The 72,089-nt window shown below is 31.8% G+C and overlaps 3 protein-coding genes across 5 annotated transcripts; all 3 read right to left on the bottom strand.

Annotated features, from left to right (window-relative positions):
• Positions 1–12,515: 12,515 nt before the first annotated feature.
• Positions 12,516–15,960, bottom strand: LOC132726490 (serine-rich adhesin for platelets-like). The gene is made up of 3 exons (XM_060711812.1): positions 15,723–15,960; positions 15,194–15,265; positions 12,516–14,924 (listed from the first exon to the last, which is right to left on the bottom strand). The coding sequence occupies exons 1-3, from the start codon at positions 15,830–15,832 to the stop codon at positions 12,626–12,628; spliced, it is 2,481 nt and encodes an 826-aa protein (XP_060567795.1). The 5' UTR covers positions 15,833–15,960; the 3' UTR covers positions 12,516–12,625.
• Positions 15,961–20,117: 4,157 nt separating this feature from the next.
• LOC132726489 (threonine-rich protein-like) lies at positions 20,118–24,592 on the bottom strand. Its single transcript, XM_060711811.1, has 6 exons — positions 24,431–24,592; positions 24,072–24,131; positions 22,794–22,877; positions 22,289–22,577; positions 21,767–21,861; positions 20,118–21,129 (listed from the first exon to the last, which is right to left on the bottom strand). The coding sequence occupies exons 1-6, from the start codon at positions 24,460–24,462 to the stop codon at positions 21,072–21,074; spliced, it is 618 nt and encodes a 205-aa protein (XP_060567794.1). The 5' UTR covers positions 24,463–24,592; the 3' UTR covers positions 20,118–21,071.
• Positions 24,593–31,714: 7,122 nt separating this feature from the next.
• On the bottom strand, positions 31,715–47,423 carry LOC132726486 (mucin-2-like). 3 transcript variants are annotated; one of them, XM_060711808.1, is made up of 8 exons: positions 47,278–47,423; positions 46,558–46,629; positions 42,678–42,785; positions 39,391–39,463; positions 38,269–38,384; positions 32,702–32,825; positions 32,182–32,261; positions 31,715–31,830 (listed from the first exon to the last, which is right to left on the bottom strand). In XM_060711808.1, the coding sequence occupies exons 2-8, from the start codon at positions 46,626–46,628 to the stop codon at positions 31,794–31,796; spliced, it is 609 nt and encodes a 202-aa protein (XP_060567791.1). In that variant the 5' UTR covers position 46,629; positions 47,278–47,423; the 3' UTR covers positions 31,715–31,793. The 3 variants fall into 3 exon arrangements, with proteins under 3 accessions (XP_060567791.1, XP_060567790.1, XP_060567792.1); XM_060711807.1 differs by lacking the exon at positions 47,278–47,423 and adding an exon at positions 47,145–47,271 and having other exon boundaries at positions 31,716–31,830; XM_060711809.1 differs by lacking the exons at positions 31,715–31,830; positions 32,182–32,261; positions 32,702–32,825; positions 47,278–47,423 and adding exons at positions 35,822–35,939; positions 47,145–47,271.
• Between the last annotated feature and the right edge of the window lie 24,666 nt (positions 47,424–72,089).

Raw genomic sequence — 72,089 nt, 5'->3', positions numbered from 1 at the left:
ATGTGACAGAAACGCATCGTCAAATACCCACGGTTGATAAACATGTAACATAACAAGTGCATACTTTTGAAAAATTAATGTAGATTTCATTTGATAGTAGCATTGATTTTCAAACAGACGTGTAATATTTTACACAGGAGGAGAAGTTAATGATACTTTTACTTGAAATTTTTCTATGTTTCTAGCCGAAAATTATTACACTTAGTCAATTTTGCTTCAAATGTTTCACTTAGAACCCCGTATGTCGCTTTTATGGTGTAGAAATGACCTGAATGTTTTGTCAACAACCAAGTATCTCTCGAATGGGGTTTTAGAATTCAGAATTTGTATTGGTTTTCTTATTTATTATGAAAAATTGAAATAAATTATTTAAGATTTTAGCTTTAAAATTGTATGCACAGAAATAAAATTTGGTACATATGTATAACATACAGATTCCTAAATTCACTGAAAATTTTGTCTTTATACGGGTTATCATTAAAAAGTTATTACAGTTCAAACTTTCAAATGCGATTTTCTAAGAATGACAAAAAATGACATACGGGTTTGTAGTATTAAGCCAACGATTTCGCCTATAAGTTACATAGATAATATGTAATAGAGTATATTATAACAAAAAATCTTCCGCATAGGAAATGATGAAATAGAAGTTCAATGTGTTATATTGATAAAAAATAAAGCATATTTTAAAATATCGTATTATTTTTCCAACATAGTCACTTTAAAGGAACAAATGATAATAAATGCAACATATATGTTTAACTTATTTTATTTATGGTTGGCATAAAATTTCCGTCATGACTGGTCATTAAGTAACATAAAGTTAATAGAGTTTGAACCTTTATATAAAATAGAATATTATAAAATAGGTTTTGCTTCGTCATCGATTGCAAAAACCTGTAATTTTATGTTAGATTTTCACCATATCGACGGCTGAATAAGAGCATTAAATATTCCAGACAATCTGTTATAGAATAATATTAACAATTACATGTATATCAATTATAATATTATATGACTAATACTCATATCCTAACAGTCGGAAGTGACATTTTATATATTACTTATATATGCTTCGGTAGCTTAATATGTTTATTCAGATATAATCAATTAAAATTATGTTTCGAAAAAGAGACAATGTGCTGACAATGCCAGATATGATAAACACTTGATATCCGAAGCTTATAAAATATATTTTATAAATATTATCAATAAAAAATTAGTTAAATTTTGAAAAGACTGATACAGCCATTTGTATATATAAATACATTTATCAAGCATATCACGATCAAAACTGCCATAGAATGTCTCGGACATTCCAAACCAGAACAATTACTCAACAGGTTTGATCGTATATTCGTCTTAGGAATACTGGCCGCCTACGTAAAACCCCTTTTTTTAAGAGGAACCGTAGCATCCGTTGGCATGCACGGAGGAAACCTCCTCAGACTATTCCTCGGAATATAGAACAACGGACCTGCTCAGATATGCCAGTAAACATATAAAATACAAAATACATACAGCTCAATAAAGAGAAACGTTCTTTATAAGAAAAATTATTATTTTAATTAAATAGTAGTGTGATATATAATGTAAGTAAACTTGCTTGAAACCATGTATAACAATGTAATGATATGATAATAACCATTATATCAATACTTTTTTAAAGACATATTTATATGTGTTTTATTTACACATAGGTTAAGTTAATTAACAGTGTTTTGTTTTGTACCGACATCGGTTACAGGTTATCTAATGACTATTCTACAAATATCCGAAAGTCAGTTGCATCCCACAGGTGTTCGAAATGTTTATGCTTATGTACAGGCCAGTTAAATGTAAATGTTTGAACCGACGTCGGATTCAAATGATAGGGGTCAGGCAGTCGACGTTGGGAAATTTCCGGATGTCGCAAAACAAATATTGACTGTTGAAATGATAATTCCAGCCATGACGAAGAAGGGCTAAGTATCGCGGCGGTCATTATTACCTGAAAACAGAAAAAAGAGACAACAGCAAAGCAAATGGGAAGGGCGGGTGGGTATTTTTCCGTGTTAGTTCACGGCAGCTTCTGGAGCTCGGAGACTGGATCGAAAAGGAATTTGCAGAAGTGTGCTCGGTTTATATACCCAGTCTACTAAGCATGCGCGAACGAGATTGAATGACTTGTTAGGAGGAGGAGCCAAATATACAGGTCATTGCAAAAATACTGTGACGTATAGTGTAAAAATAAAGAGTTTAAACTCAAGCGCTTAAACTGAATAATGTATATGTAAAAATGGAAATAGATTTTAAAGTCTTCGTATAATAATGGTTTTTCATATGCCTAATAATTTAACCACGATATGAACCTATGTGAGGATATCATGTAAGATGCATTTACATAAAAATACATGGAACATAAATCGGAATATATCCCCTATATGACACGAAAAATACCAACAAGAAGATTTTTTTAAACGTTTTGTTCTAAGTGCCATTTTGTTGTTTTTGAGAAAAAAAAACAAAACTACTAAACGTGGTGTCGGGAGAACAACTCAATATCGTTAAAGATATGTGGATTCTAATATTTCCTTGCTTAAAAACCTAAGAAAACATTTGGAGAGAGAACAGTCTTTGTAACTTTTTTCAAAAATTGTTAAAATCAAAGTGTTCAATGTGACTTAGAACATTTTGTCTTTTAAGTTGAATTGATTTATGTCACATAAAACACTATGCTTTATCTTTAAAAGTATGCCAAAAATGTTCTAGGCTAATTATTCCTTGATTAGTAGTCTTTGAGACCACACTATTTCGTAGACCATATACATCTATGACAGCAGCAAACGACCATATTTTATCCACCGCTTCAGCGACGAAATCTCCATCGCGACCGATTCTGCAAAAGCTATGGCCAGTGTGATAATAATTGCATTAATATTTATTTTTTAAATTCCTTAGTAAGAATTGATTACACAGTCCCGTAGCTACTGTCGAACATAGTTTATAATGTCCTCAGTCAATCGCCTGTCACTTTTCAACGTCTCTCTCGGCGATTGACGTCACCAACGTCCTTGAAAATTTCTTCTTTCTGCCTCTCCCTTATTTTTCTTTTTTTTTCAATTTCTCAATTACCCTTTCTTAATCAGTTATTTTAATCAAAAACTGTGCTGTGGCTACCTTAACCTTAACGCGAGTTTTTCTTTTACAAGTGACATATGAATTGTGATTGCACAGATAAATGTGATATAACTAAAGTCATTTTTCTGACACCGTCAAATATGGCTCATGACGTTTCGGCGTATTTTGAAATCTAATTGTGTCATATTGTAAATATTGTAAATACTATGCAGACCTATTCCGAGTGCGGTAACTATCTTACCTACATGCTCTTTTGTTTTTCTATCCATACATCAGTTTTTAACTCAGTATTTATTAATATATTACTCACAAGAAACATATTATTTATGTACTATATCATGTTTAAGAAAGCATTTTAAAGTCATGCAAAGATCCGCTACGCTCTTGTAATTCATTCGTTCACAAATCAGGTGTTATTTGAATGTTCCCTTGTTTTTCTTGGGGTTTCATTATGTAAAAAGGTCAGGTAATGTACTTGTTAATTTGACAGAACTTGTCCAGAAGGCAAAGGTAAGATCATCTTTTTGATATATGAATACATAACATATTAATAATATATATTAATATTGAGGAAGATAAAAAATGTTTTCTAATCATAAAATTTTCTAATCATAAAAAACGGAACACTTTATCTGTATATGTAATAAATTTCATGATAAATAAATGATCCGGCTATTTCTAATATAACTAAAATATACGATTTTTTCAAAGGAAAGTAAAAGACAGGGTTCTATGAATAAATATTAGTAATACATGTAGATATGCCGTCATGTAATTTGGGTTTTTTTTTGTTGTTGTTGTTTTTCATGATGGCTGATTTTAATTATTCTAAGAATTTCATTCATATTTGGAAGAATTTTCTTTCGGTGTATTCTTAATTAGCATCATCCGTTATTCATATGTTTGATTAAGACCGCATGTAAGTCTAGAATAGAAGCGCAAGTCGTATTCTTGCGAAGAACAGGCGAGTATTGGTATACAAAATCCAAATTGTAATGTAAAAAAGCTGGGGTTTACGGTGAGTATTGTGTAATGCACGAGTTTCTCGACTTCACATATTTTCAATTGTATAGAGAACAATAGAACAAAATCAGGTCGGTATATATTTGCAGACCAGTCTGTTAAGCGATCGGTAAGTGATTTACTAGGTAAATAGTTTTCCGATTCATTGTGATATATAGCAATAAGTGATAGTTTGAAAATTCTTCAATTGACAGCCCCAGTCCGGTTTATTTTTTATCACCTTTCGTATGTCCTGAAGACTTTAAAATATTTTTTCCATTTTTAGACATACATATATATTTATAAGGAGGATTAAGCATATGCACTATTTACATTGACATTCACAGGGACACTGATCATTTCCACTACACTATAGTCAATCAGGATGATAACGCTTTATCAGACATTCGTGCTTACTTTATAGGCGGGGCTTAATAAGCTAAGTGTTCTATCCTATGATTCAAATTATCGAATAAATATTTTTCAGTACTGTATCCAATCAATATTTTAAATTATACAATATATATTTTCAAATATAGAACATATATGTAAGAAAATTATCGCACACAAATATTTTTGGATGAACAAATATTTTTAGTAGGATAGAATAAATATAATGGTAAAGCATATAAAATTAGAGTTATACAATATAAATATTGGATATAGACCAAAAATTAAATTTATTGAATATTGCAACGTTTAACATGCCATACACTTCAAGTTTATATATTCCTGTTCTTTAAATTTCCTGTTATCGACATGAGGTCGTTACACCACCGTCCATCACCGTTGTATAACCATACTTGTCGGCAATATCCGGGACATTACCGGCTCCAACCGGAGCGTTGTTGCCTATGACCTCAATGTACACTGGCTCTACCGTAGCTCTGCCTGTTTCATCGTGGCAACATCGTATCATCACCGAGGCTTTGCCGTTTGGACATTGATTGACACGCATTACTACGATTTGTCACGGTATGGATGCGGTATAGATACGGTGGTTTCCCGGCAATTCCCTGTTCCAAGCCGATAGAACACGGTTTTGGGCTTCCTCTCGGTGAATGCCGGTGAGCCCCGGTTGTATTAAACATTTAAATACAACCGTGGCGATCTCTCAGTTTGTTCCGGTTCACTATGGATTGTCCCTTTACTTCACGGAATCGCAACGGCCCAAGATTACATTATATAGCAGCTCAAAACCTCGATATTTAGGTTCATAAAAGAAAACAATTAAAACAAAGATACTTGTTGTTAAATGGCAATTACAGTAAAAAATAACTATGAGAGCGTTAAAAAGTAAAATAATACTACTTTTAATCATGATTTTAACATGAATTTACATCTTGCGACATTTAACGGCAATGTTGCGACATTTAACGGTAGGGGAAATTCGTATGACATTTAACGTTAACATTGCGACATTTAGCGGCAAATGATTTTGGGACATTTAGCGGTGGTTGCGACATTTAGCGGCAATGGTGCGACATTTAGCGGTAAGTGCGACATTTAGCGGCGTTGCGACATATAACGGCGCCACAGTGATCATTGATTAATTGTAGTCAACTTAGTTTACAAAATGATATTCTTATTTAAAGTATTTAGTGACCGATATTTACCGAGATTGTACTTTTAAATATTTGAAATGACATCATGCTCATTTTATTCTAATTCTATTTTATTTTATTTATTGATTTATTGATTGATTGATTTATTTATTTTTGCTGTCGAGTTGATTAAAATTAGATATATTATATATATATTAAAAGATTGACTGTGATAATGGTGATATTGATCATCAACGATATATAGATAATGAAAATTGTTTTGCATACGTAAAATGTAAAGAAAATACAGCAATACTGCCTAAATTATGAAAAGACTGTCCTACTCTTTCAAAAAAAAAAATTGAATGTTATCAGTAAATTCCGGACGATATTTAGAGACATTTTCGTTGGTCACAAGGATTATTGATTATTTGTGCATATGAAAATAACAAGAAAATGATAATAACTATGGTAAAATGTAAAGTTTGTCGAGTTATACCAGTGCATTCACCATTTACACTTGGATGGGCAAAATGCCATATCCCCTTGCATGTGCCCTTATCAAATGTATTAGAATGAGTGAACCATTTTATAATACCCAGGTTCATGTTGATAAATGCTAAGTTAATCACTTTTAAATTACATTTAACTGATACTCTGATTCCATCTCAAAATTTCATTTTATGAAGACCCATCCATTGTTTTTTCCGTTCACATAACCCATTTTTTATAAAATAACATGACAGTTAATTGCATCATGATTACAGCAGTATGTATACACAGGTGGCAGTATCAGTGTTTGGACACCCCACCCTGATCTGCCCCTGGACCCCAACTACAACCCTGAAAAAAAAAATTCAACAATCTAAGGCTTACTATAAGGTACCATATACAAAACCACCGATGAAATTATAAAAAAAAAATTTCCACTATCAAAATTATAGTTATAGAAAGGTGAAAAGCCTACTATATGTTCATTTGCCAAACAATGTGGAACACGGGAAATCGTCGTTTCGGCGACTGAGGCGCATTCCGGCGGGATTTCGCTGCAACATTCATTAACATCAATAAAAAGAACTAGAATTCCACAGCTTATCTAATTCAAGTCCAACGAATATCACTATCATTCCGATTTTTTCTATTTCACGGTATTTTTTGAATTGTCGTAGCCATTTTGCAGTCTGATACCTGGGTTGAAATACGCGATCTGATTGGACGAGACAAATTGGATGTCCAATCAGATCGCGTATAACACACAGGTATCAGAATCCAAAATGGCAGCGACAAGTCAAAAATTACCGTGAAAAAGAAAAAAATCGATAGAATATTGATATTCGTTAGACTTGAATTAAGTAAGCTGTGGAATTCAAGTTCTTTTTATTGATGTAAATGAATGATGCAGCAAAATGCCTTCGGAATGCGCCTCAGTCGCCGAAACGACGATTTCCCGTGTTCCACATTGTTTGGCAAATGAACATTTAGTAGGCTTTTCACCTTTCTATAACTATAGTTTGGATAGTGGAAAAAAAATTATATATAATTTCATCGGTGGTTTTGTATTTGGTACCTTATAGTATGCCTTAGAGTGTTGAATTATTTTTTTCAGGGTTGTAGTAGGGGTCCAGGGGCAGATAGGGGTGGGGTGTCCAAACACTGATACTGCCACCTGTGTATGTATACATCGGTGACTGTTACTAAATTTAACTTACCATTTTCATTTCAGATGTTATAAATATACTGCACATTTCAATATTTTCATTCTGTCGCATTTGCCGCCCTTTAAGGTTTTTTTTTATTTTATTTTGTTTAGTTTATTGTTTGAACTGGACAGAACCTGTGCTGTAGTGATATGTCATCTAAAGACCAAAAACACCACTATTTTACCATTGACGGATTCTCAGTATAATCTTTAAAACTTTTCATTTCATCTTTGATACTGCAAGTAATATAACAATGTCTAAGTTGTCTTACACATAGTTTATAGTTAAAACTGCCATCTGCTCATGGGTCAATTGATTTCACACAAATAAAAATCATCTTGTCAAGAACTTAACGTAGAATTTGAATCAAGACTGACGTCTCGAGAATTTTTGTATGGTATATAGTTTTATACCTTTCATAGAGCTCCATCTGGTTTGCAGACCACGTCCGCGTAATGTTTATTTATTCTCCCCATATTTCTATTTTTCTAATACGAGTTTGTGTTACAGTGGATAAAAAAACTATTGCTCTGATATTATTCTTTATAATAGGTTTCTCTACCTTCAGGATAAAACTATGCTGGCATTTGAATGATCATAAGATAAATGAAAGTTAAATTCTTCATTCAGGTAAACAAATGAAAGACCAATCTTGACATCGTTGTTTATATTTAGTAATAAATGTATACATGTTAATGTCTCGTTTTTATCAAAGCAAATTATTTTATATAATGACAATAATAATTACATTGCTACTAGTTTGCAGAGCATTAAAATACAATCATTTGTATATTATATGTATTTTTCGTACATTTATGGACATTATAAATAACATAAGCAAGTATTATTACATTTAATATCCTTTATAACAAAAGATTTACAATATCGACAGAAATAATATTTATAAACAATAGAATTAACAATATGGCACAAAACATATGATATATGAATAATAACATTTCTTCAATAATAAAGTCTTCAATGTATTAGGGAATATATTCTCAAGTTCTTTTAACTAATCAATCATAATGCATATATCACAACAGCGACGGTTGCTTAAAATAAAATATGCATATATCCCAAAATTAACAGACGGACAAACAAACAAATAAACGAACGAACAGACTTCAACCAGTTTGTACACATCGCTTTATATCGGTATCCTTAATTTAACCATGTTTATCGTAAAAGTTGGCAAATTAAGGAAACTTCGTCATGAGCGGTAGCAATTCTGTTCTTTCGTCACGTGTTAATTAATAGCGGTGGCTGTGTCAAACGAAGGAAAATGTGTCGACAAGAAGGTTGTTTCATTATGGGCGATCACCATCTTTTGTTGTTCCAAAAACAAAGAGAAACGTAAATATTGCAACGTTTGCTATTGCAACCTGCATGTATTGTTGTTCATGTGTCATTATCTGTGGTTGTTCAAAACGAAGTAATATTCCCTGTGAATGAATCTAGGTCATTTATTGTACCTGCTACTGTTTCTGTTGATGTGCAAAACGAGGGAATATTCGTCTGGAATGGCGTTGTTCCTTTTTTTTATTGCTGTGTACGAGTCACATATCAAATATGTTGGAAGGTTTGTTGGTTCATCTTAAAGTATTGTATGCATCTTACTTTCTGGTTTTCTATCAAAAAAAAGGAAAATTTGTCGAAAACGGGAAAGGTTGTTTTTTTCTTTTGTTTTTGAACATATCTTTGTTGTTTCAAATAAAAAATTTAAAAATCGGTAAATTACCGCAAGTTGTTTTTCCTTTGTTTTTTTTCATTTTTCTTTCTTGGGGTTTTTAAGAAGGATTTTGTCGTAATGGAGGATTTTTTATCATTTTTTTTGGTCTTTTACTTTTTGTGGTTGTCCAAAAAAAAAAAAAAAATGGTTTTTACGGTAAAACCTTTTTTATTTCACTTGTTTTGTTTATACATTTTCTTCTGAGTGTGCAAAGAGGAATCGTGTGAAAACCCCGGTTGTTTTTAAATTTTTGGTGAATTTTTTAACTATCGGCTTTTGTAACAGAGAAATATTTTTCTTTTAATGAAAGGTACAAGGTTTTTCCATTTCTTTTGCAGTCCTAAATTACCATTTTTTTGACGTTCAAACGAAGGAATTTCGTTCACTACAACGGGCTGTTTTACAACATGTTTGTTGATACTGTTTTTTCTGTGGGTTTTGGGCCAATCGAAAAATTAAAACCCGTCGTAAATAAAGGCAAGTCTGTTATTTTACCTTTGGCTGTTGAATAGGTTTCACTATTTATGGTTGTGCCAATCGAAGGAATATTCGTAGTTGATAGCGGCAAGTCTGTTATTTCATCTTTGGTTGTTGAATACGTTTTACTTGCTGTTGTTATGTCAAATGAAGGTATATTTGTCGTGAATTGAGGCAGGTCTGTTATTTTACTTTGTGCTGTTGTATATGTGTAACTTTCTGTGGTTGTTTTAAATGAATGAAAATCCGTTGTGAATAACGGCAAGTATGTTGCTTCGTTTACGTTTGCTGTCGACAAATCATTATTTGTTGTTGTTTCAATAGGAAGAATAGTTGTCCCAAAGGAAGACAAGTCTAATTTTTCATCTTGTGTTGCATTTGTCTTACTTTCTGTGGTTGTGCTAAACGAAGGAATAATCGTCGTAAATGACGGCAGGTATGTTGTTTCCTTTTTTATTTCTTTGGGTGAAAAGCTTTTTGTAGTTGTATAAAACAAAGGAATATTTGTCGTGAATAACGGCAAGAAGGTTGTTCCATTTTCTTTTGATGTTGACGAGTCACTATCTGTGGTTGTTCCAAACGAAGGAATATCGGTCGTAAATAGCGGCAAGCCTGTTGTTATACCTTGTGTTGTTGTATACATTTTACTTTCTGTTGTTATTCCAAACGAAGAAACATTCGTCGTGAATGAAGGCATGTCTGTTATTTCACTATGTGTTGATGTATATGTGTAGCTTTCTGTTGTTGTGCCAGTCGAAGGAATATTCGTCTTGAATAGCGGCAAGTCTGTTATTTCTTCATTGGTTGTTGAATACGTTTCACTGTCTGTGGTTGTGCCAAATGAAGGAATATTTGACGTGAATTGAGGCAGGTCTGTTATTTTAATTTGTGCTGTTGTATATGTGTTACTTTCTGTGGTTGTTTTAAATGAATGAAAATCCGTCGTAAATAACGGCAAGTATGTTGTTTCATTTACCTTTGGTGTCGACGAATCATTATCTGTTGTTGTTTCAATAGGAAGAATAGTTGTCCCAAAGGAAGACAAGTCTAATTTTTCATCTTGTGTTGTTGTATTTGTCTTACTTTCTGTGGTTGTGCTAAAGGAAGGAATAATCGTCGTAAATGACGGCAGGTATGTTGTTTCCTTTTGTATTTCTTTGGATGAAAAGCTGTTTGTAGTTGTATAAAACAAAGGAATATTTGTCGTGAATGATGTCTGGTAGGTTGGTCCATTTTCTTTTGGTGTCGACGAGTCACCATCTGTGGTTGTTTCAAACGAAGGAATATCGGTCGTAAATGAAGGTAGGTCTGTTATTTTACTTTGTTTAGTTTTATATGTGAAACTTTCTGTGGTTGTTTCAAATAAATGAAAATTCGTCGTAAATAACGGCAAGTATGTTGTTCCATTTACTTTTACTGTCGACGAATCACTATCTGTTGTTGTTTCAAAAGAAATAATATTTGTCGCAAAGGAGGACAAAACTAAATTTTCATCTTGTGTTGTTGTATTTGTGTTACTTTCTTTGGTTGTGCTTAACGGTGGAGCAATCGTCGTAATTGACGGCAGGTAAATTGTTTCCTTTTTTATTTCTTTGGATGAAAAGCTATTTGTGGTTGTGTGAAACGAAGGAATATGTGTCGTGAATAACGGCAAGAAGGTTGTCCCATTTTCTTTTGGTGTTGACGATTCACTATCTGTGGTTGTTCCAAACGAAGAAATATTCGTCGTGAATGATGGCAAGTGTGTAATTTCACCTTCTGTTGTATACGCTTTACTTTCTGCGTTTGTGCCGAACAAAGAAGATGAAGATAGTGGCAAGTCTGTTATTTCACCTTGTGTTGATGCATACATTTTACCTACTTTGGTTGTGCCAAAGGAAGGAATATTCGTCGTGAATGACGGGATGTTTAATATTTCGCTTTGTGTTGTGGTATACGTTTTACTTTTTGTGGTTGTGCCAAAAGAAGGAATATTCGTTTTGAATGATGGCAGGTCTGTTATTTCATTTTGTTTTGTTGTATATGTGTTTCTGGCTGCGGTTGTGCTGAACGAAGGAATTATCGTTGTGAACGAGGGCAAATTTGTTATATCCCTTAGTGTTGTTGCATCTGTGTTACTTTCTTTTGTTGTTTGAAACACGGGAATATTCGTTTTGAATGAAGGTAAAAAGGTTGTTCCTTTTTCTTTTGCAGTCGATGAGTCAAAATGTGTGGACGTTCCAAACGAGGGAATGTTCGTTGAGACTGACAGCAGGTCTGTTTTGTCCATTTGTGTTCCTGTGACTGTGTTTCTTTCTGTAGTTGTGCCAAACGAAGAAATATTCGTGGTAAATAGCGGCAAGTCTGTTATTGCGCTCTTAGTTGTTGTATACGTTTCACAGTCTGTTGTTGTGTCAATCGAAGAAATATTCGTTATGAATGAAGGCATGTCTGTTATGTCAGCCTGTGTTGTTGTAAACGTGTTACTTTGACTTTCTGTAGTTATGTCAAACGAAGGGATTTTGGTCGTGAATGTCGGAAAGAAGGTTGTTTCATTTATGTTTGGTGTTGACGAGTCTATATCGGTGGTTGTTTCAAACGATTGAATACTCGTCGCGAATGTCGGCAAATGTGTTATGTGACTCTGTGTTGTTATATACGTTTTTCTTTTTGTTGTCGTGCCAAGCGAAGATATAAGAATATTTGACGTGAATGACGGCCTGAAGGTTGTCCCATGTTGTATTCCTGTCGTAGGCATATTAATCGTGGATGTTGAAAAGTTTGCTACATCATCTTGAGATGTTGAATACGTTTCACGTGTTATGCCAAATGAATACATATTTGTAGTAAATGTCGGAAGGCCTGTTATTTCACCTTGTGTTGTTGATTTTGCGTAACGTTCTGTTGTTGTTCCATAAGAAGGAATATTCGTCGGGAATGACAGCAAGCTAGTTGTTCCATTCGGCATGTTTGTAGACTGGACACTATCTATGGTTGTACCGAATGAATGAATATTCGTCGTTAATGACGGCAAGTGAGTTGTTTGATATTGTTTTGTTGTGGACGGGTCACTATCTGTGGTGGTTCGAAACGAAGGAATGTTCGTCGTGAGTGACGGCAAGTCTGTTACTTTCACCTCTTTTTGTTGTATAAGTGTCACTGTCTGTGGTTGTGACAAGAGGACGAATATTTGTCGTGAATAAGGACAAGAAGGTTGTTCCATTCTGTTTTGTTGTGGACAGACCAATATCAGTTACCATTACTTGCGCAGTTATATTCGCCATGAATGTTGACAATGTTTTTTCACCTTGAATCGTTGTAAACGTGTCACTGCCTGTGATTGTTACAAACGTAGGATTATTAGTCGTGAATGTTAGCAAGTTTGTTTTTGCATCTAGATTTGATGTATACGTGTTACTTTCTGTAGTTATGTCAAACATATGAATATTTGTAGTTAATGAAGGTATTGTTGTAATCTTTTGTACTACTGTGGACAAGTCATTTTCTGTTGTTGTTCCCAATGAAGGAGAATCTGTCGTGAATTTTTGTAAGTCTGTTTTTGCTGAAGTGAGGTAATTAATTGTGCTTGTTCCAAACGAATTCATATTTGTCTTGAATGACGGTAACCCTGTAGTTTCCGCTCGTTTCGTTATATATTCTGTTGATAAACCCAATAAAGGAATGTTTGTAGTAAATGAAGGTAAATCAGTCATTTTATTTTGCACTTTTGTCGACGAAGCACTTTCTCCTGTGGTATCAGATCTAAGCGATGTCACTGATGAAATGTCTGTTACTATAACTTGAGATGATTGTGAATTCGTTGGTAGTAAACTAATTGTGGGGTTTGAGAACGGCAATGGCGTTATAGAAGTATACAGTTCCGAAATAGTTGTCTTACTATCTTCTGTTGTTTTCGCTAATCTTGCAGTGGTTACTTCTGTTTTAGTTAACAGCTCATGGTCAGTTGAAATGAAAGAATACGCATGTGTTATATATGAAGTTATATCAGTTATTTCATTTTCTTTAGTTGGTGATGCAAAAGTGATACCTAGTGATTTAACCGTAGTTGACGAAGTTGGGAATTCTGTACTTGTACGTTTTGTGTGTATGTTTGTTGATACAAACATATCTGTTTTACCCTGTATAGAATCAGATGTACCAGTAATTAATTTGTCAGATATTGTCAGTATATCAGTTGTCGATACGAATGGCTCACGAGTAATTTCGGTGGTGCTTAATACGGTATGAATTGTGCGAAGTCTTGTAGATAGAGATTGCCTGGACATTTTTGCAGATTTTTCAGGGAATAAAAAAGAATTTGTTGTCAGATCTAGAGGTGTTGTTTCAGTTATTTTGTCTGAAGGTGTCACCCTAGATGTTAAATCATTTGAATCAAAGGTTGTACTATAATGCTGTACTGTAGACATTGTCCAATCAGGTATTTTATTTTCTTTATCATCTGTATTATAGTTATTTGTAGTATTTTGAAGTGTTATAGTTGAACTTAACGTTTCCTGTGTACTTTCTGGATAATTTTCACTTGATACATTGTTTTCTGCGTGAGTGGTCAAATCTGAAGTCACAAATGTGCCATCGGGTATAATAGTACTAATGGTAGATGTTTCTGGTAACAATGAAGATATAACTGGAGATAAACTTGAAAATTTTGTCGTCTGCAAAATATCTTTTTCTGTGAAAACAGTTGGAGAAGTAACCTCAAACGTTTTATAAATAGAAGAAAAGCTTGGTGTTGTCATTCGTATTCTTGAAATAGTGTTTGAAGCATGGTGGAAAACTGTCGAGTAAATACTTATAGTTACCGATGATAAATCTAACATTGTAGATTGTAAGCTAAAACTATATGGAATTTCAGAGGAAGACGTTATTCTGTCTGTTGATTTTTTGCTTGAAACTGGCAAAGGAGATGAAGAATTTTCGTGTGTCGAAGAAGAAGAGGCATGTCTTGTGCTTGACGTCGAAGAGTTATCCGAGGAAACCCCGGAAGCTGTATACGTAGAAGTCAGAATTGTGTGTGAAACCGAAGCACTAGATGAGGAAACACTGGAAGATGAGGAAAGAGCGTCCGGATCTGTGCTTGAAACTGCAGTAGTTGAAGAAATTCCAGGCGATGAAGAAATAGAGGTCATTTCTGTACTTGAATGAGCTGAACTAGATGAGGAAACTCCGGGCGATGAAGTTATCGAGGTTTGTTCCATGTTTGAAACCGAAGTTGTTTCTAAAGAAGTTCTGTTTGTACTCGATGCTGAATATTGAGTAGAGATGCCAGTGGTTGACAAAGACCTGCTAGTTGTTGCTTGTTTCATTGAAGATGAGCTTGTAGACTGTTTACACTCACCATCCACGAATACGCTAAAAGAATAGCAAAGAATCAGATTACAATTTGGGTTTGTTGTTGTTGTTGTTGTTGTTGTTTTAAAGATCAATATAATTATATACGTTTTTAATATTTGGCTTCCAACCCGACAGGCTTTGTTGTTTTTGGGTATGGTAAATACTTATTGTTTTGGGGACATTTATAACACACATTTTATTTTTATGTTGATAAAAAGTATCATCTTCGTTTATTTTCGTCTATGAAGATACAAGTTTTAAAAGAGAGAACCATGTGCATAACTTACTCTGCCAGTATTACTAGATGTCCGTGTGTACGAGTCTCACAACAGCCTTGGCACAGTTGGTCCGTGATCATTCTGTTAAATATAAGAATTTTTTTTAATATAGTAAATAAATACGAAATTTAAAGCTGTTTAACCATTTAACCATTAATTGGTGTAATAGATTTCACACTTCATGCATTGGTTTTGTTTTATGGAGTTCATATACTATATACAATGAATTTCTTGACATGAACTATGATCAACAAATTATTGAAATTTTTTGAAATGGTATACGAACGAAATTGATCCCATAAAATTTTATCAAATATTCGCATTGAAAAGATGCAAAATGTTTTAAGTAAAATAATGTAAATAAATGCACATATGTTGTTATTTTATGCTTTAGATTTCAGTCTGTAAGTCTAATAGTTAATGTTTAAATGATTATGGCCTTTCTTTTTATTTACTATTAGAGTGTTAATATTATGTGAATGCATGCAGGGGAAGAAATGACGTGAAAAAATAAAATAAATAAACAATAATCACTTACGATTGTGCTCTACCTGTTTTCAGTCCCATGATAATCAAAAATATGTACACTGTTACATGGTCAAGAAACCTGAAATAACAGCGTATTATTTCACACATTTTAAGTATCATTTTAAAATATTCACATTCTTGAAATTGACAGCAAAACAAATATATGAGGTTTATCAAATCGGAAATGTACACTATTATTTTGAATAGTTATTGTATGTTGTTGAAAAAACTTATACATTTTCACACAACATCGATATATAGCTAACCAATAGTTGGCTCCTTTAAAGATTCAGTTCTGTGAAGCCGAGTTATTATCAATATTGTTGTAACGTTATTTAATATTTCTTTAGTATTTCAGTTAAGTCATTGTGAAGATACAAGGATGAGAAGTCGAATGGTTAATGTACCCAATCACGTATGCGGGCTTGTTTCTTTAGTGTTGTTGTTTTTTTGTTTTTTTAATTATTTTTGTTGTTTTTGTTTGTTTGTTTTTTTTGTTGTTTTTTGTTTTTGTTTTTGTTTGTTCTTTTTTTCTACATATGGCAACAGTACTTGTTATTTCCAGGTATCGATTTGAAAATGTATTATAATGAACTATAAGCTTGTACCACAATCTAACTAACTAGAATGGTGTAACCATATCAAAGGGTATAAAGCTATATTTTATGAAATATTCTATAACACCAACAGTACAGTTATATTGGTTCCATAATCTTATTGTGGATACTCGAAAGAGATGTAACATTGAATGTGTTACTTAACACACATGAGTATTGTACGTAAAAGGCATAAAATGTTCCGAACAATGCTAATCTTGCTATTTTAAGTAAGATTATATCTGTTTAGCAATGATTTTGTTCATGCCCAATTCGCTGTAAAGCAATACACCATTTTTATTTCATACAAGTATTTTAAAAGTATTCTTTTACACAATTCAAACAATATTTTTGCGGCATAAATAGCTTTATTTGCTTTAACATTTTAGGTGATGTTTGAGTCGTGATAAATGTATTTTGACATAAAAAATAGTAGATGAATCTTATTTCAAAACAAAATCATTATGTTTAGTATCAGTACTTACAAATCAAATGCCAACGTTTTGATTTTTCAATTCAAGTAGGATTACATTTGCAAATTTGACATGAAAAGATATACTCAAAATTTTCAGTGGCGCAAAAATATTTACTTACGATCCGCCTCCTTTGATTCTAAATCTATGCTTCCAAAATTTCATATTTCAATTAATAATTTCCTTTCATTCAAAACTTAGATTAATCCTACTTGATCGAGCTTGAGCTCTTTTGCCCATGAATTTTGTTGTTGTTTGATAATTTCTCAAAATTATAATACTTTATCAGATGAAGTGTCATGATTTGCTAATTAAGACTATTATTATGGAGACAATATTTGGCAAGTATTTTTAATTACACGTGCAACTTTATATGGATGACATCTCGCCAGATCTTAATTACGATAATGACCCTGTAGGGTGTTATACTGTAAACAAGTGTCTGGACATGATAACCAAAATTATCATTGATATTCGAGCATAAAAAGTAAAAACGTGTATCTACCCAAAACATTCTTTAACCCGCATTTAATTTCTACCTATTTTTGAATCGTTGTTTTTATCTAAGAGACCACTGGATTTGAATTAGAGACTGAAAATTCTTGCACAATTAAGACATTAATGTTGTCTTCGACAAGATGTGTATAAATTTCAGATATCTTTATCTGTGTTTCTTCAGTAAATCTAAATTGTAGAATAACAAAAAAGAACGTTTTTAAAAACGCTATTTTACTCAAATCGGACTACGGCTGGCAATAAAATAGAATTTTCAATTTAGTTGTCACTATATTTCTTTCTTATTCTTATTTTAAATGCCCCAGTTTATCTATGTAAATAATTTGAATTTCATGATTTTAGGCTTTGGACCTCAGTGGATATCCTTCAAAGTCCATCAAAATATGGGCAGCGCCATGGCAAAACCAACATAGTGCGTTTGCGACCAGCATGGATCCAGACCAGTCTACGCATTCGCGCAGTCTTATCAGGATCCATGCTGTTCGCTTACCAACCCTTTAACAAGAATAGAAACTGATAGCGAACAGCGTGGATCCTGATCAGACTGCGCGCATGCACAGGCAGGTCTGGAACCATGCTGGTCGCAAACGCACTATGTTGGTTTTATCATGGCGCGGCTCACATTTTATCCTTAAGGTTTTAATTTCGTTTGGTTTTTATACGTGTGGAATAAACTGACGGTTAATTATTTTAAGAATTAATTTAACATCCCTTGGTATATTAATATTAAGTTAACATACATTAACGATATAAAGGGTTTTGAATGAGTGTACGTTTATTACTAAAGTTATTGAACATGTTATATGCGAGCCTCTGGCGAGCATGATAATATTTTATTCAAAGAGTTCAATAAATTCTTATGAACTTACACGAATTTAATATTTCATTTATGACATAACAAAAATAAAGACCATTTGAAGTAAAAAAGAACCAGTTTTCATTGACACGCCTATAGTATAACGCTAACATTTGGCGCGTCTTAATTAAAGCAAATCACGTCACATCAAAATATAAGCACGGCCGTGCAATACCTTATTTTTACGGAGTCGCAAAAGCGGCACAGGTGTGTGATAAATACATTATTACATACACTACTTAATCTATGCTTTTAATTTTTTTAAAATGTACAAATGTAAAGATAAATGTGAATATTTTCAAAATTAAAAAAAATCACTAGTACCTCATGGAAAACGTCATACTTCTCTTAGATATCGTTTATTTTTCTCAATCTGTTTATCTGTTAAACAATAAAGCCATTCCTGTATTGTGCATTATTTACTTTGAAATAAATGAAAGATGGTATGATTTTTCTCCGAAATATGCTTAAAATTTTTATAAAATAAAAGAAATAAATCAACATCAGCTGTCATCACAGAGGAGAATATTTAGCTCTCGGGTGACTTTATACTTGAATTACTTTTAATCGCATTGTCTTTGTACGGCTGACATCTTATTCACGTGCGCCTTTTTCCGGTGATAACTTGCGTTATCATTGATTCGTTATGTACGAATAATATTTCGTAATTACGAATTAATATTTTGTAAAAACGAATGAAGTCCCGGGAAAAAAGTGTAGAAAATGTCACTTTAGGGGCTCCGTAGTTATGCAAGTTGTATTAATATTTTTTTTTATTTTTTTTTATTTTTTTATCTTGAGCATTTTGCTTCTCTCCCACATTACTGTACTGTATCAGAGTCAAACAAGATACATGTTTATTATACAAGTTGCTAGCGACAAGGGCCATAGTTATCTCATCTAGACTTTTTTTATTATGTCTATTCCGTGAAGAAGAAAATGAAATGCTGGGAAAACCCGTCGCCTGCTTCTAATAGTGCTCTTTCCCATTCTTTTTTCAAAAAAAAAGAAAAAGAAAAATAACAGTCTTAAAGATCTCTGTTTTAGTTTCGACTCAGCTTGCCAACTATACTAATTAATTAGAAAGTCATCATTAAACAACAGCCCTTTATAGTTCAATATAATTCTGACCTATAAAACCTCTAAAATATATCACGTGATTGCTGTTTGTTAATCTAAAGTTTGCCCTATACCCCTTACATTCCATTTAAATCCCATTTTCTAAAATTCAACTTTTTTTTTTTTCATTTATTTGATATTTGAAGTATAACAATACAAACATACATATTAACAAACAATTCATAGACTCATACCTATAATTTCAAAAACAAAAAACTACATAAGTATGAAAAACATCCATTTACTCCATATTTCTACTATATATTTATTCAAACTTAAAATTCAACTTGATATATGTCCCATAAGTTAGTTTCTAAAGGCGAAAATAGCGTTGTTTTTTTTATTATTATTTTTATTTATCGTACATTATTTTTTTAAACATGTTACTTTAAATTGCAAAGGAGCAAAAGTTAAATACTTCTAAATTAAAGGCATAAATAAATCATAAGATACAGTGGCTTTGAGTCTTTCTCAAAACAAGTTTGACATTTTAAACGGGAAATCAATATGATATGCAGTTAGTGTAAATTGAATTCTGTTTCTACTGAAAAAAAAACAGAATTCAACGGCAAAATCAATAAACGAGGGAAACATTTGCGTTTCTTATTTATCAGGCACTTGTAAAAAGTAGCGTCATTCTATTTAATTTTTGTTCTAGATTTATCAAAGATTGGAAGAAAATGACAGTTATAATTATCACTATTGTTTCGTGACTTGTTAATAAAAGTGTGCGTAACAGAAGGGATAAAAAACACAGAAATATCTGTTGTCGTTCGCAAGAAAATTGGGAAATATGAAGTGGATCAAATGTAAAAGAGTAAAAAGTAAAGAATAGTTTAATTATGTTTATTTCATTTTTTTTATCAAATAAACAAATAAATATACATTTCCTTTAGTATAAACACAATTAATGTTTCACATTCACTTTAAATATTCAACCGGTATCAGAACACCTCAATGAAACAACAAGCTACATGTATAACAAGCTACATGTATAACAAGCTACATGTATAACAAGCTACATGTATAACAAGCTACATGTATAACAAGCTACGTGTATAAACGATTATATGGTAAATGAATATGGAAACATGGGTAGATTATTCTTGATTTATGAAAATTCAATTTTTTTTTAAATATACAAAACAAATGAGCTTAAAGCTCTGCAACATGACATCGTATAAAACTAAGTTTTCAATTAAACTTTATATTTTTTGTGCTTATTATAAAGAACTTAATGTTTAATATAAATATAATTTCGCGTTGTTTTTTCCCAACCCAAATGACTTTTGCGATTTTTGTTCGCTATCAGTTTCTCTACTTGTAATAGGGTTTGTAAGCGAACAGCATGTATACTGATCAGACTGCGCAAATGCGCAAGCTGGTCTGGACCCATGCTGGTCGCAAACGTACTATGTTTGTTTTATCATGACGCGGCTCAATTGAGCAGTGCAATAAATATGTAAGAGGTACAGGAATGTTGCAATTATACTAAATAAATTATGAAAATAAATAAAAACTTAAATAAAACCATCTTAATTAAATTAATACGTATAGTTAGCCGGATAAAAAGATCAAAGAATAATAAATATCAATACTTGGAATCATATCAAAACTAATTTATATAAAAACAATATTCACCTTAAATACATAACTATAGCCAAGATTAAAAATGGATTTAAGATCCAAATGAGGTTTTAGGTAAAATAATGATAATAGCGTATTTAAAAATCTTATGAAAAATGTTGAAAGTAAGAAGAAATGCTAGATCTGATATTATAACATAATAAGAGGGTGGTCTATTCATTTATGGCGTAGTCCTTGGATTGACAGATCACATCGGAATCCTCTAGTACTCTGTAAAATAGAAAATTAAAAGACGATTAAAATAATTATTATAAAACATTCATACATGAACTAGTCTTAAAGGCACATTATGCCTCAGTAATAGATACATTTGAGAAAAAAAATGCTAACATGAGTTTTATAATAGTTAAATTATGAGTTTAGAGCACTACCTACTTTGCTTATCACATGATGAATGTGAAATTATTTGTCATAAAAGTAGGAAAATATAAACCCCTAATACTGTACTAATTGCCAAAAAGTAACAGAAGTAACTTTTTTTCAATCAAACGCGACACAAAAATAAAAAGCATTTCTTAGTTTCAAGATAATTCATCAACAATACTATGTAATAGGAAATAGTTGTTGATCTTTTTCTCGGTCGATATAAACTGTTGCAAAAAGTTGATACGTTTCGAAAACATTTCTCTCAGTTTATACTACTATATTTTAGTTCGATTATGTTGCAAGCTTTAAACTTATTGAAACACTCTCGAATCCGTTCCTGGAACCAACCAGTACTAAGCAATGAGTGTAAAGTTTCTTGCTAACAGAAACAACGGCTTGCCCCTGATGGGGTTGAACCCACGCAGTCAGCTATCCTTAAATTACTAGTCCGACACTTTAACTCCTCGGTAAGATCACTTACTCTGCAATAATAACGACATTTCCAATGGTTCTAGTCTCGCAGCAAATCTCGCCAGCGCTACATGTGTCAGGAGGTGAAGTTGATGGTGAACTTGTCTAAAAATAAAAAGTAATATATACACAATGTTTGAGAATTTATAACGTTTTTATAATTGAGCTGTGCAAAAAGTATGCAATAGATATATATGTTTGCATTTGGGTGATATTGGCTACTTACAGAATAAATATATGAGTGAGTGTAAATCTAAAATATTCAAAGCCGGTAAGTTTGTAATTATGTAAATTGCAGAGAGCGGCAAAATATGATAATTTTAATTGATACACGACTGGTAATAGTATGATTAACTCCATAAATGACGAGGCTATAATTCCATTGCTTTTTTACGCTCAAAACGACTTATTTTTGCCTTTTTCGCTACTAAAACACTAAAACACACTCGTCTTTTCGCGTCTTTGCGTTTTTACTGAAAAATAAAAATAAAGGAGAAAACAACTCAAATCAACAAATAAACACACAACTTACTGGGTTAATGCTACTAGACATTACAGAACTTAATCTCGTTGTTGGAAGAATTGTTGTGCTAACGGATGTTGCGTTTGTCATCATTGTTGAACTTGAAGGTTGCTCAGAAGATGATGGTTGTTCGGTGGAAGATGGCATCGCAGATGAAGATGGCATCGCAGATGAAGATGGCGGAACAGAGGTGGCATTTAGTGGAGTGCTAGATGGTATCTCAGTGCTAGATTTGAATGGTGCAACTGTTGAGGACGGCATTGGTGAAGAAGAACCAGGTATATCACATTCTATTACTCTGAAAATGGGTAATGAAATTATTTAACCGTAATAATGAATAATCATGCGATCGGTTTTCTGTTGAAATACTACACACATATACATGTATGCATATCAAGATTTGAAAATTTTAAAATCTTTGATGTGTCAATTAACATCGTTTATTATGAATATCATGAAACAAACCTTTTATTCTTTTGTTTGTTATTATAGTCTATCTGTCTTAAATACTCACTCTGCCTGTATGATAACATGTCCATGTGTCCGAGTCTCGCAGCAATTCACACACGGTGATCCGGTAAAATATCTTTGAAATATCCTAGAAAAGAAATAAAAATTGCTGCATGTAAATTTCAATGAGTCATCATGGTTATGAAATATGACAAAGTTTGAAGTATAACAATGTATGAAATATAACAAAATATGAACTATGACAAAGAATGAACTATGCCCAAGTATGAACTATGGCAAAGTATGAACTATGACAAAGTATGAACTATGACAAAGTCTGAACTATCGCAAAGTATGAACTATGACAAAGTATGAACTATGACCAAGTATGAACTATGACAAAGTCTGAACTATCGCAAAGTATGGACTATGACAAAGTATGAACTATCGCAAAGTACGATCTATGACAAAGTATATATGAACAATGGCAAAGTATATATGAACAATGACAAAGTATGAACTATGACAAAGTATGAACTATGACAAAGTATGAACTCGGATAAAGTACATGTTCGTTTAAATTGAACGATATAATACTTCAGACAGGGGAAAGAGGAAAATCAGTTCAATTTTTCAAGTATATCGTGAATCTATTAAAAGTATACTATAGTGTGTGAGTTTTGGATTTCACTTTTATGTATGTACAAACTCCTGTATATTTCTGTCATTGAATACATGTATTTCACTTTTTCAGTGTAAAGTTAAATTTTATACGTTGCTTGGAAACGAACATTACATATAGTCAGATTATCTTGCAAAACTATGCAGTCAGCTGATAAATCTAAATTTACATTCATTTGTAAACGTAAAACAGAAACTGGCAAATACATTATACAATATATTATGTTTACTTTCATGTCATTGTATTTTTCATGTCATTATGTTTGTTTGTTTGTTTCATTTTACGCCTTTTTCCAACAGTATTTCAGTCATATAGGCGGGTAGTTTCCTAACCATCGTTCCTGGAGAGTTACACCAGTACTAGACTACCTTCCTCCGCGCTAAACTACCAAAGCATCTCCCGGGGATCGAACCCACGCCAGAGAGGTAACTGGATTAGAAGTCATCGTTCATGTCATTATATATGTATGCTTGTATATATGTTAATCACGAGAAACTTGTAGTTTAAGTGAAATAAACGTTGTTGTTGTTCTTCTTCTTCTTCTTCATTATACAACATTCAGCAGGATATGGGTAAAGATGCCATTTATTTATCTGTATATTATTCACATTAATTGGATGCTACATGCAGAAGAAGAAAATAAGTAAAATAAGAACTTACTCTGCTACAGGTAATACTGTTGATTGTACACTACATACAAGTAACGACAAGGCAGCCAACCTGTAAATTATGAAGAAAAAAATGCTATTGTAAATAAATAGGTGTCGCAAGTGAGAGGCACGTTCGAAATACTGTTATCGAAAGCTAAACACATATATTTTAATTTGTAGATATTTGTCTGAATTTGTACAAAATTATTATTTTTTGCCACAAAATATGACATTTTTGCATGAATTGAGGTTTTGTATCTCTTCAAATGTTATAAAGTTAACTCGCAACATATACTATAACTATAATTATGTTGACAGCCTATTAATTAGTTAATAATTTTGCTCTATTAAATAAATCAGTTCACTCACCAAATAAAAGATTTGTTAACAAAATCCACCATTCTTAAATTCCAATTTCAGCTTAATTATATCAGAATTAAAGCTATAAGAGAATATATGTTCTTTTTGATAAAGTTAGAGTAATAAATTAGCTTCTTCCAAAATTGAAGAATCAGTCACGGAATACATAATCATTAAAGCATGTCAATTAAATTGAAAAGAAAAATAATGACGTAATTAATTGTCAAAATGCACTATAAATATTATTGCCTTTGGGTTCATTTTATTTTTGTTTATCGTTCAAACTAATTGAGCATAAAATTGTTACCCCATAATGCATAATGATATTTTTTTAGATATCATCTTTTTTATAATTTCATACTACAACATGAACAGACACATTTCCCATTATTATTTTGTGAAACGTATGTAGTATTACGCTATTACTTATTATTGTTAACTTATTATATATGAAACAAATTGCCTGTACAAAAACTGAATTAAAAATTAATTAATGACTAATTTACAATATAATATTATCAAGATAAAAACAACAATAAAATGTAACAATCTACAACAACACCTCTTTCAATAATAATATAAAAAGTAAAAGGCAACATTTTTTTTCAATGATTCTATTCCAAACAAATTCAAATTTTAATTGAAATTATATAACAAAATGTTTAAATATTTATCATTCTATAATATACTTTTTTATAAATTGTTATAAAATGACTGTATTTGGCGAAAGCAAATAATCTATGCAGTCAAATCGTTGTGCATAATTTATTTATTAAATCTTTTTGTAAAATACATTGTTAATGTATTTCCATGTCGTCCTCTACAAAGTAGCTGTGACATACACTCAGAGACACTTATAACCCAACACTTACATTTTCCGAAATAAATTGGTTATTTGTGAGCGGATTTTGTTCCACTTTGGACCATACAAAATTCAAAATTATCATACTTACTTCTTAGAATTTTTATATACAATTCATTGATAACAAAATAGAGAAAATAACAAAACAAATAATTATGCTACTGCAAAATGAAAAATCACAGAATGGCTGTAAATATCGTAACAAAATGAACAGTCTCTGAATCCCACTTAATCTATATATTAACCAGTTTTAATACTTTCCAATATAATATGTTGAATTTGTATGGTCCAAATTTGAACAAAATCCGTCCAGAAATAACTTATTCTTATATAAAAATGTAAGTGTCGGGTTGTAAGTGCCTCTGAGTGTATAGGGGTCACTTCTCCGTCGTCTGTCTGCCCGTCATTCACAATACTTGTCCGGACTATTCCTCAAAAACTTCTAATGCAATTTCATCCAAACTTTACAGGAATGATCAGTACCAAGTCTTATAATTATTGTGCATATTGTAGGCATTTTCAAATTCAACATTTTTTGTTGTGTTATGCACAGCGATTGCGTAAATTATTTATTTCCACCGGAAGGAGTCAATACATTTTAACATTTTACAGTGGCAAAAATTAAGTGATCCGGGCTTTACCAGAATACCCAGCTTCTCTTATCCCGGAACCTTTATGTGCTCTTCCAATAGGGAAAGATCGGTTAATTAATGCTGCACTTAGTCAAAAAACACAAAAAAACTTACCTTGCAGGTTTAAAATCATTTGAAGAATTTGGCGCTCAATCCGGTCTATAAAAACGGCCGCTAGTTGTACAAATATAACGGAATATATTGCAAATATGTCTTTACGTCAATACTCATTTTCAACGGTAGCTGTTCACGTTTCAGCAATAAGTTATTTTAATAAAATAAACAATTTTCTAGACAATACAAAACAATTCATAGTCAAAAGAATGCTAGAAGGATTACGAAGATCATCGAAAAGGCATGACACAAGACACCCGATAACACAAAATGTACTAATACAGCTTTTAACAGCCCTACCTAACGATGTAGATCTAGTCATAGGAGCATAGCCGCCAGAGGCTAGCATGGCATGATTGTGGTTTTTTCTCCCTGACTGGGACATAAAATAACTTAAGTTCAAGTTCCTGAACAAAACAGCTGGGGTTTCTTATTTTAAGGGAAATAAGGGTCAGGCGGTGTAATGGTAGAAATGACCGAATCTTTTTAATGGTATATGTCATCCATGAACGGCGACAATGAAGGGAGACAGTGATGATTTTGGCTGCTTCCTCTTTATTACTCTCCAAATTTAGAATTGTACACAAGAAATAAAAATTGTTTTACTCGTAAAATTCAGTATCTTGCAATGTTATCCGTCAGTTGATATACATACATGTGTATATACAATGTATACATGTAGTGCTAATTGATTGATGATATAAACTTATGGTAGTTCAGATTCTGATAGGAAAAGTATTTCCGGTGACATCAGTTATTAGCAAGATTGTCATTGACGTTGTTATCATATTATCACGTCTGCTATTTTGCATGAGGTCACGTGTCCGTCAACGAGATCAACATTATACGTGCGGAAACAAACCTGAAATGTAGCTTTCTTTATACAGAATATTTCTTGTTAAATTCTGTAGAAGCTATAAACTTATAAAGTATAGACACACTCCCGAACCGTTTATTGGACCAACCAGTACTAAAGTTTAAAGTTTCTTGCTCAAGGAAACAACGACTTCGACTCTCCCTGGTTAGGAGTTGAACCCACCCGGCTAGCAATTTATAGTTTATATAATTATTATGTATTCTTAAATATAACATAAGTCATTTTGGGAACCAGTTGTTATCAAAGAATTTGTCTAAAAACTTATAGTTCTAGGGTTAAAGTTTTCTATTCTGTAAAAACAAGTAGAATTTTTTTATTCTTACTAGTTAGTTATGAATTTATTGCAAACAATTAGAAAATTAAGTTGCATTATGTTTGATGTAATTTCATCTGTATTTAAGTCGAAAAATAAATTTTGTAAACAAACATTATTCCTTGCTGTTAAATAAAGAAAACACGAGTTTTATTTTAGCAAAAACCTTTTTCATTGTCCAATTAATCTTGCATAAGAAATTGTGCAATATAGAGTTTGAATTAAGTTGTTGAATAAAGAAGGTTATGCTTCGGAAATACTTCTACTTTCTCTGTGCGTTTCATTAGGTATATAAATTTGTCTAATTTGTAGACCTTGTAGATCTTTATCATATTGTTCATATTTATCATTTTCTTTAAATTGTGATTTGTCAAGTTCTGCTAATAAAACAATCATTAAAGAAGATAAATTAGTGTGGAATAATGATCATGTTTGTGACCTTTTGGCTTGTTTAGAGAATAATAGAAATGATTTTGACAAGATTGTATACGAAATTGATAACAAAAATATTAATATCAGTGAAGGTATGCAAGCATTTTCGGATGTGATATATAAATGTTCATCTATGATTTATGGTAAAACAATAACAAAAATGGTCTTACTAATAGCAAAAAGGGCAAAAATCGATGGTTTAATCAAGAATGTAGGCATTATAAATCACTTTTTTTGAAGCGAGAAGAAGGCTCAAAAGAGTAAACACAGAAGAAAACAGAAAACGTTTTTTTTAGAATTAAGGAGCAAATATAATAAAATCAAACATAAAGCTAAATTAAAGTTTTTCACGACTGAAAAAAATATATTTTCTGATTTAAGTAAAAAATCACCTCGTAAATTTTGGCAGAAAATTAATAAATTCCGAAATAAGAATGAGAGTACAAACTTCGATGTTTCTTTAGACGAGTTTTGTTAATCATTTTGCTAACATGCCAAGAAATACAGATATGAATGATTTAGAAGTAAATTTAGACGAAATTTCATGTAGATTTTTTAGATACAAAAATCACCAAAGATGAAATCTTAAAAGCGATTTCCTCATGCAATAGAAATAAAGCTGCATCAACGGATAAAATTGTGGCCGAATTTTTTATCGACGCTAAAGATTTCATTACACCATATTTAGTTAAATTATTTAACATTATCTATGATGCAGGGGTTTATCCTGATTCTTGGACCAAGGGGATAATTGTCCCAATTTACAAAAAGGGTGATAAATCCGATCCTAGTAATTACAGGGGTATTACTCTTGTGAATAGCATGGCTAAACTTTTTTCCCTTGTTTTAAGAAACAGAATAAACAAATGGTGCGAGACAGAAGATATATTTTGTGAAAATCAGTTTGGTTTCAGAGATAAAAAAAGCACAACCGATTGTATAATTTTATTACATTGTATTATATCCAAAAAGTGTTACATGATAAAAAGAAATTGTATTGTGCTTTTATAGACTACGAAAAAGCCTTCGATACAGTTAATAGAGAAGCATTATTTGTTAAATTGTTAAAAGAGGGAATTAGCAGTAAAATGGTGAATATGATAAAAGCAATATATGAAAAAGTTTCGTCATGTGTTAAAAATGCTTGTAAATTTTCAGACTTTTTCGATATATCAATTGGATTGAAACAAGGAGAGCCACTTTCACCGATAATGTTCATACTCTTCATAAATGATGTATGCAAAAACATTAACCTTAATATTTTATCAGACTATGATCTTAACCAATTATGTGTATTTATGTTGCTTTTTGCAGATGATATGGTTGTATTTTCTACCGATCCTAATACTTTACAGAATCACCTTAACTATGTATATGAATATTCCAAACAATGGGGTCTTAAGATAAATATAAAGAAGACCAAAATTTGTATTTTTTGAAAAAACGTAAATCTCGAGAGCAAAGACAATTTTACATTGATGATAATGTTATTGATATTGTAGACAGTTTCTGTTATCTAGGAGTGACTTTTGTTTCAAATGGTAACATTGCTAAAACAGCAAAAATTCTTTCTGATCAGGCTTTAAAGGCAATGTATAATTTGTTAAGTCTTTTTACAAGAATACATGTCGATATTATAACGAAACTTAAATTGTTTGATTCCCTAGTTGCACCAATTTTGCTTTATTCTGCGGAAGTTTGGGGAATATATTGTCCTAAAGAGGTTGATAAGATTCACATAAAATTTTGCAAAACCATACTGGGTGTGAAATCGCAGACTCCAAATTACGCTGTTTTAGGTGAATTAGGGAGATTCCCCCTATCAGTTATTTGCCAAGAAAAATCTCTAAAATATTACACTAAATTAAAATCAAATCCAGAGTCATTAATGTGTAAGTTATTTTCTATTGAGTGTAATAGTAATAATGATCAAAATTGGGCTCTCTCTGTAAAAAAAACTATTGTATAATCTTGGTTTAAATGATATATGGGATAATTTTAATAAAGATGTAAACTATTTTCCTACTTTGTCACGAAGATTGAGAGATCAATTTATCCAACATTGGCATACGACAATCAATAATTTGCCGAAATTATCTTATTATGTTCAATTTAAAACTGTATTTGAATCAGAGGAATATCTTAACAAAATAAAAAGTGACAAATTAGTGAAACTGTTTGCATCCTTTAGGTTAAGCAGTCATAATCTAGCTATAGAAACCGGCCGTTATCGAGGTATAGATAGACAGAATAGATTGTGTGAAAATTGTACAATGCATGTTGTTGAAAGTGAATACCACTTTCTTTTAATCTGTACTCATTATTCTGAAATTCGCAAAAAATATTTTCCAAACACAGCATGGCCATCTTTACCTAAATTTTATAGTTTAATGTCAAGTAGAAAACAGTCAACTTTACTAAATGTATCGAAATTTTTAAATGAAGCATTTTTGAAAAGAAATGAAATTAATATGTAAGTTAATGCATGTCATATACTTTACTGTTTCTCCAAATCAGCTTCGCAATGATGTAACAATTGTATAACAATTATATGTAATTTGATGCATGTGTGATTTGTATATATATTGTAGTTTGTTAACCTTTGCCAGAGGCATTTTGTATGCTGATTATTGCAAATAAAATATTGAATTGTCAAAAACACTTGAAATAAATCGAATAAAATCAAATAAAAAAAAAACGGATCAAACACTTGTATTTGAAGTTAATTGGGTTTTAATTACTGTTGCAAAAAAGTAATAAGCCTTGAGGTGGATTGACTAATTGAAACAAATATCATAAATATTATCAATTTGAAAATTTAGATGTATTTTAACGATTTTCAATGTTAAACTATGATAAATTCCCAGGGAAAATAGAATGAAATATGTTAAAGCCGAGATTTATTCATAATATCATTCGTAGTTACTTTTTAAATTGAGAACAATTATTCTTGATCTAGATAGTACCGCGACGCTTTATGTGACTAATTGATCACAATATTACACAATAGTTAATATTTAAGTTTATTTAAATGCTAAAGCAAGGAACAAAACCATTGGCATTGTTCTCTTTAATAACCGGATTACTTTATGATTGTGAGTAACGTTTTAAAGAAAGCTAATATAAAAATATCAAACTATAAAAATCTTTTTAAAGTAACGTATCTTTTTTCAAGGACGAACGCAACTTTTACAATGTACCTCTTTTTTATTGATTAGTTTTAACTTTTTCTCAAGTATAAGTATTTGTGTTAGACATACATGTATTATTATGGTCAACTTGTATCAATTTTTATATCAAAGTTATATTGTCTATTGTAAAGGTCAAACTTTTTGTAATACGTCAATTAAAATCACTGGGAAGAAAGTTGGAACTAATTTTAATACATCATAAAAATCTGGCCATATTTATTACTTGAATTATAGTAAAATAAAGATAAATAAAGAATCTCTAAAGAACGCACAAAACGACAAAATTGAAAATGTTGCAGGCTCGGTTTGATTGCGCCTGAACAGTAATAAAAGTGCAAGTTACGGTTCACGCCCCCCACGCCCCAGCACCGGTTTAAGAAAAACAGAACAGAAAACAGAATTCGTAACGTATACAATACATTATCTTGTTACATTACACATATCAAATATTATAAATAGATAAACACATGATATAATTCAAAGATTTACAGTATATTGGAGAATGAACATATATGCTGCGGAAAAAATTGATTTTGTATAAAATAAATGTTTATCAGAATAATCTCATTTTTAATATCAGAATAATCTCATTTTAATATAAACATTACTAGCGAAATCTAAACGTTTACAATATCTATGAAAATAATAAGCAGTATTCAACATTTTACATGAAATGGTAAAATTCAGAATTGTGAAACATCCGCAGATGTGTTCATACGGCGGTATGAAACATTATTTTACATGATTGTATATTGTATATTTATTAAAGTTGATATGATGAAGTTGTTGTCAGAGGCTTTGAAAAAGAGTTTTTTGTTGAAAACGAACAAAAAATTAAACACATTTCTCTCCTGTATAAGATTTATTTGATTTTAAAACATTGATAGTTGAAACAAAAAAAAAATAGACTTTGAAATTACGTAAAAATCAGAACGTTGGCCTTCGTTGAAACTATGTACGCTTTCCCCGTCTGCTGCATTTGTTTACTCTATAATAAATATAAGTAATAATATATGTTGTAGGTATATGTATGTGTTTACATTATAATTGAAATCGTAATTAATGTTATGTGTACATTCTGGCATGACGTTTGTAACGTCAGTTGCCCTTAAACAAATAAACTTACTGGTATATAAGGCAATCTTATCAAATAAGAACATGCTTAAAATTCTTATGAAAATAAACTATAATGTACTATATTTATACTCTTAAGCTTTTCACGTCGTCAAAAAAGCAATGAAATATAAACATGTATTTTTTCAAATAAATTAAAGAAACGTAAAATGAGGTTTGTTGCCGACTCTTTGATTTATGAATAACAGAGGTACATGTAGGTTACCTTGCAACAACTATAACACGGCCTTGTTTCCTCGTCTCACAGCAACAATCAGGCGATGTTGTTGTTGATTTAGACATTACCTGTAAACGACATTGCAGAAAATAAATGCAACCTTGGGCTGACCATTTTCTAAATGCTTAATGGTATTTGTAAAAAGAAAACACAAGAACTGTTCAAGGAATTAAAAAAGAGTAGAAATTGACATTATTAGGTGCCATGAAACAGAATTGCCACAGAATATAATGTATAGGTGTATGCATGTAAAATGTAATATATCTTTCAATGCCAAACGTTTAAAAATGTGTGCTTTACACGGTAAATTAATAGTTCATACTCTTAACAACCATACTTTTAATTTTAAAAACTGTTGAAATGATACTAAACCAGGCTGAACTTCATATACAATGACAAACATGTATAATAATACATTTGAGTTTTCGAGTAAGCTCATTTTCTTAATATTTTATATAGTTAAACCTCTGTCAGTAAATATATACAATTATAAATTTGTTATATATACATCAGGTGATGTTAATGCAGTTGAAGAAGATGCCGATGTACTCGACGATTCAACGAATGTCGAAGATGTCGGAAATGGACTTGTAGGAATAGAAGTTGATGGAACGCACTTTTCTTCGATTAATCTGCAAATAAACAGAATCACGCCACATCTGTATACACAATATATTATGTAGACATGATATATACTTTTACCAACAAGTATACAAATACCAACAAGTCGATATGCCAGACCAATTCCGGCACGGTACCTAGCAGAACAGCCGTGATAGCAGAGCCACTGCAAATATAGTACAGCTTTATATACTGTCACAAACTGCACTACACATTGTAACTGGCTCAACATTCAAATATATAGTGTTTTTCTCTCTGTTATCATGTCTCGCAAATGAACGATGTCATTTTTATTGTTCCAAGGCTCTGTCTTTTACATATATTTGAACTGAAACTAAAAACTTACTAACCAATAATTTATTACCGATTTAAATTTATTTAAGTTAAGTATGTTTTCACATTTCAATGCGCAAAAAAAAATGGCTTGCATCAATTTCATATGCCATTTAGTTCAATTTAAATCTATCACTATTATACCATTTACTGAATCAATTTGGCGCATTTTTTAAAATTGGCATTTCGCTTGTGGCTAATTAATTTGCTTTATTCTTCAAAATGAATGTTAATCATATCGTTCAATTTTCATTCAATGGGGTAAAAGTTTTTTTTTGAATATCAATTATTTATGAACAAGTCATTGAGCAAGTTATTCTTCCATTGTTCGTTATGCGCATTGTGTACAAACGATATCTTTAGTAGATTTAGCATACATGTAAGCATTAATAATTTATTGCTTCTCTGAGACAAATTTACTAAATTCTCAATTAAATACGTTTATGATACAATGTTATCTTTGAATTTTCTACCTTTACATGCACATGTAATTTAATGTACTAAGATTGAAGTACAAATGTATATATCCTAATATTAGTATATTTGTGAAAGAAGTGAGGCATAAGATTTGTTTTTAGTTTCTATGGAAAACAGAGCATATAACATATTAAAAGAAAATACTTCAAACGACGCTTTATGCGTCAATTCTGTTTAAAGTACAGTAAACTAATTTATATACTTAATCGTCAATTTATGTAAATATGTCCAAGACGCATATGACTCAATTGAAATATAAGTTAACCAAACACAAATTGGTAAGTACCATAGCTTGACAACTTTGTATAGTATGAGCAATTGTGAAAAAGTGCCGAATAACAAATGAATAAGCACTTTGAACCTATACAAGGACGTGATTGTGACTTAACTACATCCCTATCTTACAACAAGCATGTTTTAAGGAAACATCCTGCTAGGAGGCCATAAATTAATTTCATTATTAGAACATGAATGTTTAGATAGTTGTTTTAGAGCTGAGTCATTTCTAGACAACATTTCAGAATTCAATTACTCATTACTCAATAATGCTCACTTTAAATATATTGGAGACTATCGAAGTGTCGATTATTTTCAGTACAAATCTTACTGTGAAATGTGTTTTCAGCGTATTTTTTGACATGCTGACATATTTTATATTAATTACTACAGTGTATTATCATTCTTATTAACAAATCGATCGATTTTAAAACGGTCTGTATGACTTATAAAATAAATTCTATGCTAGACACAGCGATAATATCCAAAGTCAACTTCCTTTTGTACTTTTCTTGTATACGGGTACCTTTATGTATGTTTTATAATCAAAACATATATTAAATTCAAAATGAAAACAGATGCTGTTTGATTCTTTTGTATATGTTGTTTGAACATGCAATATTTGTTTCATAGCTTTGCTTACAGTATGATTTGCAGTCAACATTCCATACTTAGCAAACAGAATTTTAAATATTGTCGTAATATAACAAAAAAACTTTGTAAATGATAAATCCTCATTGCATTGATGCATACTGCCAATACGTAGGGGCGCCTGATAATAAATATCACTTAGTATTTGTTTTTATCTTCTCACATTTATTCATTATTTGATCTTTATGTCGCCTGTTTAAATCCTTATTTGGGCGCATGATTGAAGCAGGTAAAATATAAATAAATGTGAAAAAGGGATGTCATTTGAGAGCATTACGAACAAAAAGTTGAAACCCGTTTACCCGGTTTAAGATGTTATATTTTCGTCCCTTGAAGACCGTTCAACACGACATTAATGATGCGAGTGCATGTTATTGGTACTTTTAGTTCTTTCCAATGTGTTGTTTTTCTAATCGGGTGGTTCTAGTATATTCTTCAATAAATTCTGTTCAATCACTCTTAGGATATGTTTCCTGATTTTTAATTTTGTCTTTTGACAGCTTAACTGTGATATGCAGTGTTCATAACCTCTGATCCCCTTTCAAAATTCCATTTCACATTCAATTTGTTTTCTCGTTTTTGGCACACGCATTTTCTTTTTACTTTAGGACGGTATGCTGCTTTCATGGAATGGCACTCAGGTGTTATATGAACACATCTGCAGATGTTTCAAAATTCAAAATTTTACCAGTTTATGTTATATGTTGAATTCTGCTACTAAGGACCATGGGCAGTAGCTTGCAATTACCACTACCTCCATGAACAGACTCAATCAAACCTAGCCTGTAACATTTTCAATTTTTCCGTATTGGGCTTTCTTTAGGGATTATGTTTTTCTTTATTTTATTGAGTATATTCGTGAGTTATAAAAGAGTATAAAATCGTCAGTGTTCAGTCCTCAATCAGTTAATACAAGCTTAAAACCCTGTCTGTGCTACATAATGTCGTGTACAATTATTAATATTTTTATTGTTAATTGCGTAAGTATTTTGCCCACTCATTTATAGCTTCTTGCCCTTTTTTTAAATAACGACGTTAAACATTTTCTGTCGTAATAAGAGTAGATCTATTTCTTTAAAATCTAAAATAAATAGTGGATGACAAACTCATTTGCAAATGTCGGAATTGCATCGTTTGTGTGTTTTTTTTTTGTTTTTTTTTTTTAATAAGTTAATGTCGAGTAATCAAAATCATCGATGAGCTGCAGAATGAACAAAACTCGTTCAATAGGACATGTATATAGGAAATATGAATAAAAAACAAAGACATATTCTTATTTGGACTATTTATTCAGAAAAAAGACAGAATGCATGGATTTATTGATAAGCCTGTAGGCTTTATCACGTGATGTGTTGGTATGTTAACAATCTGCCTCTGGTCCGTCTATCCTGAAACAAAACATATACTAATGTTGTATTTAGCACATATAATTATAAGTAAGTCATTGTGCATCAATTTCTAAATGATCAAACTGAAGACACGAATATTTTCGTTGTGAAGAATTTGTTATACTTAGATAATACTACTGTTTTAAATGTATTTACTTTTGTGACGACTGTTTTTCCTATTCCTAATTTTGTATAACATTTATGGGTTGCATAGCTTTCTTCGATAATATTCGATAATAATAAAAATAGTATTATCTTGTATAACCAAATAATTAATATAATTCAAGAATATATTAGATTTATTTGATAACGATTGATTCATTAATATTTGTCAATCGGAACATCTCGGCTGCTATCCATATTATCCGAAGTTTGACGGAAAGGGCCCAGATATGCGACTGTGGTATTTGATACAGCTTGCATAATTACACGTATTTCAATATTCGTCATCAAAATTATTCGAACTCAACAATTATTTGACCAATTGTCTGAAGACTTTAACATTGAGTTAAATGTGAACATTAGCACTAAAGTATTGGAAATACGATACCCAAGAGGTTTAGTGTATATTTTGTGTATATTCTAATAGCTTGTTAAAAATATTATACTAGTAACTACTAACTAAAAAACTGAAGACTATAATCAGAGACATAGATAACATAATTATTATAACATAATAGATAATATCTATGTCTCTGCTATAATTGTCTCAAGTGGAATGTAAAACAAGATGAAATAGAGATAAACAATACCCCTAAAGGAACACCCAAAGCGGCAAAATTGAAAACGTTGCATGCTTGATTTGACTGAGATTTTACATGAAAGGTAAAGACAAGTACAAGTTACCGTCAACGCCCTCTAGACCAACTGAGGCTGAATTCATGGTAAAAATATGAAAATAGCAAAATTTGAATTAAGAAAAAATTCGCAGACGCGTTCGTTCAGCAGTGATCATGGGCCACGTAAGTGCCATTCCAAGAACAACAGCGAATGCTAAAAAAGAAAACAATGGGCGGAACTATAGGGGCACTGAGGTTTTTTAGCACTAGGAAGGTTTGAAAGTCACCATATGACCAAAACAGTTTCGGTGAACTAAAATAGAAATCCGATCCATTTTTGTGTTTCCCAAATATCACTGTCTGCTCTTTACATACTAATGACATGCATAAGCAATCGCTCCAATTGAGCATGTTAAACACGTGCAAAAGCAGGGAGTTAAAACGTAATTTTGGTAGGTCTAATCAATCCGTCTGTATATTAAAACCTACTTATGATGTGAATAAGAAGCCTTCTTAAACCTGGCGCGCATTAGCAGTCACTCTGTTTGTTGTTGTTGTTTAGTTTATTTGTTGCTTTTTGTTGTTGTTTTGTTTCTTGTTGTGGCTTATTCTTCATTATAGTGTGGTAACCAAATGATACGTTATTATAACGTCCATTTGCATTCCTAAATACTTTATGAAGTATATGAGCAGCGTCTTTCCATTGCATAAAAACGTTCATTTGCGGCTTCTGATTAATTGATTGTGTCGTGCATTATCAGCCCCTACCATTTTTACATTAAAATAGAGAATCTCTAAATAACGCGCAAAATCGACAAAATTGAAAATGTTACAGGCTCGGTTTGGTGCAGCCTGTCCATTGACGATATTGGAATGTGCAAAGTACCGTTAAGACGTGCCTTAACATCGACACTTTATTATATTTTGACATACACAAGAAATCTATTTTTATTTGCTTTGGACATGTTGGACTGACCATCTCTTTTATCTCTTTTTATTCAGACGTGCCTTAGCATCACAACTACAGTTGATTTTGATTTTGAGATATCTAGATGTAAAATGATGTTCTAAGACGGTTGCACCGGCTTGAAACTATCCTTTGAACCACCCATATAAATGCGAATCTTTATGTTCTCCTTTGTTTTGTTTTTTAAATTATTCTTTAAACAGAAAATCAAATGGCTTTAAAGTTGAAAGACTACCATTAACGTTTGGAGATGTGTTAATCCATGGAGAAGCATCATTTTCGACATTTAGAAGAATATACTTTTAAATATTTCTTTTATGATCGCTACATCGTCGTCATCGTCGTCGTACAAAAACTTTTATGTAGCCCATTATGCAATCATTTTAAAAGGTTTCAACATGAAACTTGAAATTCTTGTTGTCATGATAAGGCAACAAAAATTGGTTGGCATTAAAAGACGAGCGTTAACATCGCCTGTGGTGCTCTTGTTAAATAAATACATGCGCTATCATCACTTCTGTACTTTTTTAAGTTTTTGGAAGTTGTTATTCCCTTTTATTATGATCAAATTTTAAGTACTTACTCAGCTACAACAACAACATATCCTTGCTTTCTAAACTCACAACAGATACAACCTGGAGTTGTGGCAGTACCTGGAGTTGTGCTTGTGGGTGTGGAGACACGAGGACTTGTAAATATCTGCAATTATAATGTAGATTTTAAGATATACTCGTCTCATCAAGTCCTTCAACAAAATAATTAAAAAACATCACTCTATTTTCTAATGAATTTGTGTTAATGTGACCATGGCGTCCTTCATTCTGTTTTGAACTTGGTTTTAAAATTGTAATGAAATTAAAAGCCACTTCAACACCAAGGTATATACTGAATGTTTATGCCCCCCATGGTGCCATAGTCTTTCTATTAACAATTTATTTATCAACATTATAAACGGAGACCTCTTTCTTTTTTAAAGACTGAAGTTATTGAAACATGAACTTGTTTCACAATTTACATGACTAAAATAGTCAGAAGAGAAACCACTGAACCCCGTCAAAATATATGAGCCGCGTCATGAAAAAAAACAACATAATGGGTTTGCGACCAGCATGGATCCAGACCAGCCTGCGCATCCGCGCAGTCTGATCAGGATCCATGCTGTTCGCTTACAGACTTTATAACAAGTAGAAAAACTGATAGCGAACATCATGGATCCTGATCAGACTGCGCGGTAGCGCAGGCTGGTCTGGATCCATGCTGGTCGCAAACCCATTATGTTGGCTTTGTCGTGACGCGGCTCATTTGAAACATATCACAAACTCGATTACATTGAGCAAGTTAATGGACATAATTATGTTGATAGTTGTTTAAATATATTTATTTAAGCTCGATAATCATTGAGAAACAAGACCTTGCAACTTATATTAATCAATTTTCGAGTCCGCTTCCTGGAACCAACCAGTACTGGTGTCATATGAAGAAACATGGTCGTGACCCGATTAGGACTCAAACCCATAACCCCTGGGTTGAGAGGCAGATACCTTTACTACTAGGCCACCGCTCCCTTAAAATTATCTTCATCGCCACGCCAAATTCCTCTTTATTCAAAATAAAATGGACATACCAGATAGTAAATTCATTTTCAATAATTTGCATATTTTTTTTGTTTGTTTCTACCTACATTTGAAAGGGAAAATAAACTTACTGAGGATGACGAAATGCCCATTGTTGATGATGGAAATATAGTTGAAGTAGAAAATCTACAATCTTCTAGGATACTGAAATGTAATTAGAAACTTCATGTATCTGACAAAAATGTAATTCAATTGAAAAATAAAAATTAAATTTATTTGGATTACAATAATAACATAACTGTTTTATATTGAAAACTCTCCAAAGTCGGAAAAAGAGATGTGAAAGCCAGTGGCAATATGTTAAGTTGTACATGTAAATATGATAAGGCTGTCCATGTCTGACTAATTATACTACTCGTTTGTAATGTCAATTTTTATTAGGTTAATGATTTGCGGCTCACATATTCGTTCATATACATGTTTATTAAAATTCTGATAGTTGTAAAGCTATTCCCGTACTGTTCATATAGCCAGCAGAATTTATGCAAATTTCTGGAAAATTGTCTTCTTTAAAAACAAAATCAAAACCGCAGTTCTGCAGCATTGTAAATTCGTAAGAAAAAATATCTATAGGTCATATAACAATGTAAGAACGTTTATTTTAATAAATAACCGTTTCTACAACTATATACATTTCTTCATGATCTGTAACAACTCTAAATATCAAATAATGTACATGTTAACGTTATTAGACAAGAAATTTCTTTTAGGTATGAGTATAATCAGTAACAATGTACTTTTAACCAACTGAATTTCTTACATGGACTTGTCCAGCTTTATATTTTGGGACTTTCCATTATCAGATTTGGGGTAATCAAGTTGAAAATTTAAAGTAAGTCAGCCAGAAGTGTAAACCGTTGTCAGACTGCGCGGATGAGACTAATCATTTTTGTTCAAGCAGATCAACGGTTTAGATTATACAAATATGATAAATATAAAAAAAATAGTAAAGTAAGTTCATTCATTTATAAATTAACCAACAATACACGGTGAATAAATTTAAGTAATTAATACACGAATGTATTAACAATGCCTGTATTATCAGACCTAATATCTAAAGTTTTTGCCTCTGTTACTATATAATGAACTCTTGTAGTCATAAACTTTCTTTCATAAACATGAATAACATATATAAAACATATGTTAAACGACATAAAACCTAACTTTCATGCGGGAATTACATAAGGGGGAACAACTCTTCAATGTAGACTTATCTCCCCTGCTTACACACATTGACGTTATCTCCATTATTGATATCGTCAGAACGTACAAATGTATTAAAATAAGAGCTTAAATAACATACTAAATACGAGTCAAAGTCTAATTTCCAGAAAGTTTTTTTAAAAGTCACGCATTATTTCTTATTGTAAGAATATTACAACAGGATTTTTTTTTTTGCAATTACTAAAGTAAACCAAACTAGAACTATCACTAAATGTGATTAATACCCCCACAAGTCTGCTTCGGAAATGAGGATGTTACTAGTAACAGAATACCTTGTAAAAAAATTGAAACATAGAGTTATGGTTGTGGGCAATTAAAGATAATTGTGGTTCATGTATGTTGCATTTCCTTTCAATGTGGTTGGCCATTGATGAAGTTTAATTGAATTACTCTGTAATAAGTCCAGAAAGACAAAGAAAAAGAACAAAGGGCAATAACTCTATAAATACTGAAGATAGAGTTATAGTTCTTGTGCACTGCACTTCCTCTTATTGTGCTTGACCATTGTGTGAAGTTGTTTTGAATTCCAACCAGTAGTTTTAAGTTATGCTCCGGACAAGGAAAAGTATCAAAGGGCAGTAACTCTGTATTTTGTCAAAATGGAGTTATGGCTCTTGTGCACTGCACTTCCTTTGAATGTCCTTGACAACTGTATGAAGTTGTACTGAATTCCAAACAGTAGTTTTCAAGTTATGCTCTGGACAAGGAAAAGTAACAAAGGGCAATAACTCTGTAATTAGTCAAGATAGAGTTATGGTTCTTGTGCACTGCACTTCCCCTTATTGTGCTTGACCATTGTATGAAGTTGTTTTGAATTCCAACTAGTAGTTTTCAAGTCATGCTCTGAACAAGGAAAAGTAACAAAGGGCAGTAACTCTGTAATTAGTCAAGATGGAGTTATGGTTCTTATGCACTGCACTTCCTCTCAATGTGTTTGACCATTGTATGAAGTTATAATGAATTCCAACAATAAGTCTTCAAGTTATGGTCCGGACAAAAGAAAGCAATGGAAAAGTAACAAAGGGCAATAACTCTGTAATTAGTCAAGATGGAGCTATGGTTCTTATGCACTGCACTTCCTCTCAATGTGCTTGACCATTGTATGTAGTTATATTGAATTCCAACCATTAGTCTTCAAGTTATGCTCCGGACAAAAAAAAGAAGGCAATTGAAAAGCAACAAAGGGCAATAACTCTGTAATTACTTAAGATAGAGTTATGGTTCTTGTGCACTGCACTTCCCCTTATTGTGTTTGACAATTGTATGAAGTTGTTTTGAATTCCAACCAGTAGTTTTCAAGTTATGCCACGGACAAGGAAAAGTAACAAAGGGCAATAACTCTGTAATTAGTCAAGATAGAGTTATGTTGTTTCTTACGCACTGCACTTCCTCTCAATGTGCTTGACCATTGTATGTAGTTATATTGAAATCCAACCATTAGTCTTCAAGTTATGCTCCGGACAAGGAAAATGCAACGGACAAAAAAAAAGCAATGGAAAAGCAACAAAGGGCAATAACTCTGTAATTACTTTAGATAGAGTTATGGTTCTTGTGCACTGCACTTCCCTTATTGTGTTTGACAATTGTATGAAGTTGTTTTGAATTCTAACCAGTAGTTTTCAAGTTATGCCCCGGACAAGGAAAAGTAACAAAGGGCAATAACTGTAATTAGTCAAGATAGAGTTATGGTTCTTGTGCACTGCACTTCCTCTCAATGTACTTGACCATTGTATGTAGTTACATTGAATTCCAACCATTAGTTTTCAAGTTATGCTCCGGACAAGGAAAATGCAACGGACGTCTGGACCGACCGACCGACCGACCGACCAACCGACCGACCGACCGACCACCGGGTGACTCCTATATACCCCCCCAAACTTCGTTTTTGGGGGTATAAATATAAGATAATATAAAAGATAATCACGATTATCAAACAGACACCTAATAGACCCGGTGACTAACTACATGTACAATGTTATCGTTTTCTTGGAGGACAGGCAACTAGCGCATTCTTATCAGTTACTATGCCAATCGTGTCCGATTGAAATCGACCGGTCGATAAACGCCGTAATTACGGTACATGCCGGACATATTTTTGGTCCTATGTAATATTAAGTTTCTAATTCAAACTTACTCAGCTAAAACAACCACAGAACCTTGATCACGTGTTTCGCAACATTCAATGCACGGCTCGTCATAACCAAACTCTCCATTGTATGGTCCCTCGTTCAGTTGTCGCAGCCTGAATTATGGAATAAAAAGGTTATTATAAACAATATTTCTCTGCAATACATAGACAGTTTAGAATTGAAAATAATCAAAATAATCCTAACTGCTCCATTTTAGTATTTATTTATAAGTGAACTATTGTAAAAGTATTGCGGCTGATGGCCAACATGGTCATCCAATGCAAAACAAAAAAGCCATTATAATTTTTCATCTTAATGATCTTTTTATTATCACAATTCTTATCTACATTCTTGCTGAATAAAATTGTAAACAATAACAGAGATGCGAACTCAAACAATGGATGACAATTCTAATATAAACCATTTTATACACCTTATGTAATTTACATCTAATTTACTATTATTCAAACATTCACATTATGAAATGAATGCGATAAAATAAATCATAATTAGTTATAGTAAATAAGGTTTTTGAAAAAGCTCTGAAGTTTTTATGTTTCAATTCGAATATTTTTGAAACTGCCTCTCAACCAATCAAAATTTTCTTTTAATATAGAAACCCATATCTATCCAATATCTGCACTATTGTTTTCGTACTGGCATTAACACACATTGTAGCAAGCTTATTCTTTTTTTAGACCATAAAACTGTCTGTTGATAAATTCTAAAAAGGAGATCCCTCGAAAACGGTGAAAACAACGAAATGATTCGTGGAAAGTGTTGACCCGTTAGCATTGAGTTTATTTATAGTACAATAGAATTCATGGCAAATGCTTTGGATCGGACGCGCTTAAACTAGCACCAACTAGAGCAGCGTATATCATAATTGGAACTAATGAGTCTGAAATCAAGATAACTAAAAACAAGATTGAGACCATGAGTTGCAGTTTTCTCAAAGCTAGACGTTTGTTCCGAACAGATTTCACAATTAAAACATTTTCAAGTTTATGAATTTTATATCTTAAGGTTAAACCATACGTATAGCTGAAAAATAAATGTAAAATGGTTAATAACATTTTTGTTGTTATAGTACAGTTGTCTATTGTTAATGATATAATATGTTGACTTATTAATTTGTTTTGCAAATTTGCCGTAGGATATTACAAAAACAATAATTGATAAATCGCCTAAGGAAGACAAAATTGATTTTCTGACGTTAGTAGTAAAATACTTTTTAGAAAAATCTAAACAAATGGCCATTTTGAAATTGATTTAGATCTCGTTCGTATGAATTTTCACAAGGTTTTTATTGTTTTTTTTCCGTTTTTTTAGAGATAATTTAGGTTTTCTTAATGTTTAAACAATTAAAAATTCACAGGTTTTGAGGTTTGAGGCAAAACTCAGAAAAAGTTTTATAACTTCGATGCAGATTACGACAATTATAACCGGTTTCCAAGTATGACCAGGAATGGTCAAAGGATATGCAGAAACTATAGATTTCACTGACACAAGCGATGCATTGAACTTAACGGGGTAATAAAGAAATTATGAAATAAACGCCGCAAAAGCACGACAGTCTTAATCATAACTATCAGGTCGCTGTAAAGTTTAACTGAATTGACTATATACTTCAAAAGAGTGACATATTTAATGGTGATTGAAACAACAGTTGATACTGGAAAAAGTATAGAATATAATATTAATATGTCTAAAATATAAAAAAGACTGCCCCACTCTTTTTATGAATTGAATGTTACATGCAATATCCTATGAATATTTACAGAAAATTCATTAGGTCTTGTTAATTATTTATCATTCATGCGAAGTAAATTATAAAATTGAAAGCAATTATGACAAAATGTAAACCTATTTTGACTTTCACCTGTTTATTAACTATATGCCCTTTAGATTGACGTAATGTCACTTTGATATATTGTTTTTATAACTTTTCAGTGTATAAATCCACATCAGTTTTAAGCGACAACGGTCAATTTTGATATTTTCCAGCAATGACGATTATTTTATTTCAACTACAAAATCAATAATTTCTTTTTTTCATTCGCGGCTGTTTTTCAGTAAGTTAAAAACAAAAAGACAAAAAAGCAGACAAGGAGATTATGTAAAACTTTTAAATAACTTTTAATCAAATGAACTAGTTTTAATTGAATCAAACACCAAAACATAGGACAAGTGTTATACAAGAAATTGTGAGTAAAATACCAAGTTGGTAATGAGGCATTCAAATAATAATCTGTGGTTTGCAACATTTTCAAACAAGAAAAGCATTGATGCAAAGCATCAAAGGGCGTCCAAGCAAGAAATGTAGAAAGTGAAGATGAACTAGTAGACATATGATGACAAGAAATTCTTATAAACTTTTCAATGGTTAATTGGTTTTTACCAGAATGAACAGACGATAGACATTGTTCATTATGAACTTTGATTGGCATGCTAGAGATTAGAATATTACTTGTTATTTCTTTATGATCGTGATTATTAATAACAACGGATATACATGTATACAATCATTTATAATCCATATGTGTAACTCATGATCAACATGACACTTGTGGAATTGTCCCTTATTATGTTATCGCTATTAGCGAAGACCCCCTCTTAATTAAGGTATCTGTTCACACTTAGTAAAAGTATGATACTGGTTATATTACCATGTTGATCATGTTGAGCATAATTGTTTATTATACAATAATTGTAATATCTATTTTAATATAAAAATACAGATTTTATGAATATTGTTTCCCTCTCTTTTTGTGTTTTATGTGCTATTTTAATACTGAGTTTTTTATGTTTACTACTCTTTTTTATTAAAATTGTAAAATAAATTTTAAGAATTCAATTGTCATATTGACCGACGATTATTTATAAGTCAAAACTTAACTTGAAAAAGTCAGTAAATTATGGTTAATGTTTCAAGATATAATATTGTTTATTCTTAAACCATGTACAGGCACATTGGTATTTTTCTTTATCGTTTTTTAAATTATCAATCGATTGAATAATTCATAAAATCTAATTTGTAACTTTGAATAATTCCTCGGCATCTTTACTAAACACGAGTAACAAATTAAAGAAAATGTTTCAAAGTTGATAGTGTCATATTAATACCATAAAAATGTACCTTTTTTCTCAATTATTGTACATTATTTATTGTTTTTATTACATATAGATAAAATAAACATGCTATTATTGTTGTTGTTGGTTTTTTTTTCGAATTGTATGTTTATGTATAATCAATAAATTTTTAGATCATCAACTCATTATTGTATTTTACCATACCATAATAACCCACTGTGTAAATAAAAAAAAACCGAAGAGACGGAAAAGGTTATTTCATTTGAAAATGTTTGCATTGCGAAATTCTCCAGTTCGCTATTCATTGTACATATCGCAACTTTATAATAATCAAGCACCCTCATACCGATCGGAATGATCGGCTTTTATTATGACCGAATAAAAGGCTCGAGAAGTTGCTGTCGCCCTTTCACAAAATCTCATTTCATTCCATAAGGCGCCGCGCTTCGGCGCGGACGCCAATGCGCGGACGCCAACAAATAAGAAATTGTTTTAAGTGACTGAAAAGTTAATTGATACATGATTTATAGGTAAGTTCCCAGGATGACTAGAAAGATTTAAGCAGCATGCCTCAAGGTCCATGCATATTTTCATGAAAATTTTGAAAATGTGTTTATTGAAAATCTAAGAACATTTTTTTTTTTCAATTTGTCTTAATATATTACCGCTCATCGTCTGGAGGAATGTATTTTTTAAGTATGCGAAATAAAAACAACAACAACATGAATTAAAACAAAATGTATCAAACAAATAAAAACATATCAAAGACATTAACAAGTATGCATCACTTACCACATATTCTCAAATGTCGAAACACACGAGGCCATTATGGATACCAATAGAACAATCCATAGACTTCTCATCCTGAAAATAGAACAGAACAGACTAGATTATTTATAATTAGAAATTGATCATACGTTCCTCTTCCATACATGCAATTCAGTTCAATAATACAATTAAAATATCCATCATTTCTACATGCGCCGACATTGTAGCACAAAGCCTGAAAATAATCATTATTTCAACACAGTGATGTTTGGGGGAAAAAAGCAAAATACATCTTTTTTGTTTTTTGATTTATATAATTTGGGATTATGTATTTTGTATCATATACTAATAAATAACTTATTTTCATAATAACGTTAAAAGTAGTGTTATGTGATTTTTAATAAACAACAATTATGTACGAGTACAGTCCATAACATTTACGGATCGTAACAAGCAAATATTCAAAACAATCCGGATTTAGAATTATCACGTAAAATATATTCATATTTTAAGAAACAATACAAAATTTTGACGGTCCCATCGGTGTTATTAAGGAGCACATTTCCATATTGTCATGTTGTGTAGAAAGAAAAAATTTAAGCTATACTCACATATTCTTCATAATTGTCTAGTTGATATTTACTCCTATGCCTTCAAACACTACAGACTTATTTTCATGAAAACTAAGTTTTTAAAAGTGTTTTTCAATAAAATGTTATAGCATAAATAATTGGGACACTATACCTTCCAGCTAACTGTTAATCACGTATTTCGTTCGTACTTTATTGACCCGTAAGTTACATTAAGTTAGTCCTATAAAATTAATAAAGAAAAAAATGAGAAAATTAATTACTTTTTCATACACTGAAAATGTTAAAGGCACATTATGCCTCAGACATTAATAAATTAAATTACTTTCTTCTCCTTTAGAAAGGGCACTTTTTATAATGTTTAGATATGGTTTAAGAGCATGTTCGATGCGTATTATCTGACGAAAGTAGCGCTGATTGTGAAATTTTTGTCATGAAAGAAGCAAAATGTAAACAATGTAGTATTTGGACTTCCATACAAAATATGAGCACTAAATCACCATGATTCACTATAACTGTACTTATTTCCAGAATGCACCAGAAGCAAAATTTAAGTCAGGTAATCGGCCATGGAGTAAATTTCTCGAAACTTTAAACACACACCAAATATATAAAGCATTAAGCAAATAAAAATAACAGTCTTTCTTGAATATAATGACCCTTCAAGAATTCTCGCTATTTATGTCAAACGAAGTGAGTGAATTGAGAAGTGAGTAAGTGTTTGAGTCAGTAAAGAATTTGGAAAGGAATAAGGTGAGTGAGTGAGTGAGTGAGTGAGTGAGTGAGTGAGTGAGTGAGTTGGTGAGTGAGTTGGTGAGTGAGTGAGTTTATGAGTGAGTTGGTGAGTGAGTGAGTGAGTGAGTTGGTGAGTGAGTGAGTTGGTGAGTGAGTTGGTGCGTGAGTGAGTTGATGAGTGAGTTGATGAGTGAGTTGGTGAGTGAGTTGGTGAGTTGGTGAGTAAGTGAGTGAGTTGATGAGTGAGTTGGCGAGTGAGTTGGTGAGTGAGTTGGTGAGTGAGTTGGTGAGTGAGTGAGTGAGTTGGTGAGTAAGTTGGTGAGTGAGTTGGTGCGTGAGTTGGTGAGTAAGTGAGTGAGTTGATGAGTGAGTTGGCGAGTGAGTTGGTGAGTGAGTTGGTGAGTGAGTTGGTGAGTGAGTGAGTGAGTTGGTGAGTAAGTTGGTGAGTGAGTTGGTGCGTGAGTGAGTTGATGAGTGAGTTGATGAGTGAGTTGGTGAGTGAGTGAGTGAGTTGGTGAGTAAGTGAGTGAGTTGATGAGTGAGTTGGCGAGTGAGTTGGTGAGTGAGTTGGTGAGTGAGTTGATGAGTGAGTTGATGAGTGAGTTGATGAGTGAGTTGATGAGTGAGTGAGTGAGTGAGTTGATGAATGAGTTGGGGATTGAGTGAGTGAGTGAGTGAGTGAGTTGGTGAGTGAGTGAGATGGTGAGTGAGTGAGTGGTGAGTGAGTGAGTGAGTTGATGAGTGAGTTGATGAGTGAGTGAGTGAGTGTGTGTGTGTGTGAATGAGTGAGTGGGTGAGTTGGTGAGTGAGTGAGATGGTGAGTGAGTGAGTGAGTGAGTTGGTGAGTGAGTTGATGAGTGAGTTGATGAGTGATCAGTTGGTGAGTGAGTGAGTGAGTGAGTGAGTGAGTGAGTGAGTGAGTGTGTGTGTGAGTGAGTGAGTGAGTGAGTGAGTGAGTGAGTGAGTGAGTGAGTGAGTGAGTGAGTGAGTGAGTGAGTGAGTGAGTGAGTGAGTGAGTGAGTGAGTGAGTGAGTGAGTGAGTGAGTGAGTGAGTGAGATAAGAAAGAAGCATACAAAGACGAATATGTCAGTAGTTAAGTTAGTAAGAAGGGAAATGAATAATCATTTCTAATCATTATTTTGACATTTTAATACATTTTGAGCCGTTGCTAGGAGACGTGACGATTGCACATCTTACACACTGAGCTTGTTTTAGATATAACTATGAAAATGAGAATTGTTTATGTATATATTTTTTGTATACATAAAATTATTCATAAACGTAAAAATAGGTCATATTCATAAAAACGATCTATTTCTTTTAAATCAATGAATTAAATATATATACATGTAGTACATGTAAATTACTTTAGGCAAATCGTAAAAATTATTAATTTATCGAAGGGTTATAGTTAGCGTTAACGTGTTGTAATTAAAGTGGGGATAATACAGCAACTAGATATATACGTATATTCTATAGCGGTTGTCTCTCTTTGCTCATAATGATCACTACTGAAATTTATGAATGCTATTTTCAACGTCTATACGTTTGCATGTAATAAGGCCATGTTAAATTTGTAAGTGTCGATAAATTTCCGATGATTAAAAATAAAAAACAAAGCATGAAAAACGTGTCGAAACAATATTATATCGCTAATTTCAAACTTAAACAATAACTGTTTTTATCATACAAATTTTAAAAATGTCAAAATATATCTTTTGCAAAATATTTCAACTTAATAATGCGCTAGTTTCTTTTGTGTTTTATTTTTGTTTGCTTGTTCATCCTCCCTCTTTTCTATTTATTTTATTAATTATGCTCTCATCGAAGGAATGAGGGTATAATGCTTTTCACATGTCGGTCGGTCTGTCCGTAGACCAAACCGTTTACTACCTATAACTAAGGAACACCTCGGCCTTGGAACTTCAACTTGATATTTAGATTAGTCATGACCAACGGATGAACACTTTTGTTTTTGGGTCACAAGGTCAAAGATCAATGTTATATTGGCTTTTATGTCAATACGGTTTCCGACAAATAACTCGAAAACTCATGGGCACTTTGTCCTCAAACTTCACAGGTGCATGAGTCTAGGCCGGTAAATTCCATCGACCTTGTATGTCAAAATGGTTTCCGACCAAGAACTCGACAACCCATGGGCCCTTAAACTTCACAGATACATTGGTCTTGGCCAGTAAAAGACCTTTATTGATTTTGTGTTGCTGTGTTAAAGGTCAGGGTCACATTGACCATGTAATGGTAAAGGTCTTAGTATGCCAAAACGGTTTCAAACCAATAACCCAACACACATAGGCCCTTGGACCTCAAACTTTACAGAAGCCTTGATCTTAGGCAGTAGATGAGCCCTTTTGACATTTTTTAGTCAAATGTCGTATAACTAATTATCTGTCATAAGGAAGGCATACAGTGTTCACAGTAAATTTCCTGTATATATATAATAAGTGCTAATTATAAAATCGCCACACACAGCCTTTAAGGTCACAATGACCTAGTCATGACCAGCAGATAACCCCTACTGAATTAGGGGTCACCTGGTCAATAGGGAAAGTCACAATGACCTGGCCACGTGACTAATTGGCACATATCACATATCTATTTACCTTTGACTACCTTGTAATACATGGGCTATTGCGATTTATTAAAACCATTCTAGATGTGCAAATGTTTGATCTGATAAAAGTATGGTTTTTATATCTGAATCTGTTTCTTGTATTTGACTCGCATGGATTTAGCAAGGTCATGATCAAAGTCAAATATTATTAAATAGATCATGGTATTCTCAAAATAATATTTTTTCTCGAACCATAATTTCAAGCATGACGTTACGATATTTAGACAGATCAAAGTGAGGATTATCTTCCTGTTGGGTTGTATAAATTTGTGTATTGGATACATTCATTAAATATATAGCAAAAAATGTCAAAGTAGGTATATGATAATTTAAAATATCTGTAAACTATTATCAGAAATGAATTGTGCCTATGATTATTGAAATGTGCCTGTTCTCTGATTACGTAATCATCTAATAACAAGCTCGCGTTGATAGTAACACGATCACTGCTGAGCGGCTTATTCGTTAAGCTGTTGGTATTAGGCGTTACCATCATGAGCAAGGCGGGAGTATTATCTGTTTTCGTGATATGAAAATCAATTTACGGCGGAGTTTGTATCAATAAGGATTTGTTGATTCTTAAACGGTGTTCTGTCAGGGCAAGTGCGTTTTCTCTGAGAACGAAATGCGCGAAGTTTTGACAGAACGATGGGGACAGTAGAACCTAATGAACCGCCGTAATTACATCCTAATGATATTTTTCCATATTGTTTTTACCCCAAAAATATTACATGAACTATGAACATTATAATTATGAAGTATGGTGCCAAAGATAGTCTTAACTAAGATTTGATAATAATCAGTTGTTTAAGAAGTTCAGCGCAAAGTCCTGGTACTTTGAGTTATCCCACATGCTCCCATTTAAACTTTGTTGAAACACTTTCTGTTACATTTAATCTTCAATCGTGTTGTAAGTTTGTTGCGGACAAAGAAGTTATAGTTATTGTAATGATCAGAACTGACATTAGCCAGGTTTTGTTATTCTCATTTCAAGTATAAGTACATTTTTTGGTACTTTTTTAAAATTTCTATAAAGACGAGTTGATGGTGACCAAATATAAAGGTTCCTTACAACCACATTAAAGTTGATTGGTCTATAAGAGGCACATTTTTTTCAGAAGTATTTCAAATAATTGATAAAAGGCAATAAAATGTATCATTTGGATATTCATATAAAATATGGCTAAACAACATTAATAAAGTACTATGTGATTTAATACAAAAATGTAATATAGTGAATAATAATATTGTAATCTAGAACAAATTATTAACTGATGTATGAATACATGTAATACTCGATCATGATTCTGACACTTGCCAACAAAAGTCATATGTAACTCTTTCGAAGTTTGGCCTTAAGTCTAATACTTTAACTAAATACTATCAACATAATTATTATTATATAACATACCTTCTATAACAGACCAATTCACTTTAAGTAAAAATGACAAGATATTTCAAATATACTTAAAATATAAATATACTTGACTTTGTTTTTGATCATATATGATAATATATAAGACAAGCACTGCATTCCACATATAACAATAATCCTATACATTTGCAGGTGAACGTTCTTCTTGTAGGAAAATTTTGAAAATATATAAATGAATGAATGAACAATGTAGACCACAACGATATTCCGGGTTTTAGTATTGCCAATAAAGCTGAGGGACAAGCTGTTAAACTTGGCCTGCAATTTCGTGAAAATAATATCACAATGCACATGCTTTTTACATAAAGTTATTAAACACAAATATAACAACATATTTGTTTACTTGATTTTTACGAATCAAAATAAGACTAATTAACACAACATGACATTAACTGCTAATAATAACAGCTCCTTCCATAGGCCAAAATATAAAGCATTCCATAATAGACGACGCCGCTCACCGGCGTCGCCAATAATTAAATTTTGTTTATTTATTTATGCCTCATCTATGTACACACTGTATATACAAACAGTAACATAAAACATGTACACGGCCTTCTATATAAGAATTATAAGACAATACAAGACAAGTTTACATTCAATTCTTTAGGCTAAAAACCCATGAAGACACGCATAGCATAATATCATGACAGACAGTGACATATAACAAAATTTACTAAACAAAGCATTTATGCATTTTAAAGTGAATTGAGAAGGTCGCATGGAATAACTATATGTAAATACATTGGATAGAAACAATCAACAGTATTCTTAAACATTAAATAACATTATCTATATCAACAGAAAAAAATATACTAAAGCGTCAAACATGCAACGTCTTTCGAAGTAGAGAGGCACATATGACACATATTTTGTAAAATAATTCGAACTTATTTTCCTCTATTTCTTACCTTTTAACAAAACGAAAAATAAAGGTCAATTTACTAACTACCAACATATTATCAAAGAAAAATCGTAAAAATACAATCGAGATACGAATAGCTAAAACAGCTGATATAAGAGACTAGAGAATCGAACTCACAAGAAACTACTTGTCATGTTCTATATAAAGAAATCATTTTTATTTAATTGTCCTTTTCGTTATGAGAAGGGGGTCGGAGCTGTCATGCCTTGATTACTTTCATAATTTAAGTTAATTACTTCTCAAACGAAAGATAAATTGCTTTGGATTCCCACAAAAATCAAGACTATGTTAATGTTTGATACGATACCGCTTTACATTTATAAATCATGGAAATGAGAAATTTGCCATATTAAGTACAACAATTCATAAATATTAAAATAATTTTATTTGTTATTGCATTCAACAACATTTGACGGTGCTTAACAGTGCAATAACCTGGAGATGTGAATTTTATTTGACATATGTAAGGGCTGTTCGTACATCAATGAGATTTGTGCTAGGTTTAATTACAGAAATTATCTAATTAAATGACAGGTTATGTATTTGCTGTGGTTTATCAAGTACAAGTGCACAACTATTAACGGTATTTATGGTTTCAATTATCGTAGAGCCATCAGCGATGTCTTATATTCCCTGTTATATGGGTTAAGTATGAAGTCAACAAGTTTAAAATGCGCTACATCTTTCTTTATAAATTGAGATTAAGTAGCAAATATAGATAACGAACAGCTTTCATGTGGATATAGAGTTAGACATTAAATCGTAGACATGACAAATAGTGTTACCTAAACGTTCATTATAATTACAGAAGCACTTTGAAAAACAAAGTGCTTGACCTTCATTGTGACCTTGAATGTTAATAATACAAGTGAACTTTAAGAGTACTCGAATCAAATTATTTCATAAAGGGTAAATCAATTTATTCCGCCTGTTGAATAGCCTGCGTATTCGAGATAGGGTTAAAATATACAAATGGAATGTAAATATGTTTAAATGTCCTCATTATGTAGCGTTGACACACTTTTTGTGTAGTTATTAGCGGCAGGGGGTAGAAGTAAAAGCGTTAGACAGGGCTGGAATTTTAATATTGCATGTTAAAAATGTAACAGATAAAGCATACATTTTAACACATATTTCGTTGTAATAAGGTTTATTAAACAATTTTGTAATTACCATTACCACACGTAAAATAACAAATTATTGTCTGTATTTTAAATAATAGTAAAAATAAATGATTACAGTGCAGTTTTTTCTCTTGTTCAGTAAAATTTTAAAAGAAATACAAATAAATTATAAAAGAATAAAAATCAAGCAGTAGAAGTAAACACTTAATGAATTATGTAATATTTAAAGATATTCTTAATCACGGTCCTTAAAATTATATGAAAATGCTTTTTCATACAAAAATTTTCAGGGAAAAAAAGATTTTCAAAACAATGCAGATCATTCAATTTTAAGCTGCTATTTTATTATATTTGTTTGTTATCATATTTTATATTTTATGGGATATGAAAACGCATGTGACGAATCATTACATAGTAAAATTTTGAAATAATGTACTTTTACACATTTTCTAAATCTCTCCCATAAATTTAGTTTAATTGAATACACCTGCACAACAATGAATAATGTGTTATTATTCGTTAAGCCACATTTGCCAGCGTTTGTTTGATAGACGTATCTTAATTCAACACTTCAAAACAATTCAATATGATATCATTTAAAATCATCGTAAAACAAGGCGTTAACCTGCCTCATATATATTTAATTAGATTCATTAGCATCAAGTCTAAAATCCTAGTGTATTCGACTTAATTGAACTGATTTAATTGCAATTAAGTCATTCATGGTCCATAAAAAGTACACTTTGGTGTATTATTCAAGTACAAGATTTAGTAAAGCTTTTAGAAATATATCGTACAATTATTAGATATGTGACAGTGAATTATGTTGTTTTCACGCTCATATACACATTAAATTTGATGTAATAATGCGGTATGCATTCACTTGTGACATTGAAATAAGGGAAATAATGTTCAAAATAAAATGAACAGTTTTAGTTCATCAAGTATGAAACGGACCAGATAACATTTTAAAATCTTTAAAATATTAAAATATAAATAAGGTATGATATGATATAAATATACATACACATTGCTTTGTAGTCGGTTTTTCAATTATTCTTTTTATAAAATGAATATCAATACAAATGAAGTGATAATATTATAAAATTTAAACGTTTAACAATAACAATAAAAAAAACTATATTGTTTTATTTGTCGTCGAGCGGCTGTACTGTTGAACTTGTAACTTTTGTTAAAATCAGCAAAGTCAAATCGTCCTCGTGTACCCATCATATTGCCGGTGGTTTTTGTTATCCTAACAAAAAGACATTTAACCCTGGGTGAGTGCACATCGATTAAACGTCTTTTCAACACATTTTCTTAGTGCTAAAATTAACATATTTCAAAGAAAAACATAATTAATAACCACTGTGGGTCTCCTCCGCTTACAAATTAGTATAATTTGAAAATAAATATCTCAATTATCTTAATTATATTATATTGAATCTTAAAAGTTGGTATTCTACGATTATATTGATCCTTCTTTTGGTATGTCCCTATCTATGTAGAGTACATTTTGTGTTGTTTTGTTCGTAAATGAGGAATAGAAAGCTATCTTTTATAAAATTCTTGTGTTTCCTTGGAAAGTACAATGTTACAGAATTTGAACATGAACTTGGTCCGTAGTATATATGTCGTTTCATGGACTGTTTAATGGACCACTTGGTTTCGCATCATAAATATGTTGTCAAACTTTTGGACTGAATGACTGAATTGTATACATCTCTATGTCTAGTATCGGTTTGGCCTCTTGAAATTTGTAATTTATTTAAAAGGGTTATAACTCACTTCCGATCTGTTTTTACTTTCTAAATATGGATAAATATTGCTAGGCTGAGAAAAACAAATGTACTGTAAGGTTTAAAAGTTTTAAAAGGTATATATACTTTATGAATACAAAGTATTTAAACATTCAAAAATTAAACGTAGACATACGTATTTTGTATGTAGGATCAAACTTGGAGGTTATCAAAGACGTTTAAAAGTTTACTTTTATAGTTTGTTTTTACACGCCACGGGAAGTATTCTCCTGATGCGCAATCTATATTAGCACTGGGAAATATGTTTAAGTTTTTTTCGGACAGAACACTTGGTGATTCTTTACCTGCTTGTCGTACTATAGTTTTGGTCAATTCAACATTTTACAGTACAACTATGAACAGTATCAACTGTTCTGAATCATACTGCCTGCTTAGTGTTTAACTCTTTTATAAACATTGACAGTGAATAATATGCTTTCTAAAGATGAAAAGCTACTGTGCACGAGTTTTTAACGGAGAATTTTGACATTAATGCAAAAGAGAACATCGATAGATATATACGTATATATTTGTTTGATTATATTTATTAAAATGAATATGACGAAAAAATATAAAAAAGTAAAAAAAGGCTTGATAACAAAGGTCTACAAAAAGCGCAAAAGGTGTATGAATGTAATTTTAGCGATTCAGAACTTATTCTTTTACTGGTCAATATAATTGATGATAAAATGTCATATTCAAGAAGCTACTAGAAATTTTGAAAACATGGAGGTGTTTTTTTTTAAAAAAGTTTTTACGAAAGCTGGGTGATTTACTTATCTTTTTGGCTGATGACTGTCATTACTTTTACACATTGCATTGCAGTTATTCCTCGTAAAGTACTTAAATATGTCAAAATGTCATCAAAAGTAGTTTTGCATGTAGAAGTAAGTGGTAATGTTAGACTTTTATGAATGTAACCAAAAGTTAAAGAGACGATATTTTGTGATCGGAAAATTTGAAGTAAGTTTTAACGTTTTGATTACGTTTGTAATTTAAGTTATTATTCAATTTCAGCTTTGTTTTATAATGTCGGAATTGTAAGCGAAAATAAAAGTAAAATACCACATGGGGGCAATTTTTTTAAAACGTGGTCTCTTCATTGAAAAGAGTGACATAATATTTTGATTACATTCACTGTTAAATTATTAGACATTATTTTTACGGATAAATCAGTAATCCAGTCAAAAGCGTAATATAATATATATTATTAAATTTCAAACGTTGTTTTTTTACGAGTACTTAAGAATTTATGTTATTATTGCAGTAGGAGAGAGTAATGATGCCATTGTGAGGAGTGGTACAAGAAACGACAAGCGTTTGAATGACTTAACATGTACACATATTTCCCAAAAAAGAAATGAGCCGCGTCATGACAAAACCAACATAGTGGGTTTGCGAAATCCGGATGCGCAGGCTGGTCTGGATCCATGCTGGTCGCAAACCCATTATGTTGTTCTTTTGTCATGACGCGGCTCAACTGGTTCTGCAAATGATGTAGGATCTAAAGAGAAAAAAATAATATATGCTTCCAAAATTCTAAAACAGGCGAAGAATGATTAAACAAGCGGTTATTTCGATAACCTATCAATCTTCTCCAATTATTGCCACAAAGAATTCCTGGATTCCGTCAACAGACCACCGAGGCTTTAAAAATCAGACATAAAGCACTGAACGGCCTTGCTTGTTATTTTGTGGACATTCATAGCAACAACAAGAACAAAAAGGATACTTATAAATTATCAAGTTTTCTAAATACTTCACTCAAAATTTCTAGATTTCAAAGACTTATTGCTTAAACTAGACCACATTTTATTTTCCTCGACGTTTTTGATATAATAAATCATGACAATTTGATGTTTTTTCTCAACACTATTCTGTCATTTAAGGATATGTTATGACTATTTTCGACAATTGTTTCCTTGTCTATAACCTTGTAAGAAAGAAGGTGCTTTCCAGAAACGCCTTGAAAATTCTTAGAATAATATGTGATAAATTATTATGCTATAATTATTTTGCTATTTTTTATTTTGATATAGAACTCCATCATATACAACTTACTTTACAAAAACAAGTAAATTTCACAATACAATTCATCAAATGCAATAAAATAAAAAGAGAAATGTTTTTTTTTTTTAGTATAAAGCCTTAGTTAAATGAGGATGAACAAATAAAATTGTTGATAAGGTCCTATTTTATAAATACATAAAGACAAAATCGACATGCTAATTTACATACTAAAACAACAGCTCGCTTATAGGTATCAAAATCAATAATATATGGATATTCCAAATATATGTAAGACGTAGTCAGACAAAAGTTTTCTAACATATGCTACCCCAGTGAAACACTTTATTACGATTATTTAATGCTATTAATGAAAGTAAATAAATATTGTCTGTGTGCAACAACATACATTTCATAACCTCGTATTTTTTTTTTACTTTCACTGTGCAGAACACTCACATTTTTTTTCAATTGAGCTCTTTCAATTGTTTTTTATTTCACCAATTGTTTATTGTACAAGACACGCGATTCATTTCCTTGAGGACGATACCCCACTTTTAAGGGAGTATCATTGCTGTATAAATACATTTCAGAAGTTTCGAAATTCAAACTTCACCATTTTAATGTTTAAATTTTGAATACTGCATACGCCGGTGCTACCCGGCATGGATTGAAGCTTGAATTTGTTCACTTCCGTCCATGAACAGGCTTGGTCAAACCGAATGTGTTAAGTCAAGATATCTTTTGTATGTCCGTGATAATTCTCAATAATTTTCCTTGTATTCCTTTTTTTATGTAATTTCACCGACTTCTCACTTTTATAGATATTATCGAAACATTTTTTAATCAACGAATACACTATAAAACAATTTATTTTCGTTTCCTGTCACAAACATATCTGGTTGAAGTTGATATAGATTATGACGTAAAACAAAAAAGGAAGAACAATTTAATTGCTATCTGAGACAATCCTGAGATTTGAAAGTGGTAATAGTTTATGTATGGCCTTTCCTAAAATAATAAGGAAAGGACAAAATGATTATCATTTGACATCACAAAACTATGTCAGATACATATTAATCATGATTCCATATTTAGAAATGAAACAATTAAAATGACCAGTAGTACGAGGTGTTTGTCAATATGTTATGAAATATGAAGTACATGTATATCTATTTTCTACTTTAGCTCTTGGTTCTTTAGTTTGTGTAAACTATTCTATACTTCAAAGCATTTGTTTTCGGTGTGTGTTATTTCACTCACCAAGATAGCCCATATCGCAGGGATATCAAAAGAGTCAACTCATACTTGAATAATGAAGAATGAAGAATCACTTGAAAGAATAACTACCAGATGGAAACCCCATTTACTAACATCTTACCAGAAGAAGGAGTAAAATAGGCTCGAACATTACTGAAAATGTTTCCAAAATAAGACAGTTATAAATTAATAATTATTAGACAGCTATTATTAGTTATTAATTGTTATTGGTGATGAAAGTCGGTTTCACTATGTTACACCAGTTTGCAAGTGTAACAATAAGATCTGGGTCATCACAAAATGTTCGTCGGCAATGCATTTCCAAGCGATTGACGAGTGTCAGGAAAGTTATCTACGTTTTTTTCCTCAAATACCAGTGGAACAGTTGATTAAACAGTTGATTAAATCAACTGTTGTTCAAATTCCTGTTTCCAGAGACCGTTCTGTGACATCTAAGTAATATAGAGATGTCATATTAAGGAAAATTGAAAAATTCTTCAATAAGGTTCGTCCTTCGATTGGTATGTAAAGCCAGTGTTTTCTGCAACGCTCATGCAAAAGAAGAAGCATTCCAAAAAACACTCTAACATACAAGCACCTAGCATGTTTTTCCGTCAACCTTTGAAGGGTGTGTCTGATGTTATTCATTTTAGATTAAGACGTCATACATAAACGTGTTCGTACAGCAGGCATGAATCAGTAACTATGAAAAAAGGAAACAAAATATGACGTTATTCAACGATGTGAATATTATGGTGGCTGATTTTGCCATTCGTGTTTTCGCCCCACCAAGCGAAAAGTCGAGAATTAACAAGTTAAAACGGCGAGGTTATTATTATACTAAATATAACTTAGTATATTTAGACCTTTTTGGACAAACCTCGTATACAGAGTTTTTCTTGCAAATAATACTATGGAACGTAATAGAATATACATAAATACAAAAAATGTTTTAGGCAATTTTGCCGGTTCACTTACTTAAAATCATTTACTTTTATAATGATCATAATGTTATTTTTTCTGTGTAGTAATATTTTTGTATTTTATCCTTTTGTATCCATAACAGATACTGATATTTTGTTTTTATTGATATTTTCTTTTGATATGTAAAAAATATGTGAAAAGTAAATTATATTCAATTTAAACCAGTTTAAATAGACAATATATAAACGTTTTTTTACAATGGCTTGATGATATATCCAAATCACTTTATTTGATAAGGAAGACTTGGTTTATAGGCCTTTATAGAATACCTTTTTAATGTTACTGAAATAATTTTGAAACATGTAACAAATATATAAAATAATATTACATTTATGGGTTTTTTGTTGTTGTTTTTTTAATAACATGGTTGTGGGGAATATTACATGAAGGAAAATAGTTAGATTTATAAGATATTGAGATATTTTTAGGTTTATCTCTAATGAGAAACACTGTTTTTACCAACCGTACCTGACGCGCGCACAATATATAGGTTAGCAAAGTCTAAAATATCTTTAAATTGCTTTTTTCCTGACAATATATGAGATTCTTATTTAAAACTAGCAGAACAATGTTTTATAATGTCAACAGTAAATTCTTGGCTATCATGATTGTTTGTCAATGAAAAATAAAATATCAATAGGGGACAATGTTAAATCATTAGGAAAACATATATTAGTTTAAAAAAAAAAACCTTAACATCCTAGCATTCATGAATATGAGAATGTGTATTCGGTAAATTTTAATGTTAATATTTATTTATTTATTTATTTAAGTAATACAATTATTTGAGAGTATTTTTTATAGTAATGTATGCTTATTTTAAGACAACTCACTTGCTTCATGAATTGTAATATTATTATAGTATGTTGTGGTAAGACAATTAAGGGCAATTATGTGAAATAATTAAAATACGTCGTTAAGTCTGATTTAGTACATTAAGTGGATATTTAGATAAAAACCGTCTAATTTGTCACAAAATTATAACAATTATGGTATTTTAACAAGATCTATGAGAATTATCTCCCACAAAATTTGTCAGTGTTGAGAGTTAATCGAAATAAATGCTCCTGTTTAATATAGGGGTTTAAATCATGGGACAATAAAAATTTGTGTCGCCGTTTAGTTTCAATAATAAAAATGTATGTTTGTGTTTGATTTTTGTAATGCTATGGAACATGTAGTTTTGATGCATAAAGTATTTAATTTTGTAGTCGTATTTGTAGTTATACCCCCACAAACGAAGTTTAGGGGGGGGGGGGGTGTATATAAGAGTCAGCGTGTCGGTCGGTCGGCCAGTCGGTCGGTCCGTCCGTCCGTCGGTCTGTCACGTTCATGGTTTTCGGACGATATCTAGAGTTTGGAATGAGGTATTGTTATCAAATTTGGTATATAGCAACTTTATGTGGAAACCCCGGTTGGCAAAGCATTTGGACCCCCTGGGATCAAGATCAATGTCACCGTTAAAAAAATAGAAAAAACAAGTTTCAAGACAATTACTACAGTAAGGAAAGATACCTGGTGTATAGCAAGCTTATATGAAGCCCCTAGTTGTTTTTGCATTTGGACTCCTTGGGGTCAAGGTTAAGGTCAACGTTACTAAAAATAGAAAATGGTTTTCGAACAATAACTAGAGTTAGGAATGAGACATTGTAATCAAACTTGGTGTATAGCAAGCTTATATGAAGACCCCAAATGGTATTGCATATGGACTCCCGCGGTCAAGGTCAAGGTCGCTGTTACTAAAAATAGAAAAATGGTTTCCGGATAATAACTAGAGTTAGGAATGAGATATTGTAATCAAACTTGATATAAAGCAAGTTTATATATATGAAGTTCCTGGTTGGTATTACAATTTATTGAAATAATTCTGTGTACACAGTTGATACTTCATTTACTATAGGTTGAGTTCAATCTTTTTCTTCAGGCTACTTTATTTCAAAAAGTCAAAGTTGCTGGTGGAGATATTAATCGCCTTCAGTGATAACTCTAGTTTGTTTCAAATTAAAGTGGATTGGTCCATAATGTGCGTTCTGTAATTCTGTAAATAATCATGTTCAAAGTATGTTGTATCACACAAGACAATAAACCACGAAATATTTAGATATGGATGTTGTTGATAGGTGTTAGACACATGATCCAATATGGTACAATTTTATATAGCAGATAATAAAATGTTCTAGAACAAAAAAGATATTATCCAGTATATATATAAATGTTCATACTAAATCATTTAAAACTCTAGTTATATTTTATGCTCAAGTATAACCAAATGATACATTTCTGTAGCTCTTATTAATATGCCCATTGTTGACCAATTCACTTTGATCAGAAAAAAACAACTGCTGGAATCAATGTACTGATTATCTGAGCGAGGACAAATGAACCGCGTCACGACAAAACCAACGTAATGTGTTTGCGACCAGCATGGATCCAGACCAGCCTGCACATCCGCGCAGTCTGATCAGGATCTATGCTGTTCGCTTACAAACCCTATTACAAGTAGATAAACTGATAGCGAACAGCATGGATCCTGATCAGACTGGTCGCAAACCCACTATGTTGGTTTTGTCGTGACGCGGCTCAAATTTGTTTTTTCATCAATCTGAATAATATTGTTGTTCTTATCCATTTAATAAACTGTATATCATTAGATCCGATTAAATAAGTAAGGAAATCAATTAAGAGATCCTAAAGCCATTATTATATTTGTTGTTATTAAGTCTAACAGATCAATATGACAAAAACAGGTTGTTGGTTCCTATTATTTCAATTCATATTACAATATAGTATTGGTCAGATTTTCTTGTCCAACATTTCGATAAATGTAGAAATATATAGATGAATATGTAACTGTAATTTAGCTTAGTTAATTATTTCAAAAACAACTTAAGAACTTAAGTGTACAATACATCAAATTTAAAGGCACGTCAGATATAGTACAGTTATTGTGACACTTGTCTTCCTTCTTGTTTTTTGTCTACGGTAAGTATTTCACAGATTTTACCTCCCCCTATCCCGTACTTCTGGCCACATCCCACTGCACCCTTTTCCTTTTGATTGTCTTTTGGTTGATTTTCGACTTTGGTTACCTTGTGGGTTTGTTTATATGATTTCCTATTTTGAATGATTTATAATGACATTCCGTCCGTTTTTTACCCGTGTTCCCTGCCCTGTTTGGTATCCTGCTGGGCTCCTTGTCGGTGGTCCCGTGTTGGGGGATCCGTTCATTAAATGCCACCTTTTCTTGTTAATGTTGTTTTTCATATTTTGAAGAAATAAAGTGCAGTAAATAACACATGTTTTGTGAAGTATTCGCTTACTATAGATGTTTGACGCTTAATTATTAACGTTATGTTTTACAAGTGTCAGTAATTACATTCAAATGACAATGAATGACAATTTTGAAATTGCGATACCACATAATTATAGAATCTGCTTTTACAACAAACATTCTTGAGCATGTAAGAAAGAAAGGAGATCAGATGTAAACGTATTGTTTATTTTTTTATCTATCTATCTATGTACTAAAAAGAGTATACAGCTCAATTTTTTACACATTTGTTTACTTCTTTGAGTGAAATGAGGATTGATTGATGCGCCTAACATTTTATATCATTCAATTTATATCATACTTTGTACATGTAAGTATAAAATTACTACAAACATTAAATTTATCAATACGGTCATTCGTAATGAATTCATACGTGATATTTGTCTCCTTTGCATAGTGTATAATTTATTTTTTGCATATTTTATATATTGTGCATGTTGTATATTTTTGGGCATAAATTCAAGTCTGCTACAGAACTACATATTCATTTCAAAATTTTTGATTTTTTCACCTTTTTTGTGTGTAGAAACTCGCCTTAATCAATATCAAATCTACAATGACGTCAATGTCGCTAAGCGTTGTTATTTTTTCAATTATTTTTAAACACTTAAATGTAGTGCTTGCTTGTTAAATGTGCTAAAATAGTATATTACCGCTATTTCAATTTTTAACTTGCGCTGACATTTTCAGATTGTTGTTTTAATATTATTTCTTCTTGTGCGGTTTTTATTCTCGATTTTGATTTTCTTTTCATTGTCATTTATGGCCTCTTTTCTGTCTAAAATTTGTTTCCTAATTGATACCAAACCACATAAAACTAGAATAACTTTAGCAATGTTGACTATAAATTAAACATAAAATACTCCAGTTTCCATTTAAGAATATCATTTTCGATACTGTTTACTTTTTTATTCAGATTTTGCGACCGGTGTTTTAAAAATAGAAACACATATTGGACAAGAATGTAACACAAAACCAAAATAAACCAATAAAACCTGAACAAGATTCGTAAAATGGTCTCAAACATTTGATACCATTTGTTGAGAGAGTAAGGAAAGAAAAACACTTTACGTTCGTCTAAGTACGCTCAATGTATCATTTATAGCATGGAAACAAGATTAACAATGTCCATCATACTGACCGTATTATTTGCAATTGTAGCTTCCGAAAGCGACTTTTAAATCGTATTTTGACCGCCTCCGTGGTCGAGGGGTTAGAGTCGATGACTTCTAATCCAGTTACCTCTCTGGCGTGGGTTCGATCCCCGGGAGATGCTTTGGTAGTTTAGCGCGGAGGAAGGTAGTCTAGTACTGGTGTAACTCTCCAGGAACGATGGTTAGAAATACTGTTGGGAAAAGGCGTAAAATGAAACAAACAAACAAACAAACAATTATTTCATTAATTATTTATTTCTGTATATACATGCTATGGTATGTATGAAATGAGACGTTCTTCCTCTGCTATTATATACACTACGATACCGATGCAATATTAAATGAATTGGAAGAATAAATGACACTATAAGAACTTGTTGAAACATTACAATTCGTTTCAAAAGTATAAATTCATACATGTATTTTGAAATTTCCTACCTCAATAAAGAGCAGCTGGAATTTTAAATAAGTTTAAATATATACTATGCTCATCTTGAAGAAAACTATTTTTATCGCAGAAAGCTATTGAAATCTATGAAATTCTTTTTGAATATGTCTGAAAATGTCTAATTTGAATAAAGGAATGTACAAACTGTGTATGGGAAACTGCATTCCCAATTACAGGTCAAGTAAAGTTGATCCTTTCTTTAAAAAATACCAGTATTTAATGACTCTATATATTCGTATGTACTGTGTGTGTAATCAAAAAATGTTTATTCTACATTTACAAAGAGACTGTATAGCTTTTAATATCAAATTTGAGCATTGTATATCTTTAATACAGTAGGTTTTATTTCAAAGTCATCATCTTCATCATCATCATCGTCATCATAGGAATTCCTTTTACTTTAAATAACACTGATATTATTATCAACATAAGTTACTGCCAATCATAGTTTTATCACAGACGCTTGGGGTTTGGAGCTCAAAACGCCTTTAAAATCCAAATAAAATGCATATTTGTCAATCCCAGGACATGTACTGATCATATATATCAAAAAATCTTAATATATGCCGTTTTGAAAAAAAAATCATATTTCAACATCTATAATAATACACAAGATAAAAATGTTCGCCGGAAAAAATCCGCACCCCTACCGTCATAATCACCATGTATTTTAATCCATTTCCAATATTTTCACATAATCCTTTGGTCCATCGACACAGAAGATATAATTCTTCACGATGATGGTCAATTTTAAACTTCAACGGTAATATAAACAACGCAACAGCCGAAATAAACATCAATATTCTCGCCGTTTTTTTTCAACGACAAAAACTTTCGATAAATTCAATGGACCAGACGGCTATGAACGAAGCTATCCGATAATGTGGCCCCAGCTTTGCCGTGTGCAAAATGCGCAGCGCTTTTAAGTTTATTATTATAGTTGTTGAAATATGATTTTTTTTCAAAACGGCATATATTAAGATTTTTTGATATATATGATCAGTACATGTCCTGGGATTGACAAATATGCATTTTATTTGGATTTTAAAGGCGTTTTGAGCTCCAAACCCCAAGCGTCTGTGAGTTTTATTACTGAAGGAAGATCTAATTACACCCTCCAGTCCCTCACACCTTTCCATGTTTTTTTTCTGAACCATTTTTTTTTCCAAAACATCATTGCAATAATCGCGTAATTAGAAGATCTCATCTCATTTATTTAAAGAAGTTAAATTCTACTTGCATGATGTCAAGTTACTTTAATCACGGTCATTGCTTTGAAGGTTCCAGTACACAACTTTTGATCAGTTAAAGTAAAAAAACTCCTATGCTCTACCATAAAACTACCCAACCACTTTTTTTTAAAGAACAACAAACCATTTGTACAGCATTGACAGAAACATATTTTGTTATTGTTAAATGCAGTTCAAAACTTACAAATTCGAATAAATTAGGAGAAAAACAGACCAGAACAGTCATATGTCAAATTTCAAAATATCTACATGATCAGTTTATATCTTCAATAACTTCGTCAAAACAGAATCCAGGATGCTGAAACCTTTAATCGAGTGTGGCATATATATTGCATTATGGAATAGACATTCTAATGAACTTCAAAAAAACAAAAAAAATACATTTGCCTGGCAAAAATTCGTTCACCCGTTTCAAAAAATCACGCCGTGTTCGCCATTTTGTCAAGTTTGCAACCAATTCGCTCGCTTGAACCAGGTGTGCAACCACTTCACGTCCTGCCCCTTGTTAGTTAATATATGTCGATGAAAATGTAAAAAAAATTGAAATCAAACTATTTATAAGGCAGCTATTTATTTTCTTCTTTTTTTTGTAAGAACGAAGAACACCCATGCTATCAAGATCTGTCAACTGAGCCGTTCAGTAATGCCAGTTCCAGCTAACTTGATGTAATGTATCGGGCGTCCGTGGCCGAGTGATTAAGTTTACCTCAAAACACCTGCCCAACACCGCTGTGGGTACCAATCCATCCTCTTTCATTTAAGAAAGCTAAACACTAGATAACGGAAGGTCCATGGATCTACTCATGTGCCCGTTTGTGCCTGAAGTAACGCAAAGACAGGCACCCGAGATCCACCTCCATCAGTAGGCACCCGAGATGCACCTCAATCAGTAGGCACCCGAGATCCACCTCCATCAGTAGGCACCAGAGATCCACCCCAATCAGTAAAGCTGGAAAGTCGCCATATGATCTATACTGTGTTGGTACGACGTAAAATCTAATTTAATAGGCTGCAGAAGAAAGTAACTATCTAATACAGATCTTTGTACACTACATATAAGAAACGTGCATACCAAGATGAAAGAATGGAACCAAAGGTGGTTTTTTTATAATATAACTGTTTCAAAGGATATGTACGTTTTACTGATTTCCATTCATTTTTACAGTGTGCTTATCGTGCAAAGATGCACCTAGCGGTGACCACCTAGTACACGATCCTGCACGGTTGTATCGTCGATTCTCATAGGACAAGATGGTTTCTACGCGGTTGCGGCAAATTCAACTTTATTCTTTTATCTCAAAGCATTTGTCCAGTTCTATAATATTTTACAAAGAATAAACCAATTTTGTAAAATCAAGCGACACAGGTTATTTAAGTACACAATCTTTGATTATTAGGCCTTTTAACTGTCAAAACATTTTCAGGTGGTCTAAGCAGGTGCCCGCTCGTACCAGAATTGCTGCACGGTGGATCATCTGTGACGTTCCTTCACCAGTGAAGCTAGAAAGTTAGTGTCAAATTTTATATAACCAGTTAACAAAAATACATGTATATCCCGTCATTGGCAACAAGGTAAGTAGTTCCTATTTTACTGAATAGAGTTATAATTACTTCATAATCAACATTTCAATACTAATGTTGTTTTTAGTACAATATAAAATTCATTGGCGATCGCAGATCCATATACAATGTATATAAAAAGTATTTATAGCCGTATTTAAAACGCTTCCAATAAATCAAAGATAAGAAAATATAAACATCTATCAAGCATGTTTACAAAAACACTGAAATGAGCAATTAATCAAGGTAGACGTTTTCCATTAACTTTGATGTGTTAAGAAAAATTATTTATTTACATTTTCTGGTATGAGGAAAGATTTCTGATTATATCTGAATGTTAATAGTATCAGTGAGGCGGGAAAAAGTTAACAACCAAAGCATAACTTATTTTAGTTACTTTAAATAATGATAATGATGTGACAAGAAAGAATTATTGATTGATTGATTGATTGTTTACACAGAATTATTGATTGATTGATTGTTTACACAATTCGTATACTTATTTACTAGAGAAGCTAATTGGGCAAAGAAGATTCATTTATTCAACATAACCTGCATATCACTTCAATTATAAATGAAATCAAACATGTCTTAATGATTACAAATTTGAATTTAAAATTCGGTCGATCCACGTGGTTTGTTTATACGTGTGAATTGATTTTATGATGGTTAAAGATCTTCTATACAATCGTTTGACTTCTGAAAGTGAAATGTTACTTTAACGGTGTCAGAGGGGGTGAGCCGTTAAATGTGTCCATGCATAAGCGTGTAAGATACTTAACAGGATAAACTTCTCTGTCACCTTGAAAAAAATGTGAGCTGATAAAGTCAATACTGTGAAGGGTATGAACTACTTGATCCAATGAATTGCTAAACTCGGAAAAAAATAACGTGTAATTTGCTTCCACCGATGCAATGTGGCCCGAGTTGCTCATGAAACCGGTGATTAAAGGTATGATGTATAGTCTGAATCGAATTAAAATTCATACATTTTTATCGAATAAATGAGATATCATTAAAACTTATTATTTATACATTAAAGAATATAAAATAGAGAGAAATAAGAATCCCTAAAGAAAGCCCAACACGGCAAAATTGAAATGTTGCAGGCTCGGTTTTACTGAGCCTGTTCATGGACGGTACTGTCAAGTGCAAACTACCGTCCACGCCCTCTAGCACCAGCTTAAGCAGAATTCAACATTTAACATGAACTGGTAAAATTTAGAGTTTTGAAACATCCGCAGATGTGTTCATATGGCGGTTATCATTGAACCTTCAAAGTGACACGATAGTGCCATTCCATTAAAAGCGGCATATGGTCCCCAAGTAAAAAAATGCATGTGCCCTAAACGTGAAAACAATGGGCGGAACTAAATAAAATGGAATTTTGAAAGGGGATCTGAGGTTATGAAGCCTGCATATCACAGATATGACGTCAAAAGACAAATTTAAAAAGCAGGCAACATATTCTAAGGGTGATTCAACATTATTTAAGTTAGGAATACTGGAACCAATTGAAGCTTTATCTAACGTCTTATCCCTGCGTAATCGTTAGAGTCGATTGAATGAGTTCGAATTCCTGTGGTCTATGCATCTCTCTTAGCTTAAGCAGGTGAATTGACCCCTTGTGTTGCTTTAAGTTTGGAACACCCGAAGTTAGCCTGTCATATTTTCTGTTTCGGCACTATATGAACTAAATTGTGTCCATGCGACGTTAAACCGAACAAAACCAAAACTGAAATATTTTATAAAATTTAAAAACATTAAAATTTTGCTGTTTCCATAATATTATAGTTGGTTCTTGAAAAGAGTTGAATGTGGCTATTTTAAGCATGGTTATATTTATTTATTAATGATTCTGTGTATCCACCATACGCTAATTAGAAACTATACAATCATATATCTTTCATACACATATTCTTGTAGATATTTTGGACATTTCTTGTTGCAAAATTCAAACACTTACTTTGTTAACTACGGACATTAGATATATAGCTTTATTTACTTTTTAAAAAATATTACATTTAAACCATCAAGATAAAAGTACAGTCGATCCTGTTCCTTTTCCCTGGTTTTTATGACTTGATACCAGACAGTTACAGACATATAAAATGCGTTAATATATTTGGTATTTATATTCTAGTAAAACAATACATTGACTTAAGGTAAGATGCAATATGTATTCAGGAAATATACATGTATTTACTTAGTCACTAACAAGCTACAGATACATATATTAACGATGATTCAATCTACAAACACTTATAGCATTGTATTTTCATTGTCAAAATAAGTTTTTGAAATATTAAATACTTTTTCCTTTCCTTCTCTATTAAAACGAAATATCTGAAATGTCTTTGACATAACATAATGATTCACTTAAGAAAACAAATGTCAACTTTAATCAAAATGCCAAGTTTATAGAAATTTTACAAGATTTAACACTTTCATTAGTATTTCCCTCCTAAGCATATAAAATAATCATGTTTTTAACCTTTACATTAAACTTCTCCCAGACGACCTTTTGGTTATTTAATAGTTCATGTTCTTTAGCAAATGGGCGAGTGGTTCTTGTGTTGCTGTTTTATGACTATCTTGTCGTTTATTATACTTGCCTGTACTCCTACACGTTATTTGGCCTATGATATACTTGCCAAAGAAGACAATAAACATCTCAAATTCGAGTGGTCCTTTACCGAACAAGGTTCATCTACCAACAACGTCTTGATTGTTTATATTATAATTTATTGCCACAAAATTTATGTTTTTCATGTTTAGGTAGATACATCATGACTCAAATTTATTTCAATTCAATTTAGTGGAAATGTCAGATGTCTGTCAGATAGACGGGACAATAATCATTTTTATTGCATTTTATAAATTGTTGGAAACACAAAAATGGACTATTTACTAATGCCCGAAATAATTGAAAATTATTCAAATTACCGATGTCGTGTGATTTTTCTGCTCTTGTTGTTTTTGTTTATATTCGAGGGGGGAGGCGTTGGTATTTTTTGTTTGTTTGTTTTGAGGGTATTATTTCTGTAATCCCTTTATGATCCAGATACCTTTTAAAAAGTTCACATAGAAAAGTCAACCTCGTCATACAAATTCAAATTCAAACTACATAGTAAGATATAACAAAATTCATTTATTTTATTTTGCATAGAATTGTTTGATAAAAATATTGTGAAGTTCTAGTTAGGTTTTCAACAATTTGCGATTTGGGAAAAAAGTGTACATGCCTTAAGAAAATTTAAAGTGGAATAATGAGGTTCAAATTCTCATATGTATCTTATTGCAAAAAAGGTATTTGACAAAAAATATACTTTTACACTTGCAAGATGGCGGCTCTAACTTACAAAATAAAGTGGATGACGTAGTTCCAATCCAAGTGCTAATATTATCAACTTGTTAATTGGCAATATCCTATATATATTTTCGAAATAGGAAACAGTTCGATAATGTAGGATTGACCAACAGACGTGGAAACTAACTAGAAAAAGGCCTTACTTCTTATTATTTTGATTTAGCATAACCCCTTGTTGTTTAGATTTAGCCTTATCCCTTGTTGTTGACATTTAGGTAACAACTTTAAGATTTTCAGATTTGACTCCATTTAAATGATGTTCAAAATGGTTGGTTTTTCAAATTTCTTTTATAAGGACGGTCTTAATCTGTAAATTCAATTGAACAATACATGTTGTTTTTGTTTTTTAACTCGAGCACAAATACCATGATCTGGCGTCCAACGCCTCAGTTTAATAGATTGTTCGTAAATCATTTGGCTCTCAAATCAGGTCTCAATTTGTAAATGTCGATAATGAAAATACAATATATAGCGAACGTGTTTATTACAGGTAGAAAACAATCATGCACAACAGTAATATTGTAATTTGAATTTTCCTGATGTTCTTACTATTCATTTCGCCATACCCTGTCTTATTTTTTAATAATTTATTTTAGTTCGATTGTGTTGAAAACTATAAGCCTCATTGAAACACTCCCGAATCCTATTCTGAAACCAACAAGTACTAAGCAATGAGTGTAAAGTTTTTTGCTCACGGAATCGACGTCTTGCCCCTGACGTGGTTTGAACCTACGCGGTTAGCTATCCTCAGATTTCTCACTCGGCCACGTTGTGCTGTTTTGATGACTATTCCAGCATGATATAAGATAAAAATCAAAATCCGGTGACCAGCTGGGTGCCTTGTCAGTGCTCGTGTATGTCTCGATTTGGTAATGTTAGGGTTAATTATTTCTTACTTGTCCCCTTTTTATATAATAAGGCAAAGCTACATTCATAAAAGTTAATGAACAT

This window comes from Ruditapes philippinarum, unplaced genomic scaffold (genome assembly GCF_026571515.1).
Source record: "Ruditapes philippinarum isolate M1 unplaced genomic scaffold, ASM2657151v2 ctg33_1_1_1_1, whole genome shotgun sequence".
In the NCBI taxonomy this organism is placed as follows: Eukaryota; Metazoa; Mollusca; class Bivalvia; order Venerida; family Veneridae; genus Ruditapes; species Ruditapes philippinarum.
Note: the sequence above shows the minus strand (reverse complement) of the source record. Positions and strands in the feature narration are given on the sequence as shown.

Excerpts from the sequence above, each read along its gene's own strand:
- LOC132726489 (XM_060711811.1), bottom strand. The coding sequence starts at position 24,462 with ATGGTGGATTTTGTTAACAAATCTTTTATTTG. Across the intron at positions 22,878-24,071 it reads ACAGTATTACCTGTAGCAGA|GATATTTCAAAGATATTTTA; the intron begins GTAAGTTCTTAT and ends TTTCTTTTCTAG. Across the intron at positions 22,578-22,793 it reads CATGTTATCATACAGGCAGA|AGTAATAGAATGTGATATAC; the intron begins GTGAGTATTTAA and ends ACCCATTTTCAG.
- LOC132726490 (XM_060711812.1), bottom strand. The coding sequence starts at position 15,832 with ATGATACTTAAAATGTGTGAAATAATACGCTGTTATTTCAGGTTTCTT. Across the intron at positions 15,266-15,722 it reads AAAACAGGTAGAGCACAATC|AATGATCACGGACCAACTGT; the intron begins GTAAGTGATTAT and ends TATATTTAACAG. Across the intron at positions 14,925-15,193 it reads CATCTAGTAATACTGGCAGA|CGTATTCGTGGATGGTGAGT; the intron begins GTAAGTTATGCA and ends CTATTCTTTTAG.
- LOC132726486 (XM_060711807.1), bottom strand. Across the intron at positions 38,385-39,390 it reads TGGGCATTTCGTCATCCTCA|ATATTTACAAGTCCTCGTGT; the intron begins GTAAGTTTATTT and ends TTATAATTGCAG. Across the intron at positions 32,262-32,701 it reads CTGCATTAACATCACCTGAT|GTAATGTCTAAATCAACAAC; the intron begins GTATATATAACA and ends TGTCGTTTACAG.